The 63,206-nt window shown below is 41.3% G+C and overlaps 1 long non-coding RNA gene across 1 annotated transcript; it reads left to right on the top strand.

Moving 5' to 3' along the window:
- Positions 1-31,999: 31,999 nt before the first annotated feature.
- LOC125484715 lies at positions 32,000-34,702 on the top strand. Its single transcript, XR_007263534.1, has 3 exons — positions 32,000-32,262; positions 33,295-33,447; positions 33,765-34,702. It is a non-coding gene; the product is annotated as an uncharacterized LOC125484715 (long non-coding RNA).
- The last annotated feature ends 28,504 nt before the right edge of the window (positions 34,703-63,206 follow it).

Here is a 63,206-nt window from a genome sequence, read left to right as displayed (position 1 = left end):
CACTAACTGCCACTCATACAGCTGCTAAGGCTTTCCATATGGCTTAACATTACAGGACAGAAAGGTTTTTAGAAAAGTAGGATGATGACGTTGACAGGAAGAGAATGTTTTTGTTTCCTTTTTGCTGTGTGGAGATTGTTACCAGATGTGAAAGATAACTGGAGTAAAAGGGTTTCACTGGCTAAATCTAGAGTGAAAAATATATCAGATTTGGTACTTGGACAGGGCTTAATGGGAATTATACATAAGGAGATAAGGTTCAGCCAATAGCATTGAACAGCATCGATTTTCTTTCTCAATCTATATCTACATAGAGAACCACTGAAGTTTACAGCATGAAAAGTGTCCATTCAGGCCTTTGGTCTAAAAGTTGGACTGGTGTCTCCATCTGCCAGTTCTTAGAAGCCTGAGACCTAGATTTTTCTGAATCACACTGCTGCCTGCTGCTGCTAACCCATTGAATGGGTGATAACATTGCTGGCTCTCATGCAAGCCAGCTCGCAAGTCAGGATGACGGGAACAGCAAAGTAACTCCAGTGAAAGGCTGGCAGCAGACTACAGATTACTCATAGGTCCTGGGTGGAGCATTCCTACAAATAAAGAAAAATATTTTGCCCTTGTGAGCATCGAAATCAAAATCCTGTAGATATTGGTGATCTGACACAGAAACAGCAAGTGCTGGGAGGCACTCTGTTTTTATTTCTTTAGTGACCAGTGGATAGGTCACTCAACACCAGTACAACAGAGAGTGTCAACAGCTGAAATACTGTGCTTTTGTATGAAAATTTCAATCTCGGTCTTGCACCTGGAGTAGGATAAAATAACATCCTCGAGTGCTCCTGTTTCAAAGTGAAACTGCTGACTATTTATGAACCCACCTGATTATCACAACACCCACCTCTCCATTGCTGATTTTCAACACCTTCTATCGTTCAAGCACAGAGCAGAAGGTGATGTGTTGAATTGCTAAGCTACTGTATCAGTTAAGCTTTTTCTAAGACAACCAAGCCAAAAGCCTTGAGCCTTTTGGTACATCTAATATTTATCTACTCTTCAATGATGCAATGGTGTTTGCCTCAAATCCTCATTGCAATACATTGCTATGCTCTATGCTGCCATGCCTCAGCAGTTCTATACATTAATAACTTTCTTCCAACCTCCCAAGAGTGATAATTTTTAATTGTTTGACTATTTAATTATTGTCTGACTGAGGTTTTATCCTCAATTTTTTCCATCTCCTCAACTAAAGGAACTGACACATGCTGCGCTTCCACGGGCAACAGGAAGCCTCAGATACCTCACCATCTATCACTTGTTGCTCTAAAAAGTGAACGGTCAGTCATTTGAAAATGTTTCTGTCCTCGGCTGATATTCACACGTGGCTACTTGTCAAATTGGGTCAGTCAGAAGTGCCATAAAATAATTTAATCCAGGGTCAAATGCTTGCTTGTTATGGTATGCCTGTGAAGTTGTGTATCAACACAATGATAAGTGCAGATGTGTGCAAGTAAAAGGTATACTCACCTATATATATTAGGGTTCTCATTTCCAAGGAATGTCATCACTTGCCTGCCTGCTGAAACTGTGAGGATTGAGAGGAAAGGGGACAGGACAAATGCCCATGTTGGGACAGTGCCATCCATTTCACCATCTTGAGCCACCTCTGCCAATTTCATTCTTTCCAGGTCCATCTGGAAGGCACATTGAGCAGTAGTGGGTCTTACTGTAAAAGCATTGCCTTGTTTTCTGTTCAAAGCCTCTTTGACTTGCAGACACATTGTCAGAAATTTATTACTAAAGAAAGAAAAGAATTCTTGAGTTTATGTAGTGATTTGCACAATTTCAAGAAATTCCAAAATGCTTTACAGCCAATGATCATCACAAATTCTATGGGCAAAATTTATGTCTAATCAATAATATTCAAACACTGATATTCATTACAGTTGAGACATATTCCAACTCTAGATTTGTGTGTGATATATAAAAGAAGTGCTAATGGAGCAAGTTTAATCTATTTATAGCATGTTTTTGTTTTGTCTGCTTTGGGTGTCATAGCAAGATAACATTGGAAAAGGAACTTCCAATCAGATCATGCGGTATGAACTCGAATCATATTTTACCATGTGATTTAAAGTGAAGTGGTATTGGCTTGATTTTACTCAGTGCCAGAAGGGAATAGAAGAACGCTTATACATTTCAAATTAGTAACAGATGTTTTACAATGCTTCAAACTTTTATGAACTGCTTTGTATTGTTTTACAGCTTTGCTGAGATGTTAACTATTAAATTTTGAAGTAGTATAACAACATTTCTATCAGGTATTTGTTAACTATTTGTTACAAAGTTGTTATAACATCTTGCTGATATTAAGCATAGTGGAGTTTTCTTGTTTGATAAAGGGTGAAATCATTTTGTAATTATTTCCACAGGTTTAAACGATTAATAACCTCAGAATCATTCAATCCATTTTCTGTTCATTGAAACAAAACTTTTCTGTTTAAGTATTTGGTGAAATCATCATCTGAGAGATGTTGTGGCCATTGTGGTGAACTAACATCCGTGTTAAAAGAAAATGGATGCTTAAGCTCCCTTAACAGAATTGATAAATCCACCAGCTACTGTGTAAACCTACACCAAACAATGGAGAGAATCACAGATCTGATTCTTCTTCTGTGTTCAGTTAACTGCTCTCAACCAGTGCGATAGTTTGTATCTCAACATTCCTGGGCTAGAGAAGCTGAAACCGAACTGGATCCCAATTATGGCACTTCTGACCGATCCAATTTGACAAGTAGCCACGTGTGAATATCAGCTGAGGACAGAAACATTTTCAAATGACTGACCGTTCACTTTTTAGAGCAACAAGTGATAGATGGTGAGGTATCTGAGGCTTCCTGTTGCCCGTGGAAGCGCAGCATGTGTCAGTTCCTTTAGTCGAGAAGACGGAAAAAGTTGAGGATAAAATAAATGCATTAGGCTAATGGTTTGTACCTCTGATAATCTAATCCAATGGAAGTCCATGGCACAAACCTCAGAAAAAGCAAGGATAGGAGAAAGGATAGTCAGACAGACAGCAAGAAATCAGTAACTAATTCAGATCCCTCAAACTATCAAGCTCACATACAATTAGCTGTTTTGTTACTAGCACTCGCAGATTAAAAGTAAATATACAATAAAAACAGTGCAGAATAAGATAAAGGAATTTTAATGATAATATGAATTCTTTGTAAGGAATTTGTTTTAAGAAGAGCTACTTATACTGCCAGCACCTCCTCAATTTATAGTTTATAGTAGATATGCAAAGTGGAGGTCCCAGTAACCATTATTGTACGCTGCCCTTTTCCGTATGTATTGAGGATTGATTGCCAGTGCAGTTCTATGTTATTTTATTGTCATTTCTTTCTCTCATGTTACAGTATTTGCTTGCACAGTTGAAATCTGTGGGTGTGGGTAAATGTTTTTTTTCCAACTTTTCTTTGGCTAAGGAGCATTTATGACCCCCCTGTCACCCTTGGCAACAGAATGCTTCAAGCTGGTTTGTTGAATTTGACATTTAAAGCTTAACAGCAACATTTCTGCACTGCATCAGCAAAATATTCCTAATATTATCAATATATAAATTGTCAGATAAATAGGAAGAACATTTTTTTACATTTCTGGCTGCAAAGCAGCTAAACTGGTTTGCATGGGATATGAGCGGATTTAAGATTTGCATCTATTGTAAACTGTTATTGATAGAAAAAAAATCTTTGAATCGATTGAGTGGATTTTGAAGTAGTATTATGAAAGCTGAAAACTGGAATTTCCACTGACCTGTATAATTATTGCATTTGGATCCATAAAATACTATTCTTCACATTGTTCAATAGGAACTTTGCCAGTGCTAATAGTCAAAGTTATTCTCTCTCAATTTTCATTACCATTTCAGGGCTGATTCGCAATGGCATTTTGGCAATCAGTAATTTCTGATGATTTTCAGCCTGAAACGAATGAAAAATAAACACCCCAAAATGGTGTTCCACAGTGAAACGTCTAGTTGTGGAACTTCATTTTAAGCAAATGCTGAACTGATTTGTTACCACAGCATACACATTAAGTTATGAGGTCATTTGGGACAGGCAGTTCAGTCAATTGAGTTTTTTTTTGCGTCAGAGAAACATAAGAAGAGATAATTTGTTCCAAATGACAAGCATAATAAAGCCAAATATGATGATTTTGCAAAACTGAACTATTAAATCCTCCCCATAAATTGTCATGGAGAGCAAATTGTAAGCTAGCATACAATTGTATTATATGTTGTTGGCAATCTACCAGATTTGGATTTGAGTGTTCCCATGGCTGCCTGGGCCAGATTCATGCCTTCAAGACCAGCAATCCCACATATGTTAAAACAAATTTGATCATTTTGAATAAAATACAGTCAATAGGCTTATTGTTTCCTTTAGATAGTTCAAGGGAGTCCAAAGTTGGAGTTAGTTCACCTAAACTGTTCCATAACATTTCCTGTACACATGCTGGAATAAAAATAATATTCTTTCGCACTGAATTTGTGTTCATTTCCAAGCTAATTTTCAATCGTGTTAAAACTTGTAATGGGTCAAGTTTAAATTGATTAATCCATGTGCTCAGATAAAGTTACTAAAATAGTAAGGTTTCATGATCATTCCAAACATTTTACTGAATTCAAATTCCACCATCTCCCATGGTGGGATTCAAACCCAGGTCCCCAGAATATTACATGAATCCCTGGGTTAACAATCTTGCAATAATATCACTAGGCTATTACTTCCCCAGTGTGTACTTTCTGTTTTCTGACAGCATCACGTTGAGCTGCTGGAAACAGATAGGATCTTTGTTACTTTTACATCATTACACAAAGTTAAGTTATATCATACAAACTAGGTGAACCCAATCATATTTTATGTACTTTTTTTGTGTAACAAAAATTACTTCATGACTTGTATCTAGCATCCTCTTATCCAATGGTAATTTAGTCTGTCTTTAGAAAGATTGAAGGAATACACACCAAGATTTCAACAATAAATAATCATACATTCAAAGTACATTAGATAAACACGAAGGTGAAAAATACAGATGGTTAGGTATTTTCTATTCAACCTATTCCGAGATGTTGCTACACACTGATGCAGTAGGTGGATCTTGAACATAGGCCTCCTGGCTTGAAGGTAGAGACACTACCAGTTGGATAGAGTGTGAAGGATGATCTCCTAGTGCAAAAACACTGGCATAGACCAGTTGGAAGAAGTAGCCTGTTTCTGACCTGTAAATTCAATGTAACATAGAGTAGAGGTCAAAAATATCTTGCCCAAATCAGAACATTTTTACTTACTGGGAAATTTCAACACAAGAACAAATGCAGGGTCATCCTGCCTCGAGATATCCCAGCCTGAGAAAGAAAAATGAGGAGAAACAGTGAATGCTTGAGCTTTGCTATTGTCATGAGCTTTGTGTATCTAACACTCTCTTTCAGATGGCCTTGAGGCATCTTGTGGGTCTCTCCCTTAAAAAATTCTTATGTTTTGCAATGTGATTATTCTGCATTTTCTGGAATATTCCCTTGAATGTTTGCCATTACATCTCCATTGATCTTTCCCTTAACTGAATTAACAGTTCACTTTTGCTAGCTCTGTCTTCATGTTGTCATTATTGTCCTTGTTAAATTCAACTTACTAATCTTAGGTTTACACTTCTCTCCCTTGAATTGTATGCAAAATTCAATCATATTATGGTGACTGTTATTCAGGGGTGCTTTCACTATGAGGTCTGATGTGCTCTTAGATCTGTATTGTCTGTACCTTCCTGTTATTGTTTGTTTATCATTTCCCACATTAATTCCTTCCTCTGTTGCAATTTCCCCGTTCTTTAATATACCCATAACTTCCCACATGTGGTATTATCACTAGATTATTAATCTAGAGACCTAGGTAATGTTCCAAAGATCCGGGTACAAATCTCACCATAGCATAGGGTGGAATTTGAATTCAATTAAAAAATTCCAAAATTAAGAATCTACTGATGACCATGAAATTATTGTTGGAAAGATCCATCTGGTTCACTAAACTTCTTCAGGGAAGGAAATCTGCCATCCTCACCTGGTCTGACTTACAGGTGATAGCAGACCCATAGCAATGTGGTTGATTCTCGATTGCCCTCTGAGATGGCCTAGCAAGTCGTTCAGTTGTACCAATCACTACAAAGTCTCAAACAATTGAAACTGGACAGGTTACCTGGCATCGAACTAGGCACTGGAAAAGACAACAAACAGCAGAAAGAGCCCTGTCAACCCTGTAATGTCCTCCTCACTAACATTTAGGGGCTAATGCCAAAATTGGGAGAGTTGTTTTGCAACAGCCTTACATTGTCTATAGGGTAAAATGCCGTGAGTATGACTATGTCCCAGACACCACCATCACCATCCCTGGATATGTCCTGTCCCATCGGCAGGACAGACCCAACAGAGGGGGCGGCACAGTGGTATACAGTTGAGGGAGTGTTGTTCTTGGATTCCTCAACATTGACTCCAGATCCCATGAAGCCTCATGTATACTTGCACGCCAAATTGCGAAAGCAGCAAGTGATAGACAGAGCTAAGCAATCCCACAACAAATGGATTAGATCCAAGCTCTGCAGATTACCACATACCGTCCTCCCTCAACTGATGACTCATTACTCCTCCATGTTAAACAACACTTAGAGGAAGCACTGACGATGGCAAGGGCACAAAATATACTCTGGGTGGGGGATTTCAATGTCCACCACTAAGAATAGCTCAGCAGCAGTACTACTGATCGAGCTGGTCGGGTCCTAAAGGCCATAGCTGCTAGGCTGGGTCTGTGGCAGGTGGTGAGGGAACCAACAAGAGGGAAAAACATACTTGACCTCATCCTTCCTAATCTGCCAGCTGCAGTTACATCTGTCCATGACAGTATCGGTAAGAGTGACCATCGCACAGTCCTTGTGGAAATGAAGTCCCTCCTTCACATTGAAAATAACCTCCATCGTGTTGTGTGGCACTATCACTGTGAAAAATGGGACAGACTTCGAACAGATCGAGCAACTCAAGACTGGGCATCCATGAGGCACTGGGGGCCATCAATAGTGGCAGAACTGTACTCCAGCACAATCTGTAACCTCATGGCCCAGCATATCCCCCACTCAACCCTTGCCATCAAGCCAGGGGATCTACCCTGGTTCAATGCAGAGTTCAGGGGGGCATGCACAGAGCAGCACCAGGCATACCTGAAGATGAGGTGTCAACCTGGTGAAGACACCAAACAGGATTACTTGCACACGAAACAGCAAAAGCAGCAAGTGATAAATAGAGCTAAGTGATCCCACAGCCAACGGATCAGATCTAAGCTCTGCAGTCCTGCCACATCCAGTCATGACTGGTGATGGACAGTTAAACAACTCACTGGAGGAGGAGACTCCACAAATATCCCCATCCCCAATGAAGGAAGAGCCCAGCACATCAGTGCAAAAGATAAGGCTGAAGCATTCGCAGCAATCTTCAGCCAGAAGTGCCAAGTGGATGATCCATCTCGGCCTCCTCCAGTGGTCCCCAGCATTACAGATACCAGTCTTCAGCCAATTCAGTTCACTCCATGTGATATCAAGAAACTGTTGGAGACACTGGATATTGCAAAGGCTACAGGCCCTGACAACATTCTGGCAATAGTACTGAAGACATGTGCTCCAGAACTTGCCGCTCCCCTAGCCAAGCTGTTCCAGTGCAGTTACAACACTGGTATCTACCTGACAATATGGAAAATTGCCCAGGTATGTCTGGTACATAAAAGGCAGGACAAACCCAACCCGGCCAATTACTGCCCCACCATTCCAATCTCCATCATCAGTGAAGTGATGGAAGGTGTCATCAACAGGGCTATCAAACAGCACCTGCTCAGTGACGCCCAGTTTGGGTTCCACCAGGCCCACTCAGCTCCTGACCTCATTGCAGCCTTGGTCCAAACATCAACAAAAGAGCTGAATTCCAGGTGAAGTGAGAGTGACAGCCCTTGACATCAAGACTGCATTTGATCATGTGTGGCATCAAGGAGCCTGAGCAAAACTGGAATCAATGGGAATCGGGGGCAAACTCTCCGGTGATTGGAGTCATACCTGACACATAGGAAGATGGTCGTGGTTGTTGGAGGTCAGTCATTTCAGCTCCAGGACGTCTCTGCAGGAATTCCTCAGGGTAGTGTCTGAGGCCCAACCATCTTCAGTTGCTTCATCAATGACCTTCCCTCCATCATAAGGTCAGAAGTGGGGATGTTCGCCAATGATTGCACAATGTTCAGCGCCATTCACTGCTCCTCAGATACTGAAGCAGTCCATGTTCAAATGCAACAAGATCTGGACAATATCCAGGCTCGGGCTGACAAGTGGCAAGTGACATTCATGCCACACAAATGCCAGGCTATGACCATCACCAATAAAAGAAAATCTAACCACCACCCCTTGATATTCAATGGTGTTACCATCACTGAATTCCCTACTATCAACATCCTGTGTGTTATCATTGCCTAGAAACTCAACTGGACTCACCACAATAACACAATGGCTATAAGAGCTGGTCAGAGGTTAGGAATACTGCAATGAATAACATACTTCCTGACTCCCCAAAGCCTATCACCATCTACAAGGCACAAGTCAGGAGAGTGATGGAATACTCCCCACTTGCCTGGATGGGTGCAGCTCCAACAACATTCAAGAAGCTTGACACCATCCAGGACAAAGCAGCCTGCTGAGCCTGCTGCTCAGTAGCAGCAGTGTGTACTATGTACAAGATGCACTGCAGAAATTAATCAAAGATCTTCCGACAGCCCCTTGCAAACCCACAACCACTTCCATTTAGAAGGACAAGGGCAGCAGATATATGTGAACACCACCACCTTCAAGTTAACACAGTGTGGAGCTGGAGGGACACAGCAGGTCAGGCAACATCAGAGGAGTAGGAAAGTTAACATTTTGGATCGGGACCCTTCTTCATTTTCTTGATCCACTTAGGGACTTGATCAGGTGTACCCCAGAACTCTGTGGGATGTGACGGGAGAGATTGCTGGGCCCCTTGCTGAGCTGCCAGAAGATTGGAGGTTGGCTAACGTCGTGCCACTATTTCAGAAAAGTGTTATGGAAAAGCCAGGGAACTATAGACCGGTGAGCCTGACATCGGTGTTGGGCAAGTTGTTGGAGTGAATCCTGAGAGACAGGATTTACATGTATTTGGAAAGGCGAGGACTGATTAGGGATAGTCAACATGGCTTTGTGTAGAGGAAATTGTGTCTTACTAACTTGATTGAGTTTTTTGAAGAAGTAACAAAGAGGATTGATGAGTGCAGAGCAATGGATGTTTTCTATATGGACTTTAATAAGGCGCTCAACGAGGTCCCTCATGGTAGACAGGTTAGCAAGGTTAGATCGCACAGAATACAGGGAGAACTAGCTATTTGCATACAGAAGTGGCTCAAAGGTAGAAGACAGAGGGTGGTGGTGGAGAGTTGCTTTTCAGACTAGAGACCTGTGACCAGCAGTGTGCCATAAGGATCGGTGCTGCTAGGTTCACTGCTTTTTGTCACTTATATAAATGATTTGGATGTGAATATGGGAAGTATGATTAGTAAGTTTGCAGATGACACAAAAATTGGAGGTGTAGTGGACAGCAAAGAAGATTACCTCAGAGTACAACGGTATCTTGATCAAATGGGCGAAAGGGTCGTGGAGTGGCAGATGGAGTTTAATTTTGATAAATGTGAGGTGCTGCATTTTGGAAAGGCAAATCAGGGCAGGACTTATACACTTAATGGTAAAGTCCTGGGGAGTGTTGCTGAACAAAGAGACCTTAGAGTGCAGGTTCATAGATCCTTGAAAGTGGAGGTGTAGGTAGTTAGGATAGTAAAGAAGGCATTTGGTATGCTTGCCTTTATTTGTCAGTGCATTGGGAGGTCATGTTGTGCCTGTACAGGACATTGGTTCAGCCTTTTTTGGAATATCGTGTGTAATTCTGGTCTCCCTGCTATGGGAAGGATGTTGTGAAACTTGAATGGGTTCAGAGAAAACTTACGAGGATGTTGCCAGATAGAAGGGTTTGAGTTGTAGGGAGAGGCTGAATAGGCTGGGGTTACTTTCCCTGGAGCGTCGGAGGCTGAAGGGGTGACCTTATAGAGGTTGATAAAATCATGAGGAGCATGGATATGGTAAATAGGCAAGGTCTTTTCCCCAGGGTGGGGGAGTGTAGAACTAGAGGGCATAGGTTTATTGTGAGTGGGGAAAGAAATAAAGAGACCTAAGGAGCAACTTTTCACACAGAGGGTGGTGCATAAAAGGAATGAGGTGCCAGAGGAAGTGGTGGAGGCTGGTACAATTACAACATTTAAAAGGATGGGTGTGTGAATAGGAAAGGTTTAGACGGATATGGGCTAAATGCTGGCAAATGGAATTAGATTTATCCAGGATATCTGTTCAGCATGGACGAGTTGAACTGAAGGGTCTGTTGCTGTGCTGTACATTTCTATGACTCTACATTGTAATGTCTTTTCTCGTCCTGCACTGGTGCTTCCCAAACCTTTTGGCCCAACGTGATTCAATTTTCAGGCTTGAAGATTGTCGCAACACCTCAGTAAAAGCACAGAGGAAGGAATTGGGAACTGTAAGAGCTGAGGCCAATTTGAGTGAGACAACCATTATTACTCAGTCAGAGCTCCACAGATCCCACTGCTGCCTCAGAACTTACAACTCCAAAATTGCAGCTCATGATCCACTTGGGGTCCCACTTGCACACTAACTTTTAATGATTCACCAGAACACCCAGATCACTCTGCATCTTCAAGCTCTGTAACTTTTTGTCACTTAGGTAACATGTTTATTTTTATTTTTCCTGCCTAAATAGATCATTTCACATTTTCCCACCTTATATTCCATTTGCCAGATCTTTGCCCAACACTTAACTAAGCTCATCCATCTGTAGCCCCTTCATTTCACCTTCAAAACTTAGTTTGTCAATAATTGAAACAAGTCTCCCAATATAATTCACAGCAGTTAAATCAGTCAAATGTTGGATCTGAAAGGCCCCCAGTTCAGCCCATGAGAAGCCCACAGAAACCTTTCTAGCAGTGACAGAGAGCATTCACAGACAGTGAGCTCCAGAGATGATTAATGTCCTCCTGTCTGATAAGATCCATGGACACTAGCAGAACTGAAGGAACAGCAGCTGACACCAGTTAAGTCACAGAGAGGTTTTTTTTTGGGCTTCGGCACTAAGATCAGATGCTTTCTGCAGCTTAAGACAAAAAAAAGTTCTTTTCTCCTCATTGAATTCTTAGTGTAGGAGTCACAATGGAATGTAATCAAAAGAAGGATGTAAACAAAATGAAAGGGGCACAGAGGGTGAAGCTGCAGTAAAGGTGATGTAGACCATCCAGGAGATACCCTTCGATTAGATTCGAGGGACCATGCCACTCCATTGAATAGGAACAAGAAATGTCCAGTGTAGGAGAGGCTACAGCTCTGAGGAAATCCAAGGCAGGAATTCTGCTCCAATCCTCAAAATAGGCAGGAGTGTCGCCATTGTCTCCGCCTGCTCCTGCCCCACTGAACTTATCTTCACTTATCTCGACTCCATTTTCTCCCCCTTGGTCCAGGAACTCCCCACCTACATCCGTGACACCACTCACGCCCTCCACCTGCTCGAAAACTTCCAATTTCCTTGTCCCCAACACCTATTCTTTACCATCAACGTCCAGTCCCTATATGCTTGCATTCCCCATACAGATGGCTTAAAGGCCCTCTGCTTCTTCCTGTCCTGCAGGCCCGACCAGTCCCCCTCCACTGACACCCTCATCCGCTTAGCTGAACTTGTCCTCACCCTCAACAACTTCTCTTTCAATTCCTCCCACTTCCTACAGACAAAGGGGGTGGCCATGGGTACCCACATGGGCCCAAGCTACGCCTGCCTCTTTGTAGGTTACGTGGAACAATCCCTCTTCCGTACCTACACCGGCCCTAAACCCCACCACTTCCTCCGTTACATTGATGACTGTATCGGCGCCGCCTCGTGCTCCCACGAGGAGCTCGAACAGTTCATCCACTTCACCAACACCTTCCACCCCAACCTTAAGTTCACCTGGACCATCTCCAATACCTCTCTCTCCTTCCTGAACCTCTCTCTTTCCATCTCTGGCAACCACCTGGAAACCGATATCCATTTCAAGCCCACCGACTCCCACAGCTACCTAGAATACACCTCCTCCCACCCACCTTCCTGTAAAAATGCCATCCCCTATTCCTAATTCCTTCACCTCAGCTACATCTGCTCCCGAGATGAGGCTTTCCACTCCCGGACATCCCAGATTTCCTCGTTTTTCAAGGACCGCAAATTCCCCTCCACAGTGGTCAAAAATTCCCTCGACCGCATCGCTCACGTTTCCTGCAATTCATCCCTCACACCCGCTTCCCGCAATAACAACCAAAACAGAATCCCCCTGGTCCTCACGTACCACCCCACCAACCTCCGGATCCAACGCATCATCCTCCGACACTTCCACCATCTGCAATCTGACCCCAACACCAAAGACATCTTTCCCTCCCCACCCTTATCTGCTTTCCGGAGGGACCACTCTCTCCGTGACTCCCTTGTCCACTCCACACTCCCCTCCAGCCCCACCACACCCGGCACTTTTCCCTGCAACTGCAGGAAGTGCTACACCTGCCCCCGTACCTCCTCCCTCACACCCATCCCAGGCCCCAAGAAGACTTTCCACATCAAGCAGATGTTCACCTGCACATCTGCTAATGTGGTGTGCTGCATCCGCTGTTCCCGATGTGGCCTCCTCTACATCGGGGAAACCAAGCGGAGGCTCAGGAACCGCTTTGCAGAACACCTACACTCGGTTCGCGACAAACGACTGCACCTCCCAGTTGCGAACCACTTCAACTCCCCCTCCCACTCCTTGGACGACATGTCCATCCTGGGCCTCCTGCAGTGCCACAACGATGCCACCCGAAGGTTGCAGGAACAGCAACTCATATTCCGCTTGGGAACCCTGCAGCCCAATGGTATCAATGTGGATTTCACAAGCTTCAAAATCTCCCCCCCCCCCCCCGCCCCCCAAAACCAGCCCACCCCGTCCCCCCCCCCCCAACCTGCTCTACCTCCCACCTATCCCCTCCTCCCACCTCAACCCCCACCCCCACCACCTACCTACCAGCCTCATCCCCGCCTCCTTGGCCTATCCGTCCTCCCTGGACTGACCAAACCCCACCCACACTCACCTTTACTGGGTCCATCCCCGCCCCCCTGACCTGTCCGTCTCCTCTCCACCTATCTGCTCCTTTATCCATTTTCCATCCGCCTCCCCCTCTCTCCCTATTTATTTCAGAATCCCCTTCCCCTCCCCCATTTCTGAAGAAGGGTCTAGGCCCAAAACGTCAGCCTTTCTGCTCCTCTGATGCTGCTTGGCCTGCTGTGTTCATCCAGCTCTACACCTTGTTATCTCCAGAGTGTTATCTGGCAGATTTTGTCCTTCTCCTGCAGGCATTGATAATCACAACAAATGATTCCTTTACTTATTGTGTCTCCTCTGATGGCTTTCTCCCTTTACCTGAAATGGTCTGTCACTCCATATTCTAGGCACTAACTAGTTTGAAAGTCTCCAATTGGGAAAAATGGACAAGAGGGAGGGAGTGGGAAAGGGTGAGGCAGATGAAATGCCAGTTGCTTCAGCAAATGCTGAATTATTTCAAATCCATTTTGAAACTTGGCTGTAATGTTGATGCTGAAAATTTATTTGGAATTTGTGTTTCAACAGGTTATAGAGACATAGTGTCAGGTAGCACGGAAACAGACCCTTCTGTTCAACTCATCCTTGCGGACCAGGTTTCGCAAACTGGACTAGTCCCATATGTCTGTGTTTGGCCCATATCCTTCTAAACCTTTCCTATTCATGTATTTGTCCAAATGTCTTTTAAATGTTATAGTTGTATTCGCCTCTACCACTTCCTCTGTCATTTCATTCCAAATATGCAACACCCTCTGTGTGAAAAAATTGCCCCTCAGGTCCCTTTTAAATCTTTCCCCCTCACCTTAATCCTATGCATTCTAGTTTTGATTTCCCTCCCATGGGCAAAAGACCTAGGCTATTCACCTTATCTATGCCCCTCATGAGTTTATAAACAACTAAAGGTCATCCCTCAGCCTCTTATGCTCCAGGGAAAAAAGGTCCCAGTCTGTCCAGCTTTTCCTTATAAGTCAAATCCTCCGGTTCCAGCAATATCCTTGTAAATCTTTTCCACACCCTCTCCAGTTTAATAACACCTTTCCTATATCAGGGTGACCATAATTGTACACAGTTCAAATGTGGCCTCACCAATGTCTTGTACAGCCACAACGTGATGTCCAAACTCCTGTACTCAATGTTCTGATCAATGAGTTTGTGTTCTTTCAATGTATATTGTCCCAGATCTTCCAATAGCAAGATAGTTGTTGCTGAAGCACAGACTGGTTTTGCACATCCAGAGCATACGGAAGTCCTGATGGAGCTGTTTCCATGGGAATTGTCTGGTAAGTTGGAAGTTCCAACGAACAATTATTGACATCTGGAACCTTTGAACTAGTCCCCAACTCTGATTTAGAGTCAAAGACATTGGAGGGCACTTACCTTAAAAGTTACCCAGGAAACGTTTGAAACTAAAATCTCCTAGCTATAAAACTATCAGCCCCCACCCCCCACCCCAAACCCAAGTCAACACTGACCCTGCCAAAACCCAGATACCATCATAAACCTGGACTAATCCCCTGACCAGAACCATCCCAGCAGTCACCGACATGCCCCCCCATCCCACTCCATGATATACCCTCAGCCACATACCTGTCACTGTAACACCTCTTACCCACCTGACACCTGTACCATACACACTTTTGTCACCATACCCTCCCCTCGACTCACTTAGCTCCCTACCACATCATCCATAACCACCCAGCCCCTCGCCCATGTAGCATCTTAGCCCATGACCCATCTTTCACCCTGTCCAACATTTACCTTGCAACCCTTCCTTTTCTCAACATCTGTCAAAGTGGTTTAAGAACCTTTAAACCACAGAATGTGGCACTTTGGTTTGAAAACAGGGTTGCAGCACTGATGCTCTCTGCTGTCAGCTGCAAGGATTCTTGGATTCGCTGACACCGCAACTGTTGGCCTGGATGCTCATCGAGAAAGCTGCACCAAAGGTAACTGGGCATCCTTTAGTCTGAACCGGGCCAGAAGTAGGAATTGGAAGGTTCAGGCTTATGACAGTAACATTTTCTGTATTGCATTTCAGACTTCACCATTTCCAAAAAATGGGAATCATATAAAATGCAATGGCAAACTCCATTTTCAGATCTGGGGTTAAAATTGTTTCAGAGATAGTAGGAACTGCAGATGCTGGAGAATCTGAGATACCAAGGTGTAGAGCTGGATGAACACAGCAGGCCAAGCAGCATCAGAGGAGCAGGAAGGCTGACGTTTCGGGCCTAGACCCTTCTTCAGAATAATTTTCTGCTTGGCCTGCTGTGTTCATCCACATCTACACCTTGGTATCTCCATTTTCAGATCATTTTCTTTATAAAATGTTATCTTTTTGTTTTATAGGATATTTCCTCAATGAATTTTTTTATTTATATTGTGGCATATGGCGCTTATGCGATAGTGCATGAACTACAGTCAAATACAGATGTGTGCAATCCACCATGATAGTCGACTGGAAATTCAGAGGGAAAGTTGTTTCTTCCTTGTCCCTTCCTCACCCTGTGACACAAATTTGTAGTGTTGTTGTAAAAGGCCATTTGTGTATTGCTGCATTCCCAAATAGTTCAGAGGGAATATTCTACAGCTAAACTATTTAAACCAATGGCTGTGCACACATAATGACTCAGAAATGGTGCAAAACACATTTATTAAAATGATATGAAGTCAGACAAATATTTTAATAGGACCACGTGACTTCTATTACTCAACTTAGATTGACCCAGATTTTGTGTCATTAATAAAGTTGCGGCTATCAGTGCACACTGTTATTGTGGACTGAATCACACACCAACCTTTTCGTGTTCACACATATACACTTGAACATGGAAATCCAAAAGTTGTTATCCAGTTTGCCCTGTATGTCCAAATATCTCCCTATTCTCGGAACATAGGGATAAGAGTACACCATTCAGTGCCTCGAGCCTGTTCCAGCATTCAATAAGATCATGGCTGATCAGTGGCCTTACTCTATATAGCTGCGCTCCCAGTACCCTTTGCTTTATGAAGTTGCAGTGCTCAAGTTTCTAGTTCTTGTTAAAATACTTTAAATGTAATTCAGAAATTAATGTAAGTTCAGTCATATTTTCAAATTTCCTAATACCTATTTTCAGGGCCAGTTGAGCTTTGTATGGTTTTGCCATGTCTGAATCCATTGTCTATGTCATTTACATCCTGTGGCTATAAGAGCAAGTCAGAGGCTTTGAATCCTGAAGTGAGTAACTCACCTCCTGACTCCCCAAAGCCTGTTCACTATCAACTAGGCACATGTCAGGAGTGTGATGGAATACTCCTCAGTTGCCTAGATGAATGCAGCTCCAACAACTCCCAAGAAACTTGAACCATCCAGCACAAAGCACTTCATTGACACCACGCCAACAAACGTTCACTCATTCCACCACCAATACAGCAGCAGTGTATACCATCACGTGATACACTGCAGAAATTCACCAAGGCTCTTTGGACAGCACCTTCCAAACACACAACCATTACCATCTAGAAAGTCAAAGGCAGCAAATATATGGAAACGCCATATGCAAGTTCCCCTCCAATCCACTCACCGTCCTGACTTGAAAATATATCACCATTCCTTCAGTGTTACTGAGTCAAAATCCTTGAAGCCCCTCTGTAAGGGCATTGTGGGTCAACCTACAGTGGACTGCAGCAGTTCAAGAAGGCAGCTCACCATCACCCTCTCAAGGTCAACTAGGGATGGACAATAAATATTCAACAGCCAGAGATGTCATATCCCAAGAAAAAAGTCCCCAGTCTTAGGATTTGGGATGAGATTAGGCCTCAGTGGAACAGGGTAATGTTCTAGTTGAATCCAGATTCATCCCAGTAGCTCTGCACCAGACATTCAAGGCCATAAAATCAACGCATTCCTTTTTAACATTAAGTCCATTATCTACTTTAAATGGTTAAGTAAATTTATCAGATATGGGATCTTTTCTATTACCCATGCTCACTTTATTCTTATTTATTCAAATTTCTCCTGGTGGTTTATTGCTCTTCCCTTTGGGATACCATCCAGTAATTTGCTTAGTACAGTCCCAGAGTTATCATTACAAACTTCTCAGAAAACAATGGTGTTTGTTTGGCTTTTGTTCAATCCTTAGGCACTGTTTCAAATTCCAATGCATTCCTAATGGACCTTAATATCACTCCCTTAAGTACCCTGGTACACAGTCAGCATGGGTCATGATGTTGTATCCATTTTTGTTCTGTTAGTCTGTTAATTCCCTGCCAATTCATAGAGCAGAAGATGAGATGAATTTAAAAAATGGTTAGGTGTTGCCCGTAGTAAATTCTGACAATTCTTAAATTAACTGTGTAGGCAAACCTCCAAGCCATGTTCTCTCTTCCATGAATTTTCATTACCACAGCGGTTGGCATGTGGACCTGGACTCCACCTCCAATTGTCTGGGGTCCCGTAGAACAGCAGTGTTGCTACATCACACATACTTAAAAACAGATGTTGAAACACTTAGTAATTGCTTACAGATTCTTTATTTGTAGAAATGTAAGTCAAAGTGTACAGGAGAGCAGAGGAAATAAAAGGACAGTTTCGATCTGTAAGAATAATGTTGGAGAAAGAGAAGAAACAAGCAGAATAAACTGTAAAAGTGTATGAAAAGACTGAAAGCTAGCAAGTGCAAGAAAGCCTTCCTAGAAATGATGCAGCTACTTTGTTCTTTACCAGTTTCTGCTTATGCCGTAATTAACAAAATAAGAGATGCAAAAAATACTACAGTCTACACAGAATGAAGTGTATATATTTGTGAATCTTTTATCCTAACAAATGTAACATAAATATAATACGAAACCACAAAAGATTTATTTTATTGTGATTTTCTTTTTTGGGCCATTTAAGGCATGTTGAGGATTTACCAGCTCCCCTCCCCCCAATAGTCAGTACAAGAGCTAACTGTTCTTGTAGAGTCCCTTGACAATACTTCACTTGTTTTCCATTAGGTGATGACTGCTCCTACAGGAGCCATGGTTGTTGCACTCAGCTCAGAGAATCAACAGAACCATGTCTTTTTTTAAACAAATACATGAAAATATGTTTTTTGCAAATTATAATGTTATTTTTTCGTCACGTGTGAAAGCTGCAATTCTCGGTTATTAAGCTATATTTAATAATCTGTTTGAATTCAATCTCTGAACTGTGTAATACGTCTCAGGCTCTGGCTTCATCGGCTGCCAATCACATCTTGCATTCCTGGTTTTAGGTAATAAAAATAGTGGGCCAATCAGAATTCGGGAGGGGGGAAGGACCAAGAAAGTTAGACTTGACTCTGTTACATGTCACCTCAGTGTAAACTGACTGTGCAGTAAGCTAGGGATGTGGCTTGACCACTCTCGGATGGAGTCCTGGCCGCATGTGGTATGCTTCAAGGGAACGAGAGTTATTTAAGCTGTAGAACAGCTTGCAGGACTCAACTATGGTCACCTCTTGCTCTTGAATGGAATCATCCCATTGTTGTTGGAAGTTTGGTGTATGTCGAAGTTAGAGTAAAATTCCAGTTATTGTTTCTTCCCAACTTCCGGAAAATAACCGTGTTTGTTTACAATGTCTCCATGAACTGATGACTGCTGGTCCTGAAATTGCCTGCCTGGAAGCCTTGATCTTTTAAACTCTTGACCACTTAGCCGTACAATGGACTGGTTTACTCAAGAATGCTGTTTTAGTGATACAGCAATTGTATGACTTTTTATGTAGGATTTCACGTAGGATTACTGCTTCTCTGCAAATGATTCGCTAATTTATTTAATATGTCCCTGACAGTTGTGTTAATTGCCAGCCTTTCCTGAGAGTTCAGATCCCTTAAGCTGTCTGCAGTCACCGGGTCAGCGGTGTTGAGCAAGAGGATTTGTTGTGTTGTAAATGATGTGGCTGTGTGTGTGTGTGTGGGAGAGAAACAGGAAGAGCACCACCTGCAGTCACCACCCGACAGGCCCCAGGGCTTGTTCAAAAAGAAATTAACAAGCAAGGAAAGCGATTTAATATAAAGCAAGGGCAAAGGCAACAAATATTACAATATTGTAACTGCCCATTTGAAAGGCACGTTTACTGTTCCACACACTTTCGTATGATGGATTTGCCCAACAATAAATACCAGAATTGATCCAGTTAATTATAAGGACCAACTATCATATTAAAATTCTGAAAGTAAAAGAAGCCGCTGAATTTAAAGAGGCATGCATTGCAATGTCATCTATGATTAAACGTATTGCTGAAAGTTTCCCCATTTGGCTTGACATTAGTCACAAAACCCAATCACCCTTGTAGCTGACAGCTTTCCCCAGATATTTTGTGAGCAAAAAATCCCATTACCCAATTGAATGATGTTTGACAGTCAACCAAACAAACCTTATTTTTCCATTTTCAAAATTCTTAAGTCCAGATAGAGATATATTGAAAAAGAAAAAGATAAGGATTTTGTTTTAGTGTAGTGAAGATTCATTTTCACCGGGACCATACACAACAGTGTCTTGGAGATTCATCTTCAATTTGAGGAGACTCCAGGCCAGTCCTGGAGAGCTGGCAAGCCTCAGCATGCACAGAACTGGGTGGTGACCCCTGGGAGTCTAGTAATATGAAGGCACAGTGATCTTGAACACGCAAGCCTGATATCCATTCATTGTTTAGACTCGAGCCTGAACTCTGGCAGATCCATGAGCTGACCTGCGGTAAGGACAGTTTTTCAGGGTTGTGAGTAATGGGGACCTTCTAATTACAAGAGGGAGGATGTTTTCTTAAGAGACCAAGGGGAGCATTTCCATCCTGACCACAATGAAAAGTCAAATGTAAATCATTTCTGCCTGGGCCTTTTCTGGCTTACAGGCTGGTTCCTGGCATGTTTAGCCCCTTGGGGAAGCAGTCACTGCTCCTCTACTCAGTTCTAACTACAGTTGCAGATCTGGCCCTAATAACCTCTGGTATGGGGGTGGGGGGAAGAGGAGCTTGGCCTTTTTAACTGACTCACTCAATTTCCACCATGTAGGGAGGAGTTAAATTCAGGACATTAAATTTGAAAAAATTTAGTCTGCAGCCTTATTGGTGAAATTTGTTCAAAATGACACGTGTGAAATAGAGGGGAAAAGGCAAACACAAGTGCAAAGGCCCAGAGCCAAATGTGGTGTCAAACTTCATTTGAATCAAATTGGCAAGCCGTGGGTACCAATTAGTAGGAATGGAAGAAGCAATGTGTCCTCACTCGCCACATTACAAACAGCATTCCAAAATTACAAAATATGCAAGGGGCAAAAGGGGGAGGAGGAGAAATAAATACAATAACTATCAGTAGAGAAAAAGAGCTATTGAAGCAAATGGGGCTAAAGCCTACCAAGTACCCTAGATCTGCAGTGATGCATCCAAGGATATTAAAGGAAGTAGCTACATAGATAGTGGTTGCACTGGTAGGAATCTTCCAGGGATCCTTAGATTCTGGAAAAGTCTCAGTGGATAGGAAAATTGCCAATGTAACACCTTTCGTTAAAAAGGGAAGGTGGCAAAAAACAAGTAACTAAGACTAATTAGATGTTATTGGAAAAATGTTAGAGTTTATTATAAAGGTTGTAATTGCACAGTATTTAGAAACTTGTAATATGATTAAGCAAAGACTTTTGGGCTGAAAGGGACATAATGCCTGACAAATTTACCAGAATTCTTTGAAGAGGTCAAAAAGCAGGATAGATAAAGGGAAAGCAGTGGATGTAATATATTTGGATTTTCACAAGGTGTTTGATAACTTATCAATAGCCTAAAGTGTGATATTTTAAGAACCCATGGTGTTAGGGGTAGTATGAATAGAGGATTCACTAATGAATAAAAAAAAATTGGTGTAAGGGAGAAATTTTCAGGATGGCAAACGGTAACTAGTGGTGTGCCATGTGGATCAGTTCTGGGGCCACAGTTATTTATAATATATATTAATGACTTGGATGAGGAAAGTGTATGTACTACTGCCAAGTTTGTGGATGACACAAAAATAAGTGGGAAGGCATGTAATAAGGATGACATGAAGAGTCTAAAGAGAAATATAGACAGATTAAACAAGTGGTCAAAGACTTTGCAGATGGATTTTAATGTGGGCAAATGTGAGGTTATGAACTTTGGTAGGAAGAATACAGGAGCTGAATATTATTGAAATTGAGAAAGACTGCAGAAAGCTATATAACAGAGGGATTTAGGAGTCCTTGTGTATGGATCACAAAAAGGCTAGCATCCAAGTTCAGCGGGTAATAGGGAAGGCAAATGAAAATAATTCAATAAATGATTCAATTCAATTCAATTCAATTCAAATGTGGCCTTTATTCCAAAGGGAATGGAGTTCAAATTAGGAAGGTTTTGCTAAAATTATACAAGGCATTAGTTAGATCACAGCTGGAATACTATGAACAATTTTAGACTCCTTATCGGAGGAAAGCAATTCTAGCATTGGAGGCAGTCCAGAGAATGTTCGCTAGATTGATACCAGGTATGTCTTATGGGGAGACGTTGAGTAGACTGGGCCTGTACTCTTTGGAGAAGTGACCTTATTGAAACATACAAGATTCTGAGGAGACTTTTCAGAGTAGATGTGGAAAGGCAGTTTCCCTTTCCAGGAGAGTCGAGAACCAGAGGGCATTTTCTCAAAATGAGGGGTCACACATTAAGACAGAGATGAGGAGAGGGTAGTGAACCTGTGGAATTGTTTACCACAGATGACTGTTGAGGTCATCAAGTACAGTCAAGATTGAAGTAGACAAATTTTTAAATCAGCAAAGGAATCAACGGTAAAGGCAGGAAAGTGAAGTGAGAATTATCATATCAGCCGTGATCTCAATGAATGGAGAATCGGCTCAGCCATGATCTCAATGAATGATGGAGCAAACTGAATGGGCTGAATGGCCTACTTCTGCTCATATTTCATATGGTCTTTTCCAACAGACACATCTGTAACCTGGTGGCACTGCACTCCTCCCATAAATTCAATTTATGAAACTCTTTCTTACCTTTTATTAGAGATCCCCTACAAGACAACCCATATATGTCGCTCAAGAACCTGAACAACTGGGGATGTATCAGTTATGTAATCTTTGCCCATTTGCTGACTGGTTTCAATGCTGCAAATCAACAAGGATTCTGATTTGCTTAAAGCTTATTTCAGGCAGTACAGTGCACATCAGAAAATTGTCAGCTGCCATCTGTGGGAGAAATTGGTCACAAGACCCCAAGCCTAAATTTATTCCAGATTTTCACCTACAAAACAGGCACAATGATCCCTATAACACCAAGGGAAAGAACATCTTCAAAAAGATTGTATTACAGTAAAAGCAGAGGAATGCAATGAGTCCAAGAGCATTAAACGCTCCTGGAAATAGATCTGGCAAAGATTTTTGTTTTGAAATAGAGAGAAAATTACATTTATTTGGATTAATTTTGTTTTGTTTGGTTTCAGTTATTTTCATTTATTGTCTTCAAGATGTAATAATGTCAAATGAATACTCGATACTATATGTTTCTATGTCCTGATGGTCATGATTCCCTCATAATGTATTTGAAAGTAGGGGATCTTCTCAGCACTTTCCCATCCATCCCCAACCTGCCCTCCATAATAAGGCGGGGAGGCCTGTCTACCCTTAGGCCTACTGATGCCCACAGGTGACCAATTAATGGTCACTTGAGGGTTTCACTCCACCTCCATCACTATTTTACATGGAGCAGAAGTAGAAGCGATATAGGCCAGGGAGATAGCCTGGCATCTTTTGTTACACTGGCCGCTGTTGAGCAAGAAGGGTGGCATGGTAGCAGTCTACCTCTTTTCAGGGGACCCCTGCATCAGAGGCACTGCCACCTCTTCAGATAACGAACGCCATTAACCCTCCCCCCACCGGCCTCTCAATCCTGACTGCCCACCCCCACTCCCTAGAGTCTGCCAGTAAGGCCCATCCAGATTTACCTTCACGTCTGGGTTCCGTCACTTCTGCTCAGGAACAGCCCATAGTCTAGGAGCGGCCTTCACTTGCAACAGCAGCTGGTCGGACTAAAGAACTGCTGGCAATCTCAGGCCAGACTTCCTTCCAGATTGGAATGGAAGTCCCACTCTGAAACACTTTTACTAATTGCCTGTCCCAATTCCCATAATATACTGGTCTTTTACTGGTCCAGTACTACTGGGAATTAAGGCAGCTCCCAAATTGCCACAAGACTGTTTTTTGGGTGGGTGGGGTGATGACCAATAATTCACAGTCTGTTGGGGCGGGGAATGTGGCACCCCATAAAATCCAGCCCTAGGGAATATTATGCAAATAGAAGGAAAAGCGAACAGCGAAACATAGAAAAACTGGAATTAGAAGCCAGAGTAGGGCATTTAGCCCTTCAAGCCTTCTCCTCCATTGGGCCTCAACTCCACTTCCTCTCTGACCCTCATAACCCTTGGCTCTCTTATTAATCAAAAATCTGTTAACTCAGCTTTGAAGAAATCCAATGATGCAGCCTCCAGTGCTCTCTAGGGAAGAGAATTCCACAGAGTAATGCTGGTCTGAGAGAAATTATTTCCATCTTAAAAGGGAAATATCTTATTCTTAAACTGTGTCCTCAACTACTAGTGCCTCCATACGAAGAGCCATCATCCTGGTATCCAAATTATCGCAGCCTGTCAGAATCTTTTGTTTCCATAAGATTATCTCACATTCTTCTAAACTCCAATAGGGATAAGTCAAATCTGCTGAATCTTTCATTGTAAAATAAAGGCCTTTCCCAGGAATGAGTTGAATGAACCTTCTCTGAACTGCTTTGAGTGAGTTTATATCCTGTTTCAAATAGGTGGACCAAAGTGTACACAGTACTCTAGATGTGTTCTCAGATTTCCTGTACAGCTGCTGTAAAATTTACAAAAACTTTAATGTTCCATTCCCCTTGCAGTAATCATTAACCTTCTATTTGCCTTTCTAATCACTTGCTATATCTGCAATAATTGTTAACCTTTTCACCTTTACCTTGATTAGTGACCTTGATTAAGGGGATCAAGGGTTATGGGGAGAAGGCTGGAGAATGGGGGTTGAGAAACCTATCAGCTTTGATGGAATGGCAGAGCAGACTCGATGGGCCAAATGACCTAATTCTGCTCCTATATCTTATGGTCCTATGTAATCAGTATACCCAGATCACCAATTACCACCACATTCTTCAACTGCTCTCCCTTTAAATAATGCACTGCTTTTCTAACATGCCTGCCAAAAAGTGGACAAGTTCATACTTACCCACATTAATCTTCCATCTACCAAATGTTTACCCAATTACTTAGTGAATTCACGTCCATTTGCAGGCCCTTTATGTCTGTGATGAACCCCCTTTTCTAGTCTGCAATTTGTGCTTTAGGAGCCAACGCTCGGTAATACATGAATGGAATCTCCTCAGGCCCTGAACAACATGTCCATGGCAAGAACTTTGGGAAAATCAGGTAAGATGGTGAGGAAGGCTTTCTGGACATCAAAACCAGAAAGTCACAATTTCTAAGTCCAAGATCTCAAAATGAGATTCTTATTAATGAGAGGCAAGAGACTTATCAACAGGGATCATCATTCATTATAACACCCATTACTACCTAATCTCATGTCATTCATATGCAGACTCTCATTCTTTCAACCATTGGATAAAAACTAGATGGTGAGAATTTCTAACATGAACATCTGGGTGACTCAAGCTGGCCCATTGCTCCTCTGAGCAAGTGGGGGAAATCAAACTAGCATCGGATGGAAGGAACACTGTAGGGGCATGGTACTGGGTTAATGGGCTCGGTTTGGGATGATAGCACAAGGAATCTCACTAGGCCTTCTGGAAAGAAACCTTCCATGGAAATCAGTGAAAATAACACACAGCCCACTTCTGCTAATGTTCAGTCCATTGTAACATTTACGCTACCCATATCTGACTCATCCTACATTTGGAATGTTAGAGTTGAGTTCAGATCTATCTTTGCACAGTCTAACCTCTACTTGTAAATACTTTTTGCGCGGTTAAAAGCATTTTATTTGCAATAACTTTGTATTCTTTGTTGACTGAAGAAACCTTGCTGGTTCGTTTCTAATATGAAACCAGATTCAGTCTGAGACCTATGTTATTTGCCATATCATTAATATAGTTCAATTTAGAATTTGTTGTGAAGAGTGGAGGAATGGATCATTGCACCCTTCCAACCTTGGTCAGAACTGTCATCAGCAAATTTAATTACTGTACATTTAGTCCCTTTGTAAACAGTTGATCCCTGCTCTGATCCCCATGATTCTCCAGAAAGTTTCATTATAGTCAGTAAAAATGTTTGAAATTTTTCCTGACAGTACTGTAGACACAATAATCAGGATTTTTTAAATACATTCCCAATTTTAATGTCCTCAAACTAAAATCAACTTTTTAATAAAACAACGTATTCATTCTTTAACCTTACGGGTTTACTTATTCAACAAGTAACAAGAATTACAAGAGCCAGAACAAAAAGTCCGATGACAGACGAGACAAGGGAATCTTTCATCTTTTGGAGAACTTGCAGTAACTTCATCCCAAGGGTTAGTGTGGAAGGAAATATTTAATGGCTAATCAAGGCCAACAATTCACAATGTTTCAGAAAGAACACACACATTTTCTAGACTGGACAGCTTCATCTTTGAGCAATGTGACTAACCTCATGAAAACTCAATTCTAGATAGTTTGAACTAGCCAAAGCAAAAAGTCTGATTAACTTTGGGGCACCTTAAATGTTAACGTGACCTCTAGTCAAGAATCTACATAATTATAACTGTTTCAGAGATAGTAAGAACTGCAGATGCTGGAGAATCTGAGATAACAAGGTGTAGAGCTGGATGAACACAGCAGGCCAAGCAGCATCAGAGGAGCAGGAAAGCTGATGTTTCGGGCCCACACCCTTGATCAGAAAAGGGGGAGGGGGAGGGGAAGGGGAAGGGGGTTCTGAAATAAACAGGGAGAGAGGGGGAGGCGGATAGAAGATGGATAGAGGAGAAGATAGGTGGAGAGGAAACAGACAGGTCAAAGAGGCGGGGATGGAGCCAGTAGAGGTGAGTGTAGGTGGGGAGTTAGGGAGGGGATAGGTCAGTCCAGGGAGGACGGACAGGTCAAGGGGGCGGGATGAGGTTAGTAGGTAGGAGATGGGGGTGGGGCTTGAGGTGGGAGGACGGGATAGGTGGGAGGAAGGACAGGTTAGGGAGCCGGGGACAAGCTGGGCTGGTTTTGGGATGCGGTCGGGGGAGGGGAGATTTAAGCTTGTGAAGTCCACATTGATACCATTGGGCTGCAGGTATCCCAAGCGGAATAAGAGGGTCTATTCCTGCAACCTTCGGGTGGCATAATTGTGGCACTGCAGGACCCTCACCCCCATCCCAGGCCCCAAGAAGACTTTTCACATCAAGCAGATGTTCACCTGCACATCTGCTAATGTGGTATACTGTATCCACTGTTCCCGTTGTGGCCTCCTCTACATTGGGGAAACCAAGCGGAGGCTTGGGGATCACTTTGCAGAACACCTACGTTCGGTTCGCAATAAACAACTGCACCTCCCAGTCGTGAACCATTTCAACTTTCCCTCCCATTCCCCAGATGACATGTCCATCCTGGGCCTCCTGCAGTGCCACAACGATGCCATCCGAAGGTTGCAGGAGCAGCAACTCATATTCCACTTGGGAACCCTGCAGCCCAATGGTATAAATGTGGACTTCACAAGCTTCAAAATCTCCCCTCCCACAACCGCATCCCAAAACCAGCCCAGCTTGTACCCGCCTCCCTAACCTGTCCTCCCGACTATCCACTCCTCCCACCTCAAGCCCCACCCCCATCTCCTACCTACTAACCTCATCCCGCCCCCTTGACCTGTCCCTCCTCTCTGGACTGACCTATCTCCTCCCTACCTCCCCACCTACACTCATGTTTACTGGCTCCATCCCCGCCTCTTTGACCTGTCTGTCTCCTCTCTACCTATCTTCTCCTCTATCCATCTTCTATCCGCCTCCCCCTCTCTCCCTATTTATTTCAGAACCCCCTCCCCCTCCCCCATTTCTGAAGAAGGGTCTAGGCCCGAAACGTCAGCTTTCCTGCTTGGCCTGCTGTGTTCATCCAGCTCTACACCTTGTTATCTCAAATTATAATTGATGTTGGGTTATATTTATGGAGGGAGTATTTTGTAATGTGAAGGCAGAATTTACAATAGGCCTGGCAACCACTTGAATGATAATAAGAAATGAGTAACAGATATAAGTAGAGAGATAACAAGGTGTAGAGCTGGATGAACACAGCAGGCCAAGCAGCATCAGAGGAGCAGGAAGGCTGACGTTTCGGGCCTAGACCCTTCATATATTTTCTGCTGCCAGGGTCAATGTCCAGTGTGGAATGTTTGAGCGGGAACTGGAAAGTGGGCTAAGAATCACTTCCTCAAGAGCATCGATGACAGGCCATTGACCTGAAACATTAACTGTTTCTATCTCCGTGGGTGCTGCCTAACTCCTAGCATTTTCTGTTTTTACTACCACGAGATCCCTGCCCAGTTAGTACAGCATGTGATCACTGACCAGAATCATATATTGGATTGAAGCAGGTTCTCAAAATAGGCAAATGTCCAAGTTAAGTTTTAAAATAACTGTCAGTGGCATGATAAGAAGTTGGTTTTTGGGCAATTAACTACTAGCTCAATGATCCACACAAAAAAAAGAGTGCTGAAGGTCAACATCAACATATTTGCATAGAGATTTTAAATATCCCAAGGTATTTTATAGGACCGATGTGAAGCAAAATGATTTACCAAGCCACATAAAGCAAGAACTATAACTGAAAAAGCTGTACCTAGGATGGTGCTGTAAGTGGCAACTCATATCACTTATCACTGTACTCATGCAAATATCATAGAATGATGATGTGACAATAAAGCTAATTCTAATTCTAACTGTATTACAGCAGCTAGCCAAAGACCTAGGCTTTAAGAAGTGTCTTTGAGGGAGAAAGACAGGTAGAGGCAGAAGGGATTATGGAGGGAATTCCTGAGCTCAAGGTCTAAGCAGTTGAGCAGACAGTCAGCAATTATGGAATATTGAACACTGGAGATGCTGAAATGGCCAGAATTAATCAGACTTAAGAATCTCAGAGGGTTGCAAAGCTGGAGAAGATTACAGTGATATGGAAGGGTGAAATCATGAAGAAATTTGAAGACAAGATTGAGAATTTTAAAATCAGGGGCTGGTGTCAGCCAACAAGCACTGGGGTTACTGGGTGAAGGAGACTGAGAGAGTACAAATAACAAAGTTCTGGGTGACTTCAAGATTTCTGAAGATAAGTGTAAAAGAGCAATTCAAGACTGCTTTGGAGTGATCAGGTCTCAAGGTAATAAAGGCATTAATGAGAACTTCAGCCACAGATGAGCTGAGGCAGGGTTAAAGTTGGTGATGTTACAGATGTGGAATAAACAGTCTTAGTTATGTCTGTGATAACAGTAACAGTCTGTGTTCAGAAGCTCATGTTAGGGTCAAATTAAACATCAACAGGAACTGATCTGAAAGCCTTCTCCACAATTACAACATCACCTTCTTTCCCTCACTGATGCTGATTTCCTTATTTATGTCTTTGTTACCTCCAGGATAGATTATTCCAATGATCTCCTTTCAATCCTTCCAAACTCTATGTTAAGAAAAAAACATGTCAATGTTTCACTGCTGATGTTCTATGCTATTGTATTTCCTTCTTGCCCTATTATTTGCATCAATCTTCACAGGATCCCCTATCTTCATGTATTGATATCTGAATCATTTTTAACACCCCTGTGGCATTTTTTGACTATACCTCGAGTTGTTACCTTCTTTGTAAACTTTCTTCTCTTCTCTCTGGAGTGTTGTTTGCCATTTCAGCTGTGGACTCAGATATACTCAGCAAATTTCTCCAACTTGTTATAATAAAAGCAAAATACTGTAGACACTGGAGGTCAGAAATAAAAATTGGAAGTAATAGAGAAACTCAACAGTTCTGGCATCATCTATGGGAGAGAGAAACAGAGCTAACGTTCTGAGTCAATTAACTTTTTTTTGGAACTGTTCCATTTCATTAACACTGCATTTACTATCTTCAACATTTACTTCCTCTACTGGCAGCAGTGTGTACTATCTGCAGGATGCAAAGTAAAAACTGACAAAGGCTTTTACAACAGCATTTTGCAAACCAGCAACTTCTGTCATCGAGAAGGACAAGGCAGCAGATGCTTAAAAAAATACCATTACCTGCAATTTACCCTTAAAAGCCATAATGTCTCTCCTGACATTCACTGCCCAAAGCTGAACGCAGTGTGCGAGATGATGTCTAGAGAAAAGAGCCAGCATTCCCTCAGTCTGTTTGATTTATTTTGAACCTGATGCTAGAGGTCAGAAATAAAAACTGTAAATACTAGAGAAACTCAGCAGGCCAAGGAGCATCTGTGGAGAGAGAAACAGAGTTAATGTTTCGAGTCCCATACAACTCTTCTTCAAAGCTGCTTCTCTGTGTTGTTAGCTGTCTACCATGATGCCTGTAATTCCTTTTCCTTCACTTTGGGATAAGTTGGGTAGAATCTACTGCCTTTCTCCACAATGAATTTGATGGTAAGAGGCATTTATGGAGAATGGAGAATGGAGAATGGAGGATGGAGAATGGAGGATGGAGAATGGAGGATGGAGAATGGAGAATGGAGAATCTATCACCTTCCCATCTTCACTCTACTTAAATAGGTAGTAGAAAAGCCCATGAATTTTTATTTTAGCTTCACTGCCAATTCAGTTCCTTAAATGAGAAATTATCATCCAATGAAGGGCTTCATTCCCGTGGTATTAACCCAGTAGCAGCTGCTTTTAAGAGAACACAGCAATCAAACCCCTTGATGAGCCTTTATGTTACCTTGTGATGATGTGTTGTAGCATTAGTACTTTAATCTGTAAATCAAATTAACCTGACTGCATTTTGTTCAAATCTAACTGCAGCTTTGATTCTTAGAAAAGAGGTGGAGACCATTACAGTTCTGGAAAGAATAAACTGAAAAGCACAACAGCAAGAATATGTGGTGACAGTCATTGGACCTCATTGAGTCTATCTTCTTCATCACATGAAAATGTTTGCTGGTCCACAGAAGAGCAAAGGCACCCATCACCATTGAGGCTCACGGTCCTTTTCCCAGGCAGAGGAGGACTGGGCAGAACTAAATAGTTGTGAATGAGACAAGAAAAACATTGCAACTATTACAGAACAGTTAAAACATCTCTGTAAGGAGATCGTTTAGGTTCTAATTTTAGCAAGACTCAAAGCCAATAACCTTGGGGTACCTCCATTAAAGAAAAACGGAAGATTTTTACTTTAATTGCAGATTTGTCTCATGAGTGACATGGGGACATTGCCTGAGGTAAATCAAACTATGTTTAAATCCAAATTGGCCTACTTTTGTTCATCTACTGCTGATGAAGATATATATATGCAAAACAAACCCTTCACCTAGAGATGATAAATATAACTGCAAGCTGCCCAGGTGCAAACATTGTGTTTGTATTTCTCAAACAGACCCTTATTAATCTGTTATTGTCTATTTACTTTCTGTTTTCATAGTCTGTTCCTGGCAGTTTAGTATCTCCTGGTGTGTCCTGTTGCAATAAGCAGCTGCCCTGTCAACATCAGTGAAAAATGAGGTAATAAGGCAGACAAGTTAACCCATTGGCTTTTGAATTTCTTTTATTTACAGAACAATAATTTTTGCAATGGAATAATGTAGGTGTTTGAAAATGGAGAAGGAGTGAAAAACAAGAAAAATAAGAAGAAGGGTTGATCCAGGATTGTGTTAAATTTCCGAGGTTCATTCCCCACATGTAGGAAAATAATGACAAAAAGCAGACCTTAATCTTTTAATTAGAAACATTTGGGACAAGAATGTTTAATTTTCTTCCTTCTGCCATGGTTAACTATCAATTTGTTTTTTTAAAAAAACTGAAACTCAGAATGGTTACTTCAGACATCGGAGAATTAGTCTCCACTGAAAAAGGTAAATCGGACACAATAGGCAACTCTCTATCTTGTGCTGACAGATTGATCTCACTGTAATTATAATGTGACTGAATCCTTTTGGAAAATCACTGGAATGAATTGTGAAATGAGTTTTGTTTTATTTGATAGTGTGCCAGTACTTCAGATCCATTGGGAACATACTATCCATCTTCATCCAAGCTCCCTTTGGGAGGAACTATTAACCAGCGGGAAGGGACAGTATATGACAGCATCATTCGTCATGACTTAGGAAAGCCTGGCCAATTTCTCCTGGGAAATATTAACACGTTGTCAGGGGTCACTAAATCAAGTGGCATCTTACAGCAACTGCCCATCCTCTGAGGATTGCCACGTCTCCTATTACATAGATTTCTTCAAGAAGCTTAAGCCGCGCATAATTGATGTTGTCTTAAGACAGCTAAAGTTTACCAAAAATCACATGATCTGTTGTTGACAAGATATGTATTAAATGGTTATGAAATGACATTGCTGAAGGTTTCCAGATATTTTCAGTCTGTACTGTCTGTTCCACCCAGTAAATTGTCATGTGTAGCCTGATCCACGTCAGTCCCTGTAACATTCCATCAGACTACAGTCAGCATGTGATAGGATTTCAGTTTCTACTGGATAATAGTCACTACCATTGTGCTAAGTGCAACACAATAAAGAGTACATCTCAAAGACAGCAACGTTATTATTTATGGTTTGATGCTGCTGACTATCAATTTATATTCTTTTGTGAGATATTATTGCAAGATATTCTGTATCATCATAAGGGGTGTGACATTTTGCTCCCCAGGATTTCATTGGGATCTGTTACGCAGCAGGGGTTCCTGGAACAGTCACTAGGAAAAGAATCAGCAAACTGTTGCAGTTTGGCTTTAAAGTTTCAATGGTCATTATCTAAAGATTTTCAAAGAGGTAAGTTCAGAATATTGAGATAAATCAAATTTGAATTCCCAGTTTCTATAATTCCCAGTATCAAGAGCAAATTTAGGAAGGACAGTTCAATGAAGTTAAGGAAACATTTACCCAGAAAAGATGATGTTATAATTTGCAAATTTCCCCATGGAATTGACTATAGCCAGCCAAAGTTATTCAGAGGTTTGCTGGGGGACTCTACCAACTTACAAAATTGGAGGTGTGGTGAAAATGTTGAGAGAAACAAATGGTAAGGATGTTCATACAAATTTTTTTCTCGAGATAATGAAGTTTTTTATTTATTTCAGAAAAAATCAGTCATGTTATCATTCATTTAGGAAAGTTAAGCCCAAATTAACATGAATGTCAGCTTATCCTCCAGTGAGTTGCTGAAGGTACCAAACCAGGTTTATGTACCTGGGCTATAATTGTGCCCTCACTTCTGCCAGTTGAGCGATTGGGACATCAGTTGAAAGACTGAAGGATCCCTCACCTTTGGGGTCCCTACCATTGGCTCACCCACTGCTACCTAGAACCACATCCCAATTCTGCACCCCTCTACCTGCCCCCACCAAACCTACATGGTCAGAACTTAGCTTACGTTTTTCCTTCATTAATTTATGTATCACACTACAGTTTGGAGAATCTTATTCAGGCCCAAGTAGCAGCTGAATTTGCCTGATATCTATGACTGTGATATCTGTGACTTTGAATTTTGGTGTCAGTTCAAAACCCATCCACTGCAAGAGCAATAAGTCCCAGAAGGTTTTAATTCCCCTGTCTCCCTTAAAAGGCACTAGCCAACTTTACACTATTTTCTATTCCGGAAATTGGCAGGAAATTCAGGGAGCCCACAGGCCACCTGCCAAGACAAGGTAAGTGCTGGGATTAGTTTCAAAATCTTCATGTTTGAATGGCAATTGAGTACCAAAAGATTTTCTGATTCACACACATACTGTCATGTTTTCGGTAAATATGCTGTGGTTTTTCCTCTCCTTTAAAAGAGTTGGTATCTCTCATTTCTTTGAATAGAACACATTGAGTACAGGTTCCATGCATACAGGAGTCTGGATCTTTATAGGTTTCCCATGGACTTTATAAAATTCAGCCCAGAACTGGAATCCAAGGATGTGTGCTGAAATACGATTGATGTTCACTCATAAAGGATTACACATCCAGAGGCAAGTATGTGTCTTTTCCCTATCTTATTGCAATTCCTGCTCATTCAGTCTTCAGTGTAATTTTGAAACGCCCAACAGGAATTTAGCATCTTCCCGTTGCGTGTAGACACTAACAGCTAAACTTGTAACAAAATTTTGTAGATTTTGTAAATTTTAGATCCCTGCTCTAAACTGTATGAAATTAGAAAGCTTCAGTGGTAATTAATTACGGTGACTTGGTAACACATAAACCAAACTTAACAGGCAAATTCATCAAATTAATTTGTGTCAGCACCACTATGGGTATGAATTGTTTCTGGAACTTTATAAATTGAATTACAGTGAAATCATTAAAGTGAAATGACTGGAGTCGACAGCGAATGTGTGAATCTCGTTGAAGATGAATGCCCTGGGAAGGTAGAAAATATCTACATGTAGACTCAACATCCAGAGGATGAATCTACGAGTAACAAAACTTGAACAGAGCTCTGATGGTGGGTGAAGAATCTTGTGACATCTGTGACCTTCCTGGAATGCAATATCACATTGTGGTGTACACTTTTAAGCTTATAGTACACAGAAGATGTTACACATAAACCTCAATGTATTGGTCATGTATTACTGCCTTTTTGTGAAGGAAGTGTAGCAGGGAGGAGAGCATGCAGGGCATAGGGAAGGTCACTTGTATTTTGAGCTGTTGGTTTGAGTCTGAAAAAATATTTTCCAAAAGCATCTGCACCTCTAAACTATTAACCCTATCACGTTGTCAAAACTCTTGAGCTGAGTATGATATAGTTGAGACATTATTTTATGCATTATTTATAAACACCTGATAATGTGATGTTTTAATAAGGTTGCCCTCATTCTTCTAAATTCCAACAAGTATAGGCCCAACTTACTCAACTTCTCCTCATAAGAAAATCCCTCCAAACCTGGACTGCCTCCAATGCAAGTATCCTTAGATAAGAGTCTCAAAACTGTCTACAATATTCCAGCTGTGGTCTGACTAGTATTTTGTATAGTTTTAGCAAAACTTCCCTGTTTTTGCACTCCATTCCCTTTGAAACAAAGGCCAACATTCTATTCGCCTTCCTTGTTGCCTGCTAACCTTGAAGGTTTGCGATTCGTCCATGAGGACAGATTTGTATCATCGAAAACCACAAGGGAGATACTGGCAAACTGGAGGTTGGATAATGTGGTGCCATTATTTAAGAAAGGTGGTAAGGAAAAGCCAGGGAACCAAAGACTGGTGAGCCTGACATCAGTGGTGAGTAGGTTGTTGGAGGGAATAGTCAACATGAGCTTGTGCATGGGAAATCGTGACTCACTAACTTGATTGAGTTTTTTGAAGAAGTGACAAAGATGATCGATGACGGCAAAGTGGTGGATATTATTGAAGTCCATATAAACAAGGTATTCTACAAGGTTCCACATTGTAGACTGGTTAGCAAAGTTAGATCACATTGAATACAGGGAGAACTAGTGATTTGAATGCAACATTGGCTCGAAGGTAGGAGACAGAGTTTGGTGGTGGAGGATTGCTTTTCAGACTGGAGGCCTGTGACCAGCGGTGTGCCATAAGGATCAGGGCTGGGTCCACTGCTTCAGCCATTTATATAAATGATTTTGATGTGAACATAGGAGGTATGGTTAGTAAGTTTGCAGATGACACCAAAATTAGAGATGCAGTGGACAACAAAGAAGGTTACCTCAGAGTACAATGGGACCTTGATCAGATGGGCTAATGAGGAGTGGCAGATGGAGGTTAATTTAGATAAATGTCAAGCATTGCATTTTCATAGGGCAAGTCAGGGCAGGAATTATACACTTAATGGTAAGGTCTTGGTGAGAGTTGCCGAACAAAGAGATCTGGGGATGCAGGTTCATAGTTTGTTGAACGCAGAGTCACAGGTAGACAGGACAGTGAAGAAGGCCTTTGGTATGCTTGCCTCTATTGGTCAGTGCATTGAGTATGGGAGTTGAGAGGTTATGTTGCGGTTGTACAGGACATTGGTTAGGCCACTTTTAGAAGACTGATGTTGTGAAACTTGAAAGGGTTCAGAAAAGATTTAAAAGGATATTGCCAGGATTGAAGGATTTGAGCTATAGGGAGAGGCTGAATAGGCTGGGGCTATTTTCTCTGGAGCATCAGAGGCTGAGGGGTGACCTTATAGAAGTTTCTTATAAATTCATGAGGGGCATAACCTGGGTGAATACTAATAGTCAAGGTCTTTTCCCCAGGGTAGGGAGAGTCTAAAACTAGATGCCATAAGTTTAAGGTGAGAGGGGAAAGATTCAAAAGGGACCTAAGGGGAAACATTTTCATGCAGGGAGTGGTGTTGTATGGAATGAGCTACCAGAGGAGGTGGGGAAGGCTGGTACAAGTACAGTATTTAAAAGGCATCTGGGTGGGTACATAAATATGAAGGGATATGTGACAAATGCTCATAAATGAGACTTGGTCAGTTTAGGATATCTGGTCAGCATGGATAAGTTGGACCAAAAGATCTGTTTCCGTGCTGCACACCTCTAGACTGTATGACTACATGACTCCAAATTCCTCTGTGCTGCCACGGTTGGTCCCCATTTATATAATATTCAGCTTTTCTATTCATCCTGCCAAAGTGCATAACCTCACATTTCCCCACATTACATTCCATCTGCCATGTTTTAGTCCACTCACTTAATTTGTCTGTATCGCTCTGTAGACTCTTTGTGTCATCCTCACCACTTGCCTTCTCACCTACTTTTGTGTCAGCCGCAAACTTGGCTACAGTGCATTCATTTTCCTCATCCAACACATTAATACATGTTGTAAATAGCTGTGGCCGCAGCATTGGTCCCTGTGGCACTCCACTAATTACAGATTGGTCTATCCTGGAAATGCCCTCATTATCACAACACTCTATCTTCTATTACTTAGCCAATCCTCTATCCATGCTAATATTGCACCCCCAACAGCACAGGCTCTTATCTTTTAAGTAGCTCATAGTGCAATCATTTATTGAACACCTTTTGGAAAATGTTACAGTGTAAGCTTTGACTCAGTTGGTGGTTTCAATGGCTCCTCTCAGTCATAAGGTCCTGAGTTTGAGTACCAGGTCAAAAACCAAGTCTGACACTGCTGTGTAGAATTGACAGATTGGTACCCATTGGATTAGAATAACCTAAGGGCCCACCTGTCCTCTTAAGTGGTTGTAAAAGATCCTGTGGCTCTATTTCAAATAGGAGCAAGGGAAGTATACCTCACGTCTTGGTCAGTATTTAGCATCTCATACAACACAAAATATCATCACATTGCTGTTAGTGGGAACATACGGTATACAAATTGACAGTGGCATTTCCTACATTACCACAGACATTACACAGCTACAGTCATTGGCTATAAAGTACTTTTGGATGGTTTGATGTTATGGAAGATTTTTTCTGGCAAATGTCTTGTTTTCCGGCATATAATCCATTAAACATTGTGCCAAAATAAAAAAAAACCTCTTTTTCCACTAGCCTGTTTTAGTTTATGATTTAAGAACTGCACTTTCTACTTGTTTCTTTCTACTTGTTTGTTTTACTTGAGGAGAGATGTAGTTGTATTGGAGGCAGTTCAGAGGAGGTTCACTAAATTGATCCCTAATGAGGGAATTGTCTTATGAGGAAAGATTGAGCAGTTTAGGCTTCTAGTCTCTGGAGTTTAGGAGAATGAGAGTATATCTAACTGAGGTACGTAAGATGCTAAAGGAGATGGACAAAGCAAATGTAGAAAGGATGATTCCTTATGTGGGACAATCTAGAATGAGAGTTCATAGTTTTAGGATAAGTTCTGGCAGATTTAAAAGAGAGATGAGGAGAAATTGTTGATACAGTGTGGAGCTGGAATACCACAGCAGGTCAGGCAGCATCAGAGGGGGTAGGAAAGTCAATGTTTCAGGTTTACACCCTTCATCAGGAATGGCCATGAATTTGTGAAATTTAATTGCCCAGAATGAGTGGATGCTGTAACACTGAGTAAATTTAAGGAGAAGATATATAGATTTTTAACAAGCGATGGGTTGAAGGGTTATGGAGAGCAGACTGGAAAGTGGAGTTGATGCTGAGAAGAGATTGGCCATGATAGTAATAAATGGTGGAGCAGCCTGGAGGGGCTGAATTGCCTACTCCTGCTCCTAGTTCTTATGTCCACATCATTCACTTTTGTCTTCTGTTCATACTCTTGTTTCCAGTTACTGCTTTATAACAGTGCCAAGGAAATGCTGAGATATCCCCACATAGAAATGAAATGATCAGCATCAGTTCAATCAGCTGAAGGATGACATTGTTCATCTTGTGTTTGTGACCAGGTTACTGTCAATACAACAAGAACCACACCATGAACCATGGGGTACTTTACCTTTAAGTACTTTGGTAATTTTCAATTTGTGAGAATCGAAAGAGATAAACCACAAACATTGGAGAACAATATAAAAAATGCAGCTTTTTTTTTCAGTGAATGAATCCACATTTTGTTGCAGTTAAAATCCCACTTAATGCAACCCAGGAAGGATCCAGGATGCTGACGTGGAGGAGTTGAGTATGTGGTTTGAATGTGAATGTAGACTATTGTTTCCCAGTATCACAACTCTCTCTTCCCATTCCTCACAATGAGCAGAATGAAGAGACAGCGCCCCCTATTGTTTTCATAAATACTAACTGGCCGGAAGGCAAAGTGTAGTTGCTGGCCGGCTATTGCTGTGTACTGTCATACTGCCTAGATTTCAAGACCTCTATTTAAATAAAGTGCTGCAAGGAGATACAAATCAAATAATAATCTATTTTGCTGTTGAATTTGTATTTGTGCAGGTTGTATTTTTTTCAATTTTCTAACTCTAAACTAATCAAAAATATTTCATCTTTCCTCATTCTGCAGCCTTCCCAGCTTCAGTTTACTACTATACTTGTGGGAAAGCCCTTCACTTTTCTCAGGCCTTCTTTGATACTCCTCCAAGACCAATAACTTGGAATGTGTGGAATTAATGATATGATCCCTATAGGGCTGCTTGGAGAAGCAGCACATCTATATACCTCACTCTGCTACCTCCTCCAAAAGCAATTAACTTTTAAAGTGCGGCATAACTATCTAAGTTTAAAAGCACAAATATAGCATTTGATGAACCCATGTGGTGATAATAAGCAACAAATGTATTAAAATATACTGCTTTTACAATATTAGAAACAATAGCTCCTGCAATACAATACAAAAGGCAACACAACATAAACGGGTACGAACTGCCTATTTTCTTTCAGCACCAGCTATAGAAAGTCTTTGGGAAAATACTTGTTCTTCAGTGTTTGCTTTTTTCAATGTTTATTTGCATTGACATTATCTCATCTGGTGAGACTGGGCAACAGGTCGATCTGTCATTCTAAACATGGATTAATAAGAGATTGGGGACTGGTAAGGTCAGCTTTGAAGGGCTAGTTCACTGCAAACCTTTTGAAACAGAATAAATACTGCACTTGTCAGCTGTTACCTTTCTCTAAACAGTATGTCAGCATAAAAAGGCATATGTCCTTTGGGAACAAACTTTGCAAGTGCAATTTCATCCCACTTAGTAGTACAGTAACCCCGCTTTGTAAAGCAAACATGGGAGTTATGCTACATCGCTAGAAAAGTAGAATGTAGATTAGAGCAAATGGGATATTATACGTCTTGATTTCTTACATGGAGCCAATTACCTATGTACAAAGCATCTACAACAGTAACAGTGTGGTATGCTGTCCAAAGCCTATAGGGAAATTGTCCTTGGGTTGCTCTCTGCTGTGCTGTGTGTAATGCAGGGGCAGGGTGGGGTTGTAGGTGGTGGTGAGGAAGCAAATACACAGCAGTGTGGGATTCCATTTAACAATATAACCTTTCCTGACCCCTTTCTAATTTCTGGAGTCAGGTGTATTTACACATTTTCGGCAGCTGCTTCTATTGCCTGATATGGCCCAGCTGCCTATTTGTGAACAGATCTATTATGTGTTCATCCTTCAAATACAGCCCAGATTTGGACAGGCAGAGAAGAAGTGGGGATCCTGTGTATGTGGCCTCTGCTGCAAATTTCCACTCTCGTCTCTCAGGAGGTTGTGGCTAGTTTCACTGAATAAAGTTTATAAAATCAGGAGGGGCATGGAGTGAGTGAATAGCCAAGGTCTTTTCCCCAGGGTGGCAGGATACAAAACTAGAGGGCCTAGGTTTTAAGGTGAAAGGGGAAAGATTTAATTGAGACCTGAGGGGCAATGTTTTCATGCAGAGGTTGGTGCATGTATGGAACGAGCTGCCAGAGGAAGTGCTGGATGTTGGTACAATTGCAACATTTAAAAGGCATCTGGATGGTTACATGAATAGGAATAGTTTAGAGGGATATTGGCCAGCAAATGGGACTAGATCAGTTTAGGATAACTGGTTGGCATGGATGAGTTGGACCAAAGGGTCAGTTTCTGTGCTGTATAACTCTATGACTCTGTGCCCAGGAACAATTACAGGATTTAAAACCATACCTAACTCCTGGGTGAATAATAAATTGAACTCCTTGGCTTCTCACTGAACCAGTGAATCCCCAAACCGCCATAAATAACTGTTACACTCAGTACCAATCTTCACCACACCTGCCATCTGATACCCCTCACCCACCTATTACTCTACCCCCATCACCTACCTGGTACCCTACCTACCATCTATATGGTACTTTAACCTCCATCCACCTGTCATCCTTCCATCTACTTTGTACCCCACTGCCTCACCCACCTGTCACTCACCCCTATCATCTAACTGGCACCATGTCCCCTACCCACATGGCATCATGCCCCTCAATCATTTGTCATTCAGTCCAACTCACCTGGCACCTCATCCCTCACCCACCTACTATCTTACACCCTCACTCACCTTGCACCCTTTCCATTACCAACATGCTACCCTACTCCCTCATCTGCTTGCCTCACACACTTACCATCTTTCAGCGTCTATCAAAATGCCCTTAGCACCTTTAAATCTCAGAATGCTAAAGTTTTTATTGAACCAGCTACATTTATCCACTCCACTGCTTGTTGAGTGGATTCCTGACCTAGACTAGTCTGCTTCAGTAGCAAAGGACCATGGTCTGGAAGAACTCCTCTTGAGGTAAGTGTGTATTTCTTTGTTGAAAAGGTTTGGGCCCACATATCTAAAAGGGGCTAGCGTCAAACAGGTAACACCATGTCTGTTTAAAAACAAAACAACCTTTCTGGTCATTTATTTCCACAATTTGCTAAAGTGTCACTACAAAATAAATCATTGATGAAGAAATTCATGAGCAAAATATTCTGATCTTCTGATAGTGAATGTTGAGATGTTAGCTGCTGTTGTGAGTCAGGACCCTGAGGAAGTTCCACCATGTTGTGACATTTATCCAGGAAGATTAAACTTCTAACGAGCAGAACTGCATGGCCCAAGCCACATCAAGATTGTCTCGAACACTGACCTCATTGTTGGAGATTTGGGTTTGATGGTCCCTATTTGCTCAAATGTTCACTCCATCTTTCTGCCTGTGTTAGACCATAAGATCATAACACTTAAGAGCAGAAGTAGTCCATTTGGCCTGTCAAATCTGCTCTGTCTTAAATGAGATCATGACTGATCTGATGATCTTCAACTCCACTTTCCTTTTTTCACCTTACCCCTTGATTCCCTTTGCTGATTAAATATTTGTCTATCCCAGCTTTGAATATACATAATGATCCTGTCTCTATGGCCCTCTGCAGTTAAGAATTCCACAGATTCATAGCCCTCCAAGAGAAAAAGAATGCTCCTCTTTCTTAAATGGGTGGTCTCTTACTCTGAGTTTATGCCCTCTGGCTCTAGATTTTCCAATATGAGAAACAACCTCTCTACATCTAGAGATAGTAGGAACTGCAGATGTCTCGCAGCCTGGGAATGTTACAAGTATCAGTGAAGTCTCCTCTCATTCTTCTAAACTCTGAGTACGAGTCCGACCTACTCAACCTTTCCTCAGAAGCAAATCAAGCCTCCAATGCAAGTATACATTTACTTAGATAAGGGGAACTAAACTGTTCACAGTATTCTACGTGTAGTCTAGCCTTGCATAGTTTCAGCAAAACCTCCCTATTTTTATATTCCATTCCTTTCAAAATTAAGGCCAATATTCCATCTGCCTTCCCTATTACCTGCTGAATTTATATTCTAAATTTTTTGAAGACCCCCCAAGTCCCTCTATCCTGCAGCTTTCTGCAATATTTCTCCATTTAAATAATATTCAGTTCCTCTATTCTTCATGCCAAAATGCATAACCCTATATTTTCCCAAATTTTATTCCATTTACCACATTTTTTCCACTCATTGAACCTGTCTATATACCTCTCCAGACTCTTTGTGTCATCCTCATCATTTTCTTACCCACCTATTTTAGTGGCATCTACAAACATAACTATTATACATTCACTTTGCTCATCCAAGTCATTAACATATAGTATTGTAAATAATTACAGCCCAAGTATTGATCCCTGTGGCACACCACTAGTTACAGCTTGCCATCCTGAAACAGCACCCCACCCCATCCCAACTGTCTTTTATTGGTTAATACTATGTCCATGCTAACGTAGTATCTCCAACAGCATGGGCTCTTATCTCATTAAGTAGCCTAATGTGCGCTAACTCATTAAATGTGTTTTGGATACCTAATTATGTTACAGCTACAGCAATTGGTTCCTCTTCAATAATCCTGCTTGTTACCTTGTAAAGAATTCTAATAAGTTTCATAGGCATGATTTCCCTGTTGTGAGGAAGGGTCAGTAGACCTGTAATGTTAACTCTGATTTTTTTCTTCCCAGATGCTGCCAGACCTGTTGAACTTTTCCAGCAACTTCTGTTTTTGTTCCTGATTTACAGCATCCGCAGTTCTTTCGGTTTTTACTTCCCTGTTGTCACTGCTTGATTATATTATGTATTTTAAATGTGCTGCAATTACATCCTTTAAAATAGAATCTAAATCTTTCCCAATAACTCCCTTATGGTTGCCTGTTTTATTTATTCCCTCCCTTTTTGAAAAGTGTTACTAAGATGCAACCCATTAGGTCCTTATCAGTTTTTAGTCCCATCAGTTTCATTAGCATAATTTTTCTAATGATAGATATTGTATTTCTTTCTTTATGTAACTTTTTTTATTTGACATTTTTGGAATGCTATTTGTATTATTAGTCTTCTAATGTGAAGACCAATCCAAAGTTTTTTTACTGAATTCCTATGCAATTTCCTGGTTCCCATTATTATTTACCTGGTCTTCTTCACTTAGAGGCCTATGTCTGCTTTAACTTCTCTCTTCCTTCACATATATTTAAAGAAGCTCTTACCATCTATTTTTACATTACTTGCTCATTTACCCTCAAAGTTTATTTTCTCACTGTTCATTTTATTCTGCTTATCTTTTGTTTGCCATCTCGCTCACTGACACGTGAAGAAGGAGCGAGACCACTTCTCTCCAGAAGGACAAGAGCAGCAGATGCATGGGAACACCATCACCTGCAAATTCCTCTCCAAGCCACTCGCCATCCTGATTGGACATAACTTGCTCTTCCCTCACTTTCCTGCATCAAAGCCCCGGTGCTCCCTCTCTAATGGCTTTGTGGGGATATCTACTCAAATGGATTACAGCATTTTGCCACCACCTTCCCAAGGGCAATCAGGGCTAGGCAATAATGCTGTCCAAGCCAGCAATGTCCACATCCTGTAAATTAATAAAATACAATGCTTCACCAACCCCTCTCCAAACCCTACATCCTTCCCTGTTCTTCAGGTTAGTGTCTGGAATCATGGCCTCTTTGTCTAGCAGATGCTCGGTCATGTTGGCGGAAGTGATTAATATCAAGGGGAGCAGAGCATTGCTGGGGGTTGTGAGGGGAGTGAGCATTGACAGTAGTTTGAATATCGTTTGTTGGTGGCGAGAAGTAAAGTCAGGTTCAGGGTTTGGAAAACCTGACAAAGACAGGCTCATTTCAAAACACTGAAATCAAATAAATTGAGACAAGCCTCAAGTTTCACGATGAGCAAACGTCATCGATTTGCTGCAGTTGCACTTTGCAAACAGGGCTTCCTGACTCCCTGCCCTCCTCAATCCAAGCTGGAGCCCAGAATAGTAGGTCCTAAGATGATATTATAAAATTGTTCACCACAGTTGCAAATGGGCTCAGCAGCGTATGCTCCCACGCAGGCCTAAACATATCTCTGTAATCTCTGCTTCTCTCCATAGATGCTGTTTTGCCTGCTGAGTATTGCGGCACTTTCCAGGTTTATTTCAGTAATGATATTTAATGCGCATTGGAACTTTAGGAAAAAGGAAAACAATGAGAGAATGAATTAAAACAAACATATAATGCTGGTGTGACAATACTGGGCCTTTAAGAGATGTGTTCTATCCCATTTTCTTGCAGGGGCATATTGTCACAGTGGTGTTGAAATGTTTCCTTCAGACAGGCAGTGATAAACAGCTTTGAGCTCTCCCTGTTTTCTTTTTAACAAAAGAATCATGAGTGGGTGGAGTCAGGCTCCCTCAGACCCAAAGGATTTTGATTTTGCTTTCAGTTAGTTGGTTGTTTTTACTGAGTGCTGGAGTTTAAAGCTTAAGTTTTCTGCTGCTATGTGAAGTCTCAAACAGAGAGGCTTCTTCTTAAAAAATATCAAAAGAGGAGATTGTTTGTTTTGGTTATCTTTTTACTGGACTGGACAGAGACAGCATGTGAGACTAATAACTGATGCTGAGTTGCCTTTGCCAAAGATGTGTTTATGGGATGCTGCCTATATTGAAACAATTGATGATTAGTGTTAAATAATATATTATCTTGTTAAGAATTTTAATAGACCAAAGTTATGCCAATTCTTCTTTTCGTCATATTTTAGCTGCATTGTAAAAATAAAGTGGGTTTTGATTAAAGCTTAGTGATGGACCAATCAAATCATATCTGAGACACAGCACCTTGCACTCACTTTTAAACAAATATAAAAGTTATGGTCTAGGCTATATCCAGAATATACTTTGGAGGATCTGGTCTGGTCCATAATACTGGAAACGTGCATTTAAAACATAAATGTAGCAGCAATCTATGTGAAGAGAGAGAAGGTTTCAGGATAATGATCTTTCATTGGAACTAGAATAAGCTAATTTTGATGCAGCAGGTTTGAAACAAGTTCAGAAGAAGGAAAGGAGAGGCAAGGGGAGGAAAGGGTAAGAGGTAAAGTCTGTAACAGGATGGAATGCGGGAGGAATTAAAAGACAGTAATGGTGGAGATGAACAGAAATGGCCACAGGTCAAGGAAACGTGAGTTAAGAGGAAGTATAAGTGACAATATCAGAATTATTACCATAGTAATTATCAAAAAAATGGAAGCAGTGGTTATGACTTGAAATAATTGCACTTAATGTCAAGGCTAGAAAGTTGTAAAGTAGCTGATCAAAAGATGAGATGGTATTCCTTGATCTTCCACTGATCTTTATTTGAATGGTGTAGGAGATGGAAAAGAGAGAGAGAGAGAGAGATCAGAGTGGGAGTGCAGCTGAGAACAGTGACCCGAAGCTCAGGGTCAAACTTGTGGTCAGAATGGGACGGTTCTACCTAATAGCTATCAAAACTGTGTTTGCACACCTGCTCCCCATAATGCATAGGAGAGCACATTGTGAGCAGCAAACATAGTATACAAAATTCAAAAAATTATAAATTGGTTACAGTTTCACCTGGAAGGAGTTCTTGGAACAAAGTTGCATAAAGAGTGAATCACACTGGGCTGAATTGCGACAAAGGCCAGAGAACAGTCTTCAGCTGGTTGTAAGTGACACAGGAGAGACCAAGAGAATGAGGGTGCAAATAAAAATTAGCAGTAACTGAGAGGAGTTTTTTTTTCAAAATGAAACAAAGGAGCTTAATTTGGGAATCTGATGCCCAGTTGAAAGAACAAAGGCAGTCTGTTCCAGCAGAGTGAAACTAAGTTATGCCTGTGAATAACTCCTCGAAATGCAACATTCCAGGTTGCAGCAGGAAGTACAACCACATTCAACAAATGGCCAGATTTATCTTGTAACTAACTTCTGTGTAAAATAAATCACACTGCAAAACAGATACTTCTTTGAAATCAATTCTGATCAGCTTAACGTGATTATTTTAGCCTGCAACAGTTTCGTGTTTACATGTGTGCTCCAAACCATCCAAGTACTGAAAATCTGATCCTTTTAAGGACATACATATACTTTCTAAAGCAACAACAACAAAATACTAGTTGTAGGTATAAAGTTGAATCAAATAGCAAGGTTACTGAAATGTGGAGCAGACATTTAGTTGCCAATTTTTAAAAATTAACTGTTGATGTTAGATGGAGAGGCAATGGCCTACTGGTATTATCGCTAGACTGATAATCCAGAGGCCAGATAAAATTCTGGGGACCGCTTTCTAATCCCAGATTAGACTGCAGATGGTGGAATTTGAATTCAATAAATATCTGGAATTAAGAGTCTAATGATTATCGTGAATCCATTGTCAATTGTTGGGAAAAACCCATCTGGTTCACTAATATCTCTTCTCTCTAAGTTCTCTTCTCTCTCTCTCTTTCCCTCGTTCTCCTCTCACTCTCTCTAATATCCCTTAGGGAAGGAAACTGCCATCCTTACTTGGTCCAGCCTACATGTGACTCCAGACCCACAGCAATGAGGTTGACTCTTAACACCCCTCTGGGCAATTAGGGATAGGCAATAAATGCTGCCTAGCCAGCGATGCCCTCATCCTGTGAATGAATAAAGAAAAAAAATAGAAAATCACTAGCCACCATGAGAATGCAATGGACTATAAATGTAAGAATAGTGCCCTCCAATGCATAGTTTATCGATTTTCAATACTAGAAAGCAAGGGTTGCACTTACAACACTTTCATTTAGCTACTAGAATGCAGTTTCTTTGGGGACGGAAAATGTATCATTGCAGTAAACCATACATCAGTAGAGCAACAATATTTTTGTGAATGAAGATGGTTATTTGATTTAACACAGAATAGTTGTTCAGTTTATCTTACATTTTGAACTTGCTGTCATCTTTCCTGCCACCCACACAACACCCTCAGCCTTACCTTCCCCACTGGTCAGTTTCAAAAGCAGGTTAGTGTATGGGAAATGAGATAAGACATGTGTAGGGTTTATCAACTTATCGTACCCATTCTATCCTTCTGTTTGGCTGCCTGTAGTCCATGCTCATCATTTTATTGTATAATTTCACTAACTCTCTTGTGGTCTCTTTTCTTGCACTCTCTCCCTTCCCTGAATAAAGCCTGAGAGACAGGAAAACCTCCAGAGATCGACAACTAAGAGTGAGTTGAGTCATTAATGCCTTAGGACTGTAACCTAGGATACCTTGCATTGCCGTCAATAACATGGTCTAGTTTTTAAAACTGTATCAATTCACCACTTGCCTTTTGAAAGTGGTGGTAAGTTACCTCATTGATATACAAAGTATTTGTGGCAAAGTTATTAGGTAGGGAGTTCCAGGATTTTGATCTAGAGACAATGAAGGAACAGAATATCATTTCAAGTTGGAATGGTGCGTGACTTGGAGCAGGACAAAGAAGATGATATGCCTGTGCGAGTACTCACCTCACCTTCCAGATGATAAAGATTGTGGGTTTGGAAGAAACTGTCAAAGAGTATTTGGAAAATTGCTGCAGTGAATCTTGTAAATGCTGCGTCTGTGTGTTAGTGGTGGAGGGAGTGGTATTTAAGGTGGTAGATGGAGTCTTATCGGAGAGCTGCTTTGTCCACGATAATGATCAAGGCCAGCAGAGATTGTTCCATGACACTTCTGATTTGTGCCTCCTAGATAGTAGACAGGTTTTGGAAAGACAGGAGGTGAGTTACTTGTCACAGAATTCCCAGTCTCTGCTTTGCTATTGTAGCAAAATATTTATGTGTCTAAATTTCTGATCGATGGTGATCCTCAGGGATGTTGCTTCTGGGGTTTTCAATGATGGTAATTCCATTGAATAGCAGGGTGATGTGGTTAAATTCCTTGTGGAGATCACCAGTGCCTGGAATTGTGTGGTGGAATGATACTTGTCAATTATCTAGCTCAGACTGGTTATTGCCCCAATCTTGCTGATTGTGGGCACAGGTAGCTTTGGTATCTGAGGAAACACAGATAGAACTTAAAATTGTGCAATCATTAGGAACATCACCACTTCTGACCTTATGATGAAGGGAAGGTCATTGATAAAGCAGGGTGAAGATTATAGGGCCCAAATACTACTCTGAGGAACTGCAGGAAATGTCCTTGGGATGAGATAACTGACTTTCAATAATTACAACCCATCCTCATTTGTGCTAAGTATGACTCCAGTCAATAGAGAGATCTCCCCCTCACTCTTTATCCCTGTTGATTTTAATTTTGCTGGGGCTTCTTAATACTGTCCTCAGTCAACTGCTGCCTTGATGTCAATGGAAGTTGCTCTTATCCTATCTTTTCATGCTTACATCCATGTTTGTACCAAGATTTTAATGAGGTGGTGAGCCAAGTGGGACAAGCAAAGCCTAAACTGAGCATTGTTGAGTAGATTGTTGCTGCATAGGAGTCACTTAACAACCCAATCAACACAACTTCCTTCACAAAGCCAATCATTAGGGAACAGACTGGCAATAACTGGACAGTTTTGATTTGTCCAGTCTTAAGAGTCATAGAGTCATACAGCACGGCAACAGACCTTTCGGTCCAACCAGTTCATGCCAAACATAATCCTAAACTAAACTAGTCCCACCTGCCTGCTCCTGGCCTATATCCCTCCAAACCTTTCCTTTTCATGTATCCTACCAAATGTCGTTTAAACATTGTAATTGTATCCGCATCCACCACTTCCTCAGGAAGTTCATTCCATACATGAACCACCCTCTGTGCAAAAAATTTTCTTCTCATATCTTTTTTTTAAACCTCTCTCCACTCATCTTGAAAATGTGGCCCCTAGTCTTGAAATCCTCCATCCTAGGAAAAAGACAAGTACCATTAACTCAATCTATACTTCTCATTATTTTATAAACTTCTATCAAGTCGCCTCTCAACTTCCTATGCTCCAGTGAAGAAAGTCCCAGCCTATCCAGCCTTTCTTTATAATTCAAACCTTCCGTACCTGGCAACATCCTCGTAAATATCTTCTGAACCCTCTCCAGCTTAATAATATCCTTCCTATAACTGGGTGACCAGAACTGGACACAGTACTCCAGAAGAGGCCTTCCTTTGTAGATCAGACATAACACTCAATATTCTACAAAGTATTCCAAAAATCTGAACAGTATGTTAAGGAAGACATTACATGCTGGAAGCATGCAGTGGCATTTACCACTAACTAGAAGCTGCTCTCAGTACAAAAAGAAGTTTTGGATACTTCACAATCGAGCAATGTTGCATTTGAACTTTAGTGCTTCTATGGTACCAGGTTCACAGCCTGGACTTTCAGTGATTCGCTAATTGAATCAAATTGTATGTTCCTTCAGTTATTCATAAGAGGTAGAATACAGACCATATTCAACCTGTCTGCACTGCTAAACCCAAAATAATACATTTAATGTAAGATGTAATTCTGTGATTTGCAGGACTTGCTGAACAATTCTGTGTGTGCTAATAGCCATACAAACAATCAATTTAAGATAATCAATTAATCTCATAATGGGCTTGTTAGGAATGACATAAGTTCATTTCCAGGATCTATTCTTTCCAAAGAAAGAGAACATGTTCATGATTTGTCCCTTGCTTGAATTATGGAGAGCTTGGGTAATGTATAGTTTCCCCTTCCTTTCGCATGGCAATACCTCAACCAGAGTTAACTTTCCAATCGATCCATAACCTTTCTTCCTGTAGTATAAGTTGTTGTGGTCATTTGAAATTTGGCATTCCTGCATCTGTTCTTATAAATGCAAAATGAAAAGCTTCTGCAATAAATCTCTCTTTTCAGCAACAAGCCTCTTATTATTAATCATAAGTCATTGAAGGATTGCTATTTTTTCTGTTCCTGGTTGTTGATCTGAAGTGGGCTTGTGATGAAATAACTCCACCAGCAGCATACTGCTGTGTTGAACAATTGATCCAATGTGAGATTTGTTGATTGAAACCCGTGTTAGATTTGGCCTTGTTTCCAGCTGTCTGGCTGATGGATCTTTGACATTTCAGTTTGAAATTATAGAAAGGATCAAAGGTGTCTAACTTAGCCTTGAAGTCTGTCAGTCCTTATAAAAATGATCCTTGGTGGATTATTAATGACCTGTTAACCAGATATCACTGGCATATTTGAGTACAGTAAATGACATTCCATTCTTACAATGACAGTTTATGTCATTTAGAGGCAAAATGTTAGTGGTCCATCTGTTTTAAGCACAAGCATTGTTGTTTCAAGGAAATGCCAGCTCTAATACCTCACATAGTGTTAAACAGCAGAATACTAAAATTATAGCAGCACATTTAGCAAAGTGCTCATATGTAAAACAGCTAGGAGTATTGTCTAGAGCAAGGAAGGGAATGGATGACGATGTGATGTTATTAGTGGTAAATGGTTGCTGTTGTGGATTTACTGCCAGTATCTTGGCATTTAAAAATAAAAACAAAGTATTAATTACTATTAAACAAAATAGCCCCAACCTGACCTACCAACTTAAATGCAAGCAAGATAAGCAGCATAATGACCATAACCACTTGAAACTAGAATGCATGCACCAAAATTTTTACCTTTATATATATATATGTATCCATCCACCCTTTACATATAAAAATATATTAAAGGCAATTGTCTTTTTAAAGGAGCCTGTCTGTTAAAACAAAATCATTTTAAAATGCAATTAAAATATTTATTATGAATATTGCTGGCCCCAGTTCAGATGGTAATATGTGCCTATATCTGTAGCATCCCCAAGCTCTACAACCTTTTAGTCTCCTTACTTGAGAAAGGATGTACTGGCACTGGAGGGGGTGCAGAGGAGGGTCACTAGGTTGATTCTGGTGTTGAGAGGTTCACTTATGAGGACAGATTGAGCAGACAGGGACTATACTCATTGGAATTTATAAGAATGAGAGGGGATCTTATAAAAATATATAAAATCACAAATAGATAAGATGGAAGCAGTGAGGTTATTTCCACTGGCAGATGAAACTCGAACTAGAGGGCATAGCATCAAAATAAGGGGGGGCATTGGGGAGGCAGACTTAGGACTGAGTTGAAGTGGAACCTCTTCACTCAAAGAGTTGTGAATCTGTAGAATTCCCTGCCCAGTGAAGTAGTTGAGATTACCTCATTGAATGTTTGTGAGACAAAGATAGATAGATTTTTGAACAGTAAAGGAATTAAGGGTCAAGGTGAGAGGGTAGGTAAGTGGAGCTGAGTCCATGAAAAGATCACCCATGATGTTATTGAATGGTGGATCAGGCTCAATGGGCCAGATGGCCTATTCCTGCTCCTATTTCTTATGTTCATATGTAATCCTCTAAGTCCTCCCCATATCCCTAGTTCTGGATTCTTACACATCCATGATTTTCATCCTTCTACCATTGGTGTCGGTGCTAGTTTTAAAATTTCATTCATGGGATATGAGCATCGCTAGCATGGCCACATTTTGGTCATCTGTAATTGGCTCCGAGAAGGTGGTAATAAGCTCCCTTCTTGAATTGCCAGAGACTGTGAAGTTGCTCCTACAGTGCTGTTAGGGAGGATGTTCTAACAACACTGATAGGATGGCGATATAATTGTACTCTGATAGTATAGACTTTGATTGTACTAGGACTACCTCAGCAAGTCAAATGCTGCCTTGATGTCAAGGGCAATGACTAACCTTTGGAAAACAGCTGTTTAAATCCTAAACTTTGAAATTTCCCCCAAACCCCCTTTCTACCTTACTACCACTCTTTCATTCTTCCTAATACTTCCAAAACCTAAATCTTTGGTCTTTAACCAATCTTTTGGTCATCTATTCTAGTATATCCTAATTGGACTTTGTATTACATCTTGTTTGATAATGTTTCTTAACAATCATTAAAGTCATAGTTTTTGCCCTGAAATAGACAGCAAATTGAGTGAAGCTCATGCATCTCCAGTTCGCATTCACAAAAGCCTGTTCATTCCTTTGATTAATCCACAACCTTAGGTTCCCACAGGTCAACAAATTATCTTATCTTTCGTAATAGTTTTGTTAGTTTGTAGCTTTCAGCTGGTGTCTCACCAGTCACATGCTGACAAAGGTAAACAAGGACTCTAGGTAACTCCCACTAAAACAAGAAGAAATTCATGACACAGGAGACTATAATTGATACAAAGTGTCAATAATGATGGAAAGCAGGGACCTGGGTCTCACACAGCAGACCCCATCTGGCAAACAGAGCCCAGCGTGTCGCAAATATCACTCAACTGATAAGTACTACTTTCAAGCTGCTCACATCTTGGAGCCTGCATGAAATGTACCCAACAGTGTTATCTTCACAGGGGCTGAATTATCAGCAAGGGTTGAAATGTTAAAACACATTTCTCAATTTTTCAACGTATCATCAGTGTTTTGTCAATTATGTAGACTAATTTTTGAATTACATTTTATCACTTTACAAGGGCCTTACCACCATACGCAATCCTCCAGTCATGTTGTTTAGCAACAGTAGAATAAAGGACTGAAAACATAGATATCAATGTGTCTCATCTGTAAGCTATTTAAAGGAGAGAATGCCTAATAGAAACATTTCGGTGAAAATGTCAATGCACATTCAAAATCTTGCTCTACATTACTTTGGCATTTGGCTAAAATTATCAGCATGAGAAATTTTGATGTTACAAACTTTCCTTTTTTCATCTCATTAATTTTCTTCCATCTCCTCTCTCCTTTTTTTCCAGCAAATGTGTCAACACTTCAGTGTACAGTGCCATTAATCCAGAGCCCTTTTTGAGAAGCTGTTGTTTGTATGTGTCACACTTGTCCCTGGGTGAGGGTAATCATTACCATTCTAGACAGATATTCCCAAATGATTATGCTCCTGGCTAAGGGTGTATGAATGGCTCTCCTTCTTCATTCAGCCTCTCCCTCTCAATTGGTTGCAACAAAACTCATTTTGAAGAGGATCCTTTCCCTCATGGATTCCTTTCCAAATCCAAATGTGTGTTTTAAAAGGGGCCAAATTAATCAGGCTTTCTAGAGTGGTGAGGAAAGGTGAGTTTATTGGATGTTAAATGTGATAAAGATGATATAACATGACATGCATACACACAGATTAGAAATGTGAATTAAGTATAAAGATAACAATTTAAAAAAATAAGCCTCTGAGTTCTGTAAGTGGATTTGTGTAGATCATTGCAGCTATTAATTTGGATGATACTAGTAAAACTAACATTGATAGAGAAGCAATTAATTTTGAGATGCTTTCTGCTGCAGTTAGCTGGCAGACTCTTGTTCTGCTTCCCTCTCGGCAGTGACTTTAGTACCTTACCTGGCTTCCAGCACTCAGATTGAGAACATGTCTTTCTTTACCTACAGAGCAAGGGTGTCTTCAAGCTGGGACCTTCATAGCATACGAGTCCACACTAACACATCAGCCCACTAATATGTAGACAAAGGGTTGAAATAATTTTTAACCTTTTTTTTGCATATCTCTCCAAGGATAAAACATAACCGTTACTATGGCTAGGGACATAAGCAACAGGAGATGGCTTTCTGTTGAAAAGGATAATCAACACATTGTTATCTCTTCATTATAAGTCGCACTGTTTGAATTTGCCCTGACACTGTACAGGTATGAAATTCCATGGGTTCACATAGGGCTTTGTCAGACAATCATTGAATTTACTTTTGCAGTCATCCTTTCAGTGTATGCTCTCTTTTAAGTTCAGGATGTCTATCCTGGGGTTATGATCCATTGTTATGATAGTATGTAATTTGTTGTAATTTAACAATTCCTACATTAAATAACTTTTTGCAAACATTTACTTGTTGAAAAGAAGAAAACAGGGGAATTATTTGCAGCATTGTCATATTAGCTTAAAGCAGTTGGAAATACGTGCCATCTTAAAGTGATTCTCATAAATCAGACATTGGAGTTAGTGGGATAAAATCTGAGAGTTATGATTTCCAATACTTAAGCCATTCTCAGCAAGAGGGTAGATAAGATAATTGAGTTCAACATTGCCATGTCTAAAAAGCAACCTTCCCAATTTTTAATTTGAAGGATCGAATTATCTTATGGATCACGAACAGAAGAATTCTAAACCCTGTTATACAATCACTTCTGTCATTAGGAGCATTAGTTTGTAAAATTTATCCTATAGTTTTTTTTGTAGAATCTATAGAATCTAGTTGTAAAATAGTTTTACATTTGCTATATTGTTTTGCAGTATCATCTTGCTTTGATCTTGAATTATCTGTTTTTTTGAGAAAAAAATCTGAAGATGGTGCCTTTCTATTTGAAGTGGGGAGTCAGACTTTGGAGGTGCATGGTGCTGTACTTTTACACAAAACTCAGCAGATACAATGCACAGGACCTAGTCCTTGTGCTTACTTTGATAAATCTAGCTCCCTTATCTTAACAACAGACACACATTTTTGTGAGTCAATGATGCTGCAGGGATAAAAGAGCCAGGATTGTGAAGAGCGGCTGCTGGAAAAATCCAGCAGACAGGATATTGCACAGATATGTTTGAGGGAGTGGAGTCGAACTTTAATCTGTCTTTGTTCCTAGCTGATGGCTCAATCCCAAATGCTAAATGTGAAGCAAAGAGATTCAGTTAGTTATTAATTTATTCTATAAAGAAGCAAATAGAGGAAAGCTGCACAATTCATTCCAAAAATACAAATGCTCCTTTCGTTTACTGTACCATTCTGGCATTTTTAAGTGACTTCGTGATATATTCAAGACTGGTTACTTAGCACAGTTTTATAAATATGGCTGAAAATGTTCTTATCACAATATATACCCTTTAATTAGTTTCAGTTCAGCCCTATTGACTTACATAATTTTAACTGACTAGAAATGACTTTTAAGACACTTGCAGAAACGTTATGTAATTGTATTTGTTACATTAGCAGGTATCGTTTGGTGAGAATGTCACATGATCAAACCTCCAAGGGTGTCTCCATCCATGTATGTCATCTAGTTAGCGATGCACTCAATCTGGAATATAAAGCTAGTCTCAGTAATGGTGAACATGAAAACCTTTACTCATGTCCATAGGGAGGGGAATCTGCCATCCTTATCTGTTCTGACCTACATGTGACTTCAGACACAAGGCAATATGATTGACTCTTAACTACTCTCTGAAATGACTGAGCAAGCCACTCAGACCAAGAACATCAAATATCAGCATCATCAGTGGTACTCACATCCTACAAAAGAATAAAAAGAGATTTCTCAGTGAAGCCCCAGCTTTAACATTAGAGCCAGGGAGATTGTTGACAGTGTAATAGTACAGAATCCCATCTGACTCACAATGAATGATTCATCACTGCTTCTCTTCATAGTAAAAGATACTAGGTTACCATGGGCCAACCACTAAATCCCCAAATATTACTCTCATTGAAAAGAACTGAAAATAACACTTTACAATATTTTCTAGCTATCTGTTCATTACATATCGAAGCCATAAACCTCCGCTTCATCCCCTGCACAGATTTAGCAGCAGACCCAATAAAAGCTGCAGTATGCTTACAAAATCAACGAATCGGTACCTTCTCCAGAAGATTTAATTCCAAAGTTATTTGTTCTGACTTTGCTCTTCATGTAGCAGCCAATGGATATTCTTCATCCACAAACCGTGGGCTACAGGTGCAATGCACTCACTGATCCTTCACCTACTGGAATTTCTGAGAAATCAGCTATTCACTTAGTAAAGAATTTAATACGTTTTTAGTAAGTTTGCTAACAGATCCAAACAGCAATTTTGAAAATTTGCACCATTGGTGCAAACTTCATCCAAGGACCAACACATTGATAAATTGTCAGTGATGCTCCCATGCAGTCAGCAGGTGAGATAACTTGTTGATGGTGCAAAATTACAAAATTACTCCCTTCATCCGATTTTGCTGTGTTTTTGCTAATGCACGATTGGCAAATACAATGTGTTGAATTTGCCCAGACACTGAATGATGCAAACAATGGTGACAAAGTTGGCAAAATAAAGCAAGAGTGAAAATAACTTAGATTCTCAATGGCAATGAACAGTCAAATTTCTACTGAAGGTTTTAATGGCTAGGTGAGAGTCTCAATAGTGAACAGCAAGGGTCCTATTTGTATGCATTAACATCTCATTATTAACTAACCTTGCCTTATTTATTTGCTGGTTGTAATTGTCCCAAGCAGGGCAGAGAAGCTAGTCAGTGCCAAGTCAAAGCACTTACCTCTGCAACTCGTGGCTTACTTCTCTGGGCCAGCATTCCACAGCATCTCAGGGCATGGTCCTTGGACAGCAACTGTCTGCATTCTTCATCAATAGATATTCATATCAACAAATCACCAGACTCTCCATATCATTATGGCACATCTCAGACCAACTTATAATGCAGTTCACCACATTACATTGCACTTTGGAGCTCACTGGCAGCCTAGATTGCAATGCTACTGCCAGGCATGTGTGTGCAGGAATAGGCTCCCACCTCTTACAATATAAAAGGGTGCATCTCAGGGCTCTTAGCTTGCTTTCTTATCAATCAGTCATTTTGTGCTTACTTGGAGACTCATAGCATCTCTGCCCTGCCCTGCCATTTTGCACATGACTGCTTTATTGACAACTTAGGCTCATAGTATCCCGATCCGAAACATCAGCTTTCCTGCTCCTCTGGTGCTGCCTGGCCTACTGTGTTTCTCCAGCTCCACACTGTATTATCTCTGACTCCAGCATCGTCAGTTCTTCCTATCTCTTAGGCTCACAGTAGTTCTGTCTTGCCTTGCCTTTTAGCTCAAACATAAATCTAGACAGCTAGTCATGTTTGCTAGCAGTGATCAGTCAACGGGATGGATAGTTTGTTTAGGGCACCATGCTATGTCAACATCACACCTACAGCATGTGCTTTTGCAGCAAAGACATTGCATGTGTTTTGACAAAATGGTCATGTGTGAGTGTCTAAAGGGAAAAATCCTTAATCTAATCAAGAGGGACCTACAGTCAGTCAGTAGGTTCCACCATGATCAGTTAAGGGCATTGTCTAATCTCAGATTTGCCATCAGTTTGGACTAGTTTGGACCAGTCGGTTAGTTTGTTGGTGTGATCAGGGTCTGGAGAATGGATCACAGTAAGTCCTGCAGGTCAAGTCCAAATACTCCAAGGAATAATGGCAAGTCAACTGGGAAGCTGCTCAGAAATCTGGCAGAGTTCTCATCTGTCATCAGTCAGAGTTGACATTCCAATTTGGCCAGGGGTGGGGTGGGCCATGGTGGGATTCGAACCTGGATGCCCAGAACTTTAGCTGAGTTTCTGAATTAATAGTTTAGCGATAATACCACCAGGTCTCCCCTGAACTGTATTAAACTGTAAGTATGTGCCAACCTGCTCTTATATGCAATGCTGCCTTTTTTGGGTGAGGTGGGGATGCAGGGACAAACTTTCACTGATCCAGTCACATTTACAAACTCTTAATGTATTTGTGTGACATGGCTTGTGTTGTATACATTGGAATAAGGTTCATGTAGAGACATTTCATGGCCCTCCTTGTCAGAGTCCTCCATATCCCACTGTACGGAAGATTAGGAATCATTGTCATTTGTGTGTGAGGTTAATGTTGGCTGCTCAAATTACCAAGGAGCTGTTTTGTTTCTGATATCTCCCAAATAGATTCATCGGAAAGCTGACCAATGGATCCAGCTACAGGAGGGGTCACTGTTGCTATGGCCATTACACAAAGAAGGCACAGAGAAATTGAAGAGGAACAAATGTGGTTGCAAGACCAGTACTGACCTCCAGTAGCTGCCAAACAGCCTCCAAATGAAGATGTTGTAGCTGAAGGTCCCCTCAGGATGAGGTGGAGGTACAGCAACCCACAGTCTGTCATCCTCCATGCCACTTCCTCCAAATGAGGAAGGCACAGTGCAGCCACAGTCTGAGGATATGCCGGGACAATATCTCAGAGTAGTGTCATCTGCTGGAGCACGACCTGTGAGCTAAAGGGATGGAGGTCACCCAATCCCAGTACTTATCAAGGTGACAGCTTGACTTCACTTTTCTTCAAATAGCTGCATCCAAGAGTTTATTGGGGGCCTGTGTGGGATCTCTCAATCGATAATCCATAAATGTATCAGGATATTACCAATGCAATTTATGCCAGATCACACTGCTTCATCTCATTTGCTTGTGGTAAGGTCTGTGCTGCAGCCTGGGCTTTGCCAATACAGCTGGCATCCTCAGGAGCAGGGTACTATAGACTGTACACATACTGCATTGAGAGCGCTAGCTCATAATGCGGTTAACTTAATTAATAGCAAAGGGTTTCATTTGATCAATGACCAAGTCATTTGTGATCATCGCTACTACAACTTGGAAGTCTGAGAACACTGTCTGCGAAGTCTGTGTCAAGCTCCCTAGAAGCTGCCAAGATACCTATAGCCTTGATATCACTGGTTTCTGTTTAATTTCGAGGGCTAGATCTTGTATTGAGACAGCTGCTGGGAAATAAGGGCTACCCTCTCCAACAATGGCTGATGACAGCACTACACAATCTCCTGACGGAGACTGAGTACAGATACAATGCAGCCCAATCTTCCACAATCATGAAGAAGACGATAGGCCACCTGAAGAGGGGGAAGGGGGATTCTGATATTTGGATTAATGGAGGGAAAGGGGCAATCTAAACAGAGTGTGCTGTATAATTCTTGCATGCTGGGCTGCACATAATGAGAGAAGGCAAAGTGGGGATGTGTTGGATGCTTCAGGAGCAGCAGCAGTCTTCCAAAGAGGAAGAAGAAAACATTGAGCAGAAGGAAGATGATAAAGTAGTGCAGTATCAGGTACAACAAGTTATACAGGCCTGAGTTAACATTCCATTCCAATGAATTTGAACTGGATGAAGAGATCATTCATTAACTGTAAATGTTGTTCAAAAGACAAACAGCCCCTGCTAATACCAAAAGCAAGTGCAGCTTCTTTTGTTTGTTCTTTCCCTGCTTTCCTGTTGTTCAATAAAAATTAACAACTCTTTGAAGACTTCACTACTTCTGATGCTACCACATTCAACAATTACAAGATACTACAATGGGCATTAGGGAAAGAGTAATACCCATCAGTTCATCTTTGAGATGAGGATAGAATGAAAGTCACAATGCTTCTGACCACCATACACCCTGTATTCAACCCTGTAAGAGGTACACATTTTACCAGTTAATAAACTCACTCTCAACCCAGCTATCTCAATACTAGAAATATTTTGTCTCCGATTCACACTCTAACAGCCCTATTATACGTTCACTTCTGCTACATTTATCTACTCCGGTTCAGTGGTGTTGTGCTTTTGGTCTGGTTTCCTGATTTTGAAGGAAGTTGACTCCTAGAGTCTTGAAAATGCTTCTGTAGTAGTGAGAATTGGGAGAATGATAGTTAACATCTTTGTAATCTGCACAAACCTTCCTGACCTGGTCTTTTCTGAAACTGTGACATCTCTTCTGATGATTGCACCTTCCACACCAACACCTTGGACTAGGTTTTGTTTCTCATCAACTGAGGATCTACCTCAGCCATCTCCTCAAAGCGGGGACCGTCCATAAAATGCTAGTCATTTCTCAACCACCCCCAACACTTCAGCCCACTTTTCCATGGGCATATAAGATCTAACAGCCACCCTTTAAGCCTATCTCTCCTCACCGTTGAAGGTCCCAAAATCTCCTGGCATGAGAAGCAGTGATTTACGAGTATTTCTTTCAATTTAATGCAGCACATTCTATTTCCTACTTTCAGTATGGCCTGCTGTACATTAATGAAACAAAATGCAGATTGGTGACTGCCCATGGAACACCTTCATTCAGTCTGCAAGCACAATCTCAAACTTCTGGTGACCTATCATTTTCATTCTGCACCTCTCTGTCCTCGCCTTTCCACACTGCTCCAATTAACAACACCTCATTTTTCAATCAACACTTTGCAGCCTTCCAGCCTCAACATTGAGTTCAACAAGTTCAGACTAAAATCTCTTGCCCTTTTTTATCTTTTTTGCAGGGTTTTGATTAGTACTCAAATTTCTCACTTGCTTTTACATTCAGACATCATATCCTCATCAATTAGCCACTTATACCTTCTCTAGACCAACGGCTCCGAGTCTTTTCTTCCATAGCCCATATGAATAGGGCCAGAGCTCCCACAAAGCACGCAGCCTAACCCTGGTTCCTTGTCATGCAATGCTTCACATCACCATCTACAAACCTCTCCTTCCCTTCTCTGCATACTGTTTTGGCACTCAGATATTCTTTGTCTCATTGCAGAAGAGAATCATTTGCAATGCAAGTTCACTGGCCAGCGGTACAGGAGGTCTCATTCTAGAAAGCTGCAGATTTCAGGAGGGATCTACCACTAGAGCATGACCTTCCTCGTCACTGGTGGTGAGATATGTTGAAGGAACTGATCTTCCAACTGTAAGCCTTGTGATGGGCTTCATTTCCTTCTACCTGGACCTCTGTGGCCATCCCTCTTGTCCTGTGACAAAGCAGTAGATGAGAAGAAGGCAGCTGGTCTTTGTTTAGCTGCTGCTGGATTAACTGGTTTTGGTTTTGCTTCTGTTTTTGGTTCTCGGCAGAGGTGAAAGTTGGAGCGGCATAAACTATTCCCATTCTGTGTGAAGGCTGACAGCAAGCAAGTGGAGGTGAAGGTAAGTAAAAAGCAAAGCATCATCCAAGAACTTAGCAATCTCCTGTTAGGCAGTGAGGACACTCTCTCATAGGAAGTACTGTGTGAGGAAGCCCATCCCCTGGCCATGGCTGAAGCTCCTCATATTTTTCTGAACAAAGATATCCAAGCAAGGCAGGTTCATTGAGGAAGACCTACCACTATGCACTCACATTGGCAATCCTTGTGAATTGCTGACAGAGTGGGAGATCTGTTCCCTAGCTGGGAAACCCATGATTCAGAGTTAAAATAAGGTGAAATTGGTTTTTTAATTACCTTAATGGATTAGCCAACTACGATTGCCCCACTGTTTTTGGACTCTGCAGAAGAGAAGGAAATTTTGAAATTCCTGTAGCCACAGAAGGTTTAAGAGAAGGGAAGCACCCAAAAAGCATTAGATGCCAGGAATTAAGAACCTGAGTGCAGTGCTGCAAGAAATTTGGTTCCACATATCATTCTCAAGGTCTTTAAATGACATCTCCTATCTGCAGCACCACAACGCTCAGGCACTGCTCAAATCACCAGGGTGCCAGATGTCCGCACTGCATATTTGTACCTACTGTTCATAACATGTGCACTAATCCCTTGCCAAAATGATATCTGGTGTCGTAAAAACCGAAATAACTGTGGATGCTGGAAAACAGAAACAAAAATGAAAATTGCTGGAGAAACCCAGCAGATCCGGCAGCATCTATGGAGAGAATTCAGAGTTAACGTTTCAGGTTGAGTGACACTACCTTCTGAGGAAGGGTCACTGGACCCGAATCGTTAACTCTGATTTCTCTCCACAGATGCTGCCAGACCTGTGGAGCTTTCCCAGTAATATCTGCCTTTGCTATCCGGTGTCATTTGCCCACAAGTGTGCATTCACATGCTGTGTAACCATTTTAGAACCTAAGGAGGTTTGAAGTCCGCTACAAATGGATGCTACTCAGCCCAATTTTTCACCCTTCACGTTCTACAAGCTGACTTCCGGGTTTTTCTTAATGCCATTGATCTTCACAACTGGAAGGGAAGTTGTTTCTTTCCTGTAGTCTTTCTTGGCTTCCAATGTCTCTGTTGACCTTTAAGGGAGCCTTTCTTCAAGGGCTAGTGAATATCATAGAAACTGATTCTTTCTCGGCTGCTAGTTGTTTCCTGATTTCTTAAACATGGCTAATGAATAAATCATTATTTGGGGGCTCTTGAAAGCGCTGGCTGCTTCATCACTCAAAATAGCTCCTAGTTGGCATTGGATTGGTGATATCAGCAAAGACTGGCTGAAGCAAAGGATTTTTTAGGCATGTTCCTTCTCCAAACACATTTTAAGATCTCTTGGAGGAAATTTACAATTCGTTCTCTGGCCATTCTCCTGCTGAGTCTAATTACCAGCCATTTGCAGAATCCTAAATCAATGGGATAAAAATTGCGTTGCTCCTAGAGCAGAAACCTTTATCGCAGTCCTCCCACACCTATCAATCTCTTCTGAACTCATTCCACCTACCAGCAGACTAATCCCAAAACTGTGCACCAGTACTTTCAAATTTATCAGCCTTGTCCCAATTATTCCCATATGCTGGCATTGCCTGCATCATATGGCTCAATGTTCACCAGTTTTTCAGAGGTACTGTGATGCAGGTATTAACCTTTCATAAGCACATAGTGAAAGATGTACTTCAGATATTCTATGGGTGCAGAACTTGCCTCCATGAAATTAATCATTTTGCCCTTATTGTATGCTCAAAACAGGCAAAACAGGATCTAATTTTTCCCCATAGCACCACCTCTTGCTCTAACTGAAATTCACAAGCGTATAATTGACAAGGAATCAAACCAGAGGCTTTAATGGTCTGCATTGCTTCATGCCACATTGCATTATACATATTTATCCCAGAAACCTCAGGGTATTCAATCAAACCAGCTTGTTCCCAGAACAGTCAGTGAGTCTTGCGCTGCGATTCAACACAGGGGCTGTGTTGTACTATAGGCACAAAACCAACAAGCATTTGAATGTATACAAGTCTGATTTATGGCTAATTTGAAGCAGCTTCATGAAGGTGGTCATGTTTACTCAATAATCAGATAAACAGGTTTATACAATTTACATTTTCCTGTTTATATCCAAATTTATTACGTTACAATTTACACACTTTCAGCTGAAAGGTCGGTGTAGTTTGTACCATGTCTTTTACTTTATTGGTCTGCAGGAGACACATTTTTGAAAAAGAGATAGCCCATCCCCCACTATCGGCATTTCTTCCCCTGAAATGGGGCACACTACAACTCCCAACACTCACAATCTAGTGAGCCAAGAATCAGCAAAAGACACCCGCTGAGGATAGTCAAGTTTGGATGGCAGTCAAGGCTGAGATTTCAAACTTAGGTCTCCTATACAGGAGTCCAATCCTCCACTGCAAGAGCTGCCAGACCACCCCTGCACACTGCATTTTAATCAGAACCAGCTGCAAACCTGATCCCATCCTGAATTAGTAGCTGTTGTACAGATGAAGTATTAGTTTGCAAGCTCTGCAAAACAGCCATCATTGTGAGACCAATGTTTCCACAGTAATCATCAGTTAAGTGCAGAATGTAAGGGAGCAGATAATTATATGTCAGAACCTATGGGGTTAGGGGCTTTGTGGGCGACTCCCGAACAGAAAACTACCTGCACATCTGCCAATGTGGTATACTGCATCCACTGTACCCGTTGTGGCCTCCTCTACATCGGGGAAACCAAGCAGAGCCTCGGGGACCGCTTTGCAGAACACCTACGCTCGGTTTGCAATAAACAACTGCACCTCCCAGTCGCGAAGCATTTCAACTCCCCCTCTCATTCCTCAGACGACATGTCCATCCTGGGCCTCCTGCAGTGCCACAATGATGCCACCCGAAGGTTGCAGGAACAGCAACTCATATTCCACTTGGGAACCCTGCAGCCCAATGGTATCAATGTGGATTTCACAAGCT

Source organism: Rhincodon typus, chromosome 1 (genome assembly GCF_021869965.1).
Source record: "Rhincodon typus isolate 14 chromosome 1, sRhiTyp1.1, whole genome shotgun sequence".
NCBI classification, from domain to species: Eukaryota; Metazoa; Chordata; class Chondrichthyes; order Orectolobiformes; family Rhincodontidae; genus Rhincodon; species Rhincodon typus.
This window is presented reverse-complemented; position numbering and strand designations above follow the sequence as displayed.